We start from the raw sequence: 72,089 nt of genomic DNA on the forward strand, positions 1-72,089 counted from the left end.
GTTGAGACAATTAAATGAAATTTAACCCTGCAGAAGCATCATCGAAGGAAGATACTTATAATTTAAAAGTGGGGTTTTAGTAATTAAGATGCTTTTAAGGCCTCAAGGAATAATTCCTAAAGGGGCACTTTGGAACTGTGGAAGTGGGAAAAAGAGATTTTATGGAGGAGCCTTAATGGTGTGCCTCATCCCACACATAGTCATCTTCCTGTCTAGAAGGTTAATTGTACAGGAGAGACTGAGGCTGAACCCTGATTTCCTTTTGGTGCTTCATTACATATTTTTCTCTTAGGCTGAGTCTTCAATTTTATGCAGAGCCAGGTGTTATAGAGTGTGTTGAAGTAACAAATCAACCCATTTGAGCCTTTGAAGATACTAATTTGCCTTTGCATATCTTTAATCTAGCTTTATATATCCCCTTTTCAAAGCATTTCTGAACTTAAACACTATCCAAAACAACATGTGGCAGTTTTTCTAATTACTTATGATTAAGAAAAAAGCAAAGTCAGGCCCTCAAGGCAGCAACACTTTACCATTTTACTGGAGAAATGAATGCTGCAGAGCAAAGCAGCTTGAAAATTAATGCACAGCACAACCAGGACGGCAGTTCAAGATCACATTTCTTTTCTGCACTGTATTTCAAAAATGTTTTACACAACAAGCATAGGGTGGGGAAGAGCAGATGGCTTGAGTTCTTAAAGCCATTGAAAACAATGGTGCAAAGGCATTTTTGTGCGGTAAAAACTTTATCAACATTGTCAGTCACTGAGTCTGTAGCAGAGTAAAGGAGAGAAGAGAAAAAGAACAGAAGTGGAAAACAAAGTTATTTTGATGGGGACTCTAGAAAATGATAGAAGCATGGTTGAAAAAATTAAGAAGGATGTCAACTGTTAGAAGAGCAGTATGGAATTTCTCCTTGAGTTAACAAAAAAAAAAAGATGATAGAGAAATACATTTATTTAGGAAAGATATGGTAGCATTTTTCCAGGCCTTTCCTTAGGAAGTAATTTGTAATTTATTCTCCCTTTACTGATCTTATTTATTCTTAGTGAGTTTGGAGGAAAAAAAAATATTTCTCCTCCTTGGTGGGAAGACATTTATTTGTCTGTCAAAAGCTAAAGGCTATAGAAGTTAATGCCAAAAATCAGTCTCTTAGCTGACTCGGAGCAAAATGTAACAAGAGGCTTAAAGTGGGTAATAGTAGTTTTACCTTTCCTAGATTGAGGACTTCTGATTGTTTTTTACTATATCATTTCTCCAAGTACAATAAGGTTGCTCTTATAATTCTAGAAATTCTCTGTATTGACCAACAAGTTGCTCCCCTTATCTTTGAATAGGTTTAATTTTTTTTTTTTTTACGCTCTCCATATTCTCCAATCACTTAGGAAAATTTTGTCCTTGCCTTTACAGAGGCCACACTCCATCTCCAGTGTGTATACTGGTGCGTGTGATAACCAGTGGGAGAATACCCCCCCAAACACTTTTCCTAAGATATTATTTGTCTTGTCTTCCAAATACTTTCATGGTCATCATAAGGGATGATCTGTCTCTTTAAACTGTGGATCAGAATCTTTGACCGTGTTCAGCCACATTTCATATGACAGAAGGGAATAAAGTTTAGAACTATAAAGTTCTCATAGTGTAATCATGTAGGAAATGAGAGAAAGAAACAGAAATTCCACTGGCCGCAACTAAAGAGGTTTAGTTATATACTTGGGTACTATGTAATGGCTTCCACACATTTTTCTAATGTTCTTATCTTTTTTATTTTTTTTTTAAGAGTATGTGCGGGGGTGAGCTCCCACAGAGAAATACGACACAAGAAATGATATGGATTATAGTCTTTCAAGTATAAAATAATGTTGAAGCAGAGAAGCAGAGCCTTAAAGTATAAATAATGCCAAGAACTTTAAGTCCAAACAAATTTAACATAGTCATTCTTAAGTCACAAAGTGAAAACTGAGAGAGTATCTCAGAGATCTGAAAGAAATTGATTAAACTGGCACTTAAGGTTAACGTTGAGTCACAGCAATTATAAAATAACATTTTCTGCAAATAGAATATTGCTCTGAAATAAGGAAGTAAACAACCCAGGATGGGTACCATGAAAAAAATTCACGAGGACCATATATAGGTGTGGAACCATTCTAGTGTGGGACACAGCAGATTAGCCCTCAGAAGAAAATCTCAAAGGAAATCAAAATTTCAAAGTTTTCCTTTGACCATCCTGACTGCAAGACTGTAACTGAGCCCAACTGCCTTGTATAATAGTTTGTGGTATGTTCATATACAGACCGAACTGTACATTTGGTTTCATTTTATTGAGTCAGTTGGACAGTTTTTTAAAATCGCTTGTAGACTTCAACCTACACTAAATGAAATGATTCATTAAGGTACTATTCTGTCTAATAAAAATAACATTATCTAACATTTATATAGTACTTACTTGGCATTTCAGGGACTTTATAATCATAAACTCTCATCACAAAAAACCCTTTTGTATTTGATAAGCCATATTTTGACGATGAGAATACTGAGGTACAAAGAATGTGAGGAATTTTGTTCAGATAACATAGTTAACTAGCAGCACAGAGAGAATTTGAACCAAGGTTGTGACGGCTGGATTTTACCATCTTAACCTCCTCACTACAGTGCCTCTCAGGAATGTAGAGATCTGAGATAGATGGGCTCTATCACATGGATTCAGAAGCTCAGGGTGGACAAGATCAAATAAGCATTTTCTCCTTTCCCTCACCCCCTGTGGAATGCTGTTCAAAAAGACTTACTACTCCCTGGGTATATGACAGTTTATATAAATACAGAATATAAAATTTGAGGATAGTTATTAATCATAGTCCCAAAAGAAAAGAGATGCCACTCTTCAACTGGGTCAATGTGGAGAGTTTAAGAAAAGGAAGCTGGGGGAATTTAAGCAAATCTCAAGGATACTAGCAACTCCTGTATCTATTTGAAGGAATAAGAAAAAAAAGACTAGCTCTCTGGAGAAGAACGCCTACTATGAGCTGAGACCCTCTGTAGAGGGACACACCCAGAAACAGAAAAGATCAGAAGTTAACCTCCTCCTGTCTTGTAATCACTTGACAATGGCCACCACTGGCAGACCCAACTGGATATCAAAGAACAAGAGAGCCTATTGATAAAGCCATAGGAGTCAGCCTACCAAGATGCAGAGCAGAGTGGGTATAGACGAGTAGGGTACGGATCTAGAGGTATAAATGGAGATTACCTTATACTTCCTGCTTGGTTTGCTTATACCAAAAACATTTCTTGTGTATACCATCAGATATTCAGTTCAATGAAGTGGAACATAGAGACTTCTTCTTATTTCTTTTCTTGTTCCAGTCATCTAAGATCCCAAACCTCCCTTTAATGACCAGATGAGATGCTAGCTTCTTTATGGTACTGGTTCTCTGACACTCCCAACTAAGTATGATTCCATCCTGTGAAACACTCTTTGAACTTCTCTTAAGCACACATTCTGCCTCTTTTTAGTATACCTAGATACCTATTCCTAGATCCCAACCAGACCGTGAGTAGACTTCCTAATTTCCCACAGCACCGAGCACAGGTTTTGATATAGTACGTGGAAATATGAACCAATTAAATTTTCTCTTTTATTTATTTTTATTCATCTTATTTCTTTTTTTTCTCCTTTTCTTGTATTCTCATTGTGCTTTACTACTCTTCAGAAATCTGCTAGTTCTAAAAGTGTTAGGATTAGAAATAGCTGGGCTGGTACGCATTCCATTAGTATGAAGGAAGGATCTTCTCTCATGATTGGTTAAAAACACTTTTTCTCTAAAATGTGTTAAATGACCATGTAGGATAAGTAACATGATTTTAGTGGCAATGGAGTAATTTTTAAGTTAATTTGCATACTTAATATGTATTAGAAAATTATAACCACATTCCTTCTAAGCTCACTAATATTATTACTTGAGACAAAAATATTATTAAAAAAGGGATTATCGGGCGCCTGGGTGGCTCAGTTGGTTGGGCGAATGCCTTCGGCTCAGATCATGATCCCGGACTTCCAGGATCAGGCTCCCAGCTCTTTGGGGAGTCTACTTCTCCCTCTGACCTTCTCCTCTCTCATGCTCTCTCTCACTCATTCTCTCTCAAATAAATAAATAAAATCTTAAAAAAAAATAAAAGAAATAAAATAAAAAAGGGATTATCAGGGAAATGTAAATCAAAACTACAATGAGATGTCACCTCACATCTGTCAGAATAGCTAAAATAAAAAAAAAAAAAAGAAACAACAGGGGTTGGTGAGGATGTGGAGGAAAAGGAACCCTCTTGCAGTATTGGTGGGAGTGCAAACTGGTGCAGCCACTGTGGAAAACAGTATGGAGATTCTGTTCTATTTATATTCTGTGCTTCATCCTAAAATGGGATGCACCCATTAGAATAGAAGCACCCAGGGTGCGTGGGTGGCTCAGTGGGTTAAATGTCTGACTTTGGCTCATATTATGATCCTAGGATCCTAGGATGGTGTCCTATGTCCAGCTCCCTGCTCAGCGGGGAACCTGCTCCCTCTGCTTGTACTCTCTCTTTCTCTGTCAGATAAATAAATAAAATCTTCAAAAAAAAAAAAAAAAATAGAAGTACCCTATGATCCAGCAATCATACTAATGGGTATTTACCCAAAAGATACAAAAACACTAATTCAGAGGGATATACGTACCCTTATTGTAGCATTGTTTACAATAGCCAAATCAAGGAAGCAGCCCAAGTGTCCACTGATAGATGAATGGATAAAGCGTATATATACATGGGATCTTATTCAGTCATAAAAAAGAATGAAATCTTGCCATTTACAACAACATGGGTGGAGCTAGAGAACATAATGTTAACAAAATAAGTCAGAGAAAGGCAAATACCATATAATTTCACTCATATGTGGAATTTAAGAAACAAACAAGCAAAGGGGGAAAAAGAGACAAACCAAGAAGCAGACTCTTAACTGCAGAGAACAGGTTATGGGGGTGGGGGGCTGGGATGGGTGAAATAGGTGATGGGGATTAAGGAGTGCACTTACCCTGATGAACACCGAGTGATGTAGAGAATTGTACATCTTTGTACAATTGTGATGTAGAGAATCACTCTGTTGTACACCTGGAACTAATGTAACACTATGTTAACTATACTGGGATAAAATGAAAACTTAATTTAAAAAAGCAAAGCAAGCAGGAAAAACGCTTAAGTATGCAGAAACATTGCAAAATTTATGTAGAGGTTACAAGAAGTGACTCAAAAGTGGAAAGAGCCTAACCTGACCTTTGGTGCCATCCTTGTTCTAATTGTGTTCTTCCTCTTTTCTTGGTCCCTCTCCTGTCACTTGACTTTTAGGCATCTCTTGCTGAGTCTCCACTGGCTCTCACTTCCCACAGGTGTTAAGGGCTAAACACTATTGTCTAAAAGTGTCTGTTTTTATTTTATTTTTATTTTTTTAAAGATTTTATTTATTTATTTGACAGACAAAGATCACAAGTAGGCAGAGAGGCAGGCAGAGGCAGAGAGAGAGGCGGAAGCAGGCTCCCTCCCAGGACCCTGGGATCATGACCTGAGCCGAAGGCAGAGGCTTTAACCCACGGAGCCACCCAGGCGCCCCTAAAAGTGTCTGTTTTTAAACCTCATATCCTTAGAGAAAAGATTTAGTGGGGCTTATGATAAAAACCAAAAACACAAGACAGAAACAGCTACAACCCAAGCACACATGCACAGACACGCACAAATACACACATAGTCAAACTACTGTTGGTTAATTTACCAGCTTCTTTTTGTGATCCACTCCCTTTATACATTAAGCCTATGCTTATAGTTCCATGGTTTTGCTCTCCCTCTTGCTAGGAATTTCTCTGTCCACCTATTACACTTTACTTAGTTTTCAGATTTCTGTTCATATCTTGCCTCATCTGGTTCCTCAGCCATGATTAGATTTTGTCTGAAACTTTTAAGTCTTTCTCATTCCATCCCCATTTTAGGATGATGACTTCCATCAAACATCAAAGAATGGAGAAAGCTGAAAAGGGGTGGTATTTACAACTGAGAAAATTATGCCATGAAATTAAAGAGGTGAGCAGGAATTTAAACAAATTGTAGAAAGAGAGCTATAAGGAACTATATTTTCAAGGGGAAAATAAAGAAACAAGCCTGTAATGAGAGTGGAGAATATACTCTAGATTCAGTGGTTCTTACCTCCATTATTTTTTAAAGATTTGTTTATTTATTTGAGAGAGAGAGAGAGAGAAAGTGGGGTGAGAGGCAGAGGGAGAGGATCTTCAAGCCGACTCCCCACTGAGTGGGGAGCCCGATGTGGAACTCAATCCTACAATCCATGAGATCATGACCTGAGCCAAAACCAAGAGTTAGATGCTTAATCGACTGAGCCACCTAGGTCTCCCCACTGCCCCCCGCTGCCCCTAGGCTTCCCTCCATTTCTTTAAAAAGAATGGTGAAACTTCAGGTCAGGACTTGATGGGTTATGTGCTGGTAACAACCTCTATATCTCAGTGCCTTAACAAAATGAAATATTTTCACACGTCCACAGTAGAATGACAGGGTGTTTTGCTCATTTTAGTCACTCAGGATTCAGGCTGATAGACACGACTGTTTCAAAGAGGGCAGGGAATGTGGGGAGTGGAATCATACAATTGTCCAGAAGGTGGATAGCAAGAAACATTTGGTGAACAACACTAATTACTACTCCAGGGAATAATGACAGTATCTACTCCATAGATTATTGTGTGTATTTAATGAGATCATGCTTAAAAAGTACTAGCCACATAGTGAGTATGGGCTATTAATGATAGTAATAAGCAGCCCTGTTTTCTTACAAGTTTGTGTTATCATTGTTTCTTAAAGAGAAAAAATAGAATACATTACATACAACATGTCAAATTGGAGCTCAGCCAAATCAAATTTAATTTCTGATTGGAAGTATTATCCCTAGGCCTATTAACACAATTATAAATTGATTCTTGGTACCTGAGGGCATTTTTTTAAAGGTCTAAAGAATATCATAATAAATGTATCATATTTGCTTGATTTAAGGCTCTTTTTCACTTTCACATTTTAATGTTTCTTAGTCTGTGTTGTATTTTATAGTCAATTGAATATAAATCTGATATTCCTTTTTAAAAAAAATATTTTATTTATTTACTTGAGAGGGTCAGACCAAGAGAGAGCGCAGAGGAAGAGGGAGAAGGTTCCCCAGTGAGTAGGGAGCCTGTTGCGAGACTCGATCCCAGGACCCTGAGATCATGATCCAAAGGCCGACACTCAACCAACTGAGCCACCCAGGCACCCCACCTTTCTTCATTTAAAATTTTTTGTTCCAGAAAAGCTGTTAATAAATAATTTATATGTCATAAAACTTTTGATGTTTTTAAATTAAGGAAAAAAATGTGAGTTGAAAAAAGTAAGTTTAATATCAAAATTGAAAGAGCTTTCACCACAGTGCTTTTTAGGAAATGGTAATCCCATATAGGATTTGGACTTCAGATGTATACCTCTTCATGTTTGATCATTCTTCAGCTTCTTATTACACCAAGTTTCTTGGCGTCACAAGAAACATGATGCCAAGATGGTTATTTTTGCCATACTGAGCAATGTCTCTTGGTGGGATTTTTTTTTTTTTTAAAGGTAACTATTGCGTTCTGAATCATTAGCTGACAGCAATACAACTTGGAGTGCCGCAAGAAAACAGCTTCCTCTCGCTGGTGTGCAAAAGGGAAACAGCAGGGATTTCATATGGGATGTCAGTCTAGGTAAATGACATCTGTTATAACGTTGTAGCTGTGACCGAGGCATCCATTAATGGAGGCAGGCATACCTCAACTACAGAAGACAGCTGCCTTAGATAGCAGCAGGGTTCACTAGCAACAACACAATAACAGCAATTTATAAATCACATCAAATTAAAACAGCCAACCCTGTGGTTGGCTTAGAAGCTTTCTTCAACACCCTCTAGTCTAAATTTTCTCACTTTCAGTTGATTGAGAAAATACTGAAGGGGCTGTCATGCCCCCAAACAGTCCAAATGCATAATAATGTGTTGTCCTTGGGCAGCCTTTCATCTAACCTGACAGATTCCAAAGCAGCTGATCTGCACTGAAGGTAAGATGAAGGCCAGTAGCTTACCTCATGGTGGGTTGTAAATGCCAGCACACCACCTCCCTTCTGACTGTGACTTCCTAGCTCCCTCACTGGGAAGGAAATTTTTCTGACACTGTAAGTCTTACCCCCAGCACAAAGAATCTAAATTTTTTGAGTATCAAAAATTATTCTGGGGAATTTGTTAGATTTTCTAGGTCCTACCCTTGGGATTTTCAATTCACAGACACTAAAGTCTCATATATTTAGTAAGTGGACCTCTTTGCAATGACATTGCCTTTGCAATGGACTTATTCATTCTTTTTTTTTTTAATTTCTCACTTTTTAATAAGTGGTGCTTATTAAAGTGTGCTCAGAATGCAAGATGCCTACAGTGAAACACTTATACATTCTAAAAGGCTGAAATGGGAAACTGGGATGAAAAGTACTCACTATAATCTGTCTTCTATTTTTTTTTTAATAATTAAAAAAAATTTTTTTTATAAACATATAATGTATTATTAGTCCCAGGGGTACAGGTCTGTGAATCGCCAGGTTTACACACTTCACAGCACTCACCATAGCACATATCCTCCCCAATGTGGACTTATTCATTCTTAAATGGGAAATCAACTCTGATACTTATTAAAATTACACTGTTTTGACTCCACCCTTGGAAGGTCACTATACTCAACGGGTATAGGCATCTGTGTTTAAAAGGAAAAAATGCAAAGATTCCAACAAATACTTTATAAGACATAGTTATAGATTAGCAATCTATATCTTCGTACAAAGCTATATAATTACTTTGTGAAAGATCATTAAAGGGTTGGGGTGCATGATATGAACCATCATAGAATAAAACAGAAGATCAGCTACTATTATTGAGGCCTTACTATTTATCTATTGGTTGACAGCATAGTGCCATAATTAAGAGCCCCGATGTTGGGAAACTGACAGCCTGATTTGAATGCTGGCCTATTACTTTGTAGCTGTGTGAAATTGACCGAGAAACTTTTCTCTGCTTTATTTTCCTCATATATAAAATGGGTATCATAGGGTCACTGTATTAAAAGTGTTAGCCAAGAAAAGCAATTGGAACATAGCTGTTAGAGAGCAGGTGTTCAGTAACTGTTAGTTGTTGGTATTACTATGTGCGAAACACTTCAATATATCATTGAATTCTCACAATGTATAACTCGTTGTGTTTGATCACTCTGCACCTTCTTATCATACCAAGTTTCTTGGCTTCACAAGATATGTGATGCAAAGATGGTTATTTTTGCCATACTGAGCAATGTCTCTTGGTGGGATTTCTTAATTTTTTTTTTTTTATTATCTCCCTCTTATAGATGATGAAATTGAAACACAGAGAAATTAGGTCACCAAACCAAAATTACATGATCACTAATACTGTGGATGCTGTACCCATAGTCAGTGCTCCAAATGCAAAGCTGAAGAGAATCATAGGGCTTCTTAAATCTGTCAGATATCTTAAGTTTTTCAGTGGGTTAGTGGAAGTGCCGACCATGGTTGATAGCTGGACATGACTATATGGTTTTAGAGTAAGACAGAGGAGGCTCTGTTATCTATTAGTGTGTGACGATGGGCAAGTCACTTAGTGTTTCTGTGACTCAGTCTATAAATATGCGGAAATATTTTCTGTGGGTTATGTAACAATGTGTGAGTTTCCTAGTAGGTACATAATGATTGACTTCTATTTCTGCCAGCAGGTTTAGAAAAAAAAAATTATGTACATAGTTCTATGCTAGGTGAAATAGAGAATATAAAAATAGGATAACGAACACGTATTTGTAAAACATATCAAATATAGTTCCTGCTTTGCACTCTTCACTGTGTTAAGCACAGCGGCAGATTCCTGTTTCCAGTACTTCACAGCTGGACCGTTGGATCCGTGCCAGGCAACCAGCACAACCAGAAGTGATTCTTTCCCCTAGAATTTAGAATCAGATTCAATATACAGATTCTGAGGGGATGGCAATTATAAAATTTGGGCCAGCAACTTGCAGTTGACCCTTGAACAACAAGCCCAGCCCTGTGCAGTTGAAAATCTGCATAGAATTTTTGACTCCCCAAAAACTTAACTGTTAAACCATAAGCCTTACTGATAGCACAGTCGATGAATATGTATTTCATATGTCATGTGTATCATATATTGTATTCTTATAATACAGTAAACTACAGAAAAATGTTATTAAGAAAATCATAAGGGAGAGGAAAATACATTTACAGAACTGTGTCGAAAAAAAAATCCACCTGTAAGTGCCTGGGCAATTCAGATCCGTGTTGTTCAGGTTCAGCTGTATGTAAAGGCAGAAAAATCAGATCTACAGGTGAAAGAAAAATGTGGTAGACAGAAGCAGGTTGAGAACCCATAAGGAATTAGAGAGAGGAAATTTAAAAATTTCTGCTTAGGTTCCTGATAGATTGCTGTTTGCTCTTCCTACTTGTCTTGAGACCTGGTTGATTATCTTTTACTTGGATTGTTTGAGTTTGCAGAATGTCTTTCCAGTAACTTTCACTTTGTGCTTAAACTAGTTCTAAGTGAGTTTCAGTGCTTTGTCACAAAATCACTTTGACTAGGATACTGACATAGGAAGTAGAGCAGGAAACTGATACCTGTTAAGCACTTCATTTAACCCTAGAATAGCCATGAATTATAGGCATTATTATTCACATTTTAGTGGTGAGGAAATTGGGATTGGGAATATGTAATTTGCTTAAAACCAAATTTCTGTAAATGATAGAAATATAAGTCTCCGTGACACCATATCCCATTTTTGTTACCACCTTACTATGCAGGAAAATTTCTTATACCATATAGATGTTGATGCACTAAAATGAATAATTCAAGGTCATTTGGGGGAGCTGAGAGTGGTCAGACTTCATATATGTAGCAGTGGTACAATAAGGATCTTATTAGACAGTAAAGAATATTTTATAATAGGTTTCTAATTAAAGAACATATCTAAATAAAATCACTCAACAAGTACATAAAGTCAATTTAGAGATCTGGAATGAAAAGTTCCTGGTACTATGTTATTCCCACCAAAGTTTTTGTTTTACTTTTTTTTTTTCCTGTAAGGAATTTGAATACCTGAATACTTACCCCAATACTTGAGCAACTTAAAAGCTCTTTTTTTTTCTTTTCAAATGATAATTACAAAGCACTATTTAGTTTTTGTTTTTTGTTTTGTTTTGTTTTGTTTGTTTTGAGTTTGGAAGTCTTTAAAACAAGCTATTTAGCACTTTAGAATTGTGGGTTGATTCAGAATGTTTACCACAATATAATAGTTATGAACATTTTTCCAGTGAGAACATATTGCTCATCCTTTAAAGAGAGCTTTAAATATAATATATAGCACATGCTGTTAGCGTGTTAGCATGATCAGACATGAATGAGCCTAGTCTAAATCTTCATTCGAATAAATAACTGTGAACTTGGATAAAAGCTGAGCCTCATACTCTTTATCTGAATAATACAGAAGATAACAGCCAGTACTTGTACTTAACTCACAGGAAGTATGATAGTTTATTAGAAAATTCAGATAAAGTAGTTGCTAGGCAATGCAGGCTATCAGATATAATGGTTAAGCATACACGGCTTATAGTCAGAATGACTGGATTCAAATCCTAGCCCTGCTACTTACTAGAATGTGAGATCTTGAGCAAGCTATGCAACCTTGCATGGATAACTTTGCAAGCCATATAACCTTGGCTTCTTGAAATGCAGGTAATCTTAATACCTATATTGCAGAGTTCTTTTGAGGATGAAGTGTTTCTATCCATAGAAGTCACTTAAAATAATGACTAGCACAGAGGAGGTACTCAAAGGATATCAGGCTGTGTTTATTAAAACAATGTATTTTCAACCTTTATTGTAAATAGTGTTAAATCTTTATCTGATGCCTTGCTGGATAGGTATGATTATCTCCATGTGACATAGTGATTCACAGAGCAGGAGTAAATAAAGATGGGAAGGATTTGAAAGGTTAAGACGGGTCACAACTAAGACAATATGTGTAGGTCAGCCCTTGGAAATGGAAAACAAGTAGAGAAAGAAGATCTTTGAGTAGAAGGAATTGCCTACCATAATAAAAGTTGCTATTGATATTAAACTTCTCCAAGGGGAGGTAGGATTTCTAGGATTAGTGCTCATGAAATACATACAGAGAATGATTTTGATGCTCTGTTGTTCTTCTAGAACAAAAAGAATAAAGCCTTAGGTGAGCAGGTAAATCAACCAATCTCTAAGTGTCATTATTTCTAATTAACTTAAGAGCAACAAGAGGATATTTGGAAAATTTTGAATGTCAAAGAGAAATATGGGCAAATTATAGAATATTACTTAATTTATATTTTTTATAAATAAGTGAAGTTTCCAAAACATGGTGAGAAAATGGTCTCACCTTCTAAGAGGTGGTGGGAAGGAAGTAGTTGAGGAGATTCAGGAAGATAAACAAAATACAGCAAATAATTGGGAAAATGCAGTTTTTTCATCATGAGATAGAGTAATATAGTAGAAAAAACAAATTGTAGCTAAATACTTCTAGGTTCAAATTCTGGGTAAATTACCTTAGGTAAATTACCTTAGTTTTCTGATATATAGTTTATTATAAAATATGGATATATATTCAGGTATGATTAAATGTATTAATATGATTACATTAAATGTATTCAGATAAATGGTTAAATGTATTAGTATGTATCAAGTATTGAGCCCAGTGATTGAAACATAGTTGGTCTTAAATGCATTAGTTTTGGGGCACCTGGGTGGCTCAGTGGGTTAAAGGCTCTGCCTTCGGCTCAGGTCATGATCCCAGGGTCCTGGGATCAAGCCCCTCATCTGGCTCTCTGCTCAGCAGGGAGCCTGCTTCCTCCTCTCTCTCTGCCTGCTTCTCTGCCTACTTGTGATCTCTGTCCGTCAAATAAATAAATAAAATCTTAAAAAAAATGCAGTAGTTTCTTCCATCCCTCTTACATGCTTTAAACAACAAAATACTATTGTTGGCAAAGAGAATAGAAGGAAAACACTAATCTCTCTCTGGTCTTGGGATTCTATTTTATGAGTCTGTCCAGTCCCTAACTTGCTATCATGAAGCGGCAATGCGGGTCTTCCTGGCTGATGTCAGAATAAGAGCTGGTGGCATCTGCGGGAACTTGGCCGTAATATATATCTGCCAACTTGGATTGCCACGGTCTCTGTCAGCTTTGGCATGGCAGCTAAAAGAGGCCTTTTTCTTCTCAGCTGGGCTCTTTTCAACAGTTTTGCTCTGGGTTAAGTTCCTCCTCCCTTTTCACCATCGGACTGATAATTTCTTCTCTGCCTCAACTCTTGTTACTTACATTTCCATAATGTTGGATAACAGCAGACCACATAAGAACATTTTGATGTACAGCCAAATATATATATATATATATATATATATATATATATATATGTATAGTAATCTCACTGAGTGACATTTGCACGGCAGAACTGCACTGCTGTTGATAAATAATACATGGTATTACATTTTATACACTGAGGCAGAAGAATTAGAAATGGGGAAAGAAAAAGCTCTATTCAGTTATTTCCTTCCAATCATGGCCTGCTATGATGCACTGCTGAGTGCTGCACATGTTTTAAAATGAATACACAAGATGTACAGATTTTGTATTTCTTTCAGATTATTATACAAAATGTATTCATAAAAATGCCAGTACAGACCATAGGCTATATCTTGATACATTGATGTAGGATCATATGATGATAAGGATAGTTGCCAGGCAATGTATCTGCTTGTTCTCATACATGAATGGCAGGTACATAGAATAAATATCTTCACTTTTCATTGCAATACCTATGGCAGCATCACTGAGTGACCGTAACATGCTTTTAGACTAAATCCAGAGGAAGCTGCGACAAAAATGCCATGTTAACACAGTGCCCAGGTAGCACCTACCAAATGGTACTGGCAAAGTTAGACTTCTTTGCTATACCCGATGCACAAAGTTAGAGGATGTGGAAGAGTACAGGAGCCTGTCAGTCAGACAGCAACAGGTCCATAGTCAATATTCCCTCAGTGTGAAAACAGTAAATGGACATTTAAAATCCAGGAAACATCTATCCATTTCTTCTCATTTTGTCACACTGTGAATAATTTCCCAATGGTGTGCTTACATGTCACCTAGTTTAGTTAATAACTTTATTGAGTCGCTATAATTTTAGAGATGTCAGTCAAACACCTGCCATGACAACATCCCCTTCAAAATCTCCAAACTAAGTTTATTTCTGCATATTCATGGCAGTAGTTTTCTGTTTGGGATGCCATACCAAAAACCTCTCAAGTCATCAAGATCTTAACATGCTGGTACATTTGTATAAATTTGTTCCAGAGTAAATTATTGTGTGTTTAAATCAATTCTCACTATTATTTCATCATATCAATTTCCAGCGCCTAGGAAGAGTTAAATGTGCACAAATGAGTAGGAATTTGGTGGGAAGAATTGGTAAGAGAGAGCTAAAGACTGGTGTCAACCTTGAGTGCGTCATTTGCTCTAAACACTTTACAAATATATCCCTAAATCTTATACAACTTGGGGCCATGTTTAAAAAGAACAGAAAATTATAAATTCACATGTAGGTATGGGATATGTGAAGGGACCTATGCAAACAAAGATACCTGAATCTTAAGCACCATTAACTTTATGATAAATCTGTCCTTGATCCTAGAAAGCTAGAAGAAAAATAGTTATTCACATATACATCTGTAATGGAATAAGAGTTGAGACTTTTATTGTTATCCTGGGGTTTAGGTTCTGCCCCCTAAGTTGAGTAAATTGAAAGTGTTTCCACATTTTAACAAGAAGAACTACAAATATCTCTGTTGGGCTAATTGAAGAAGCCTCTAAATTTACCATATAGAAAACACCTACTTTCTACATATGAGCAAAATAGAGGAATATTCCAAAGAAATTTCCTTGAAGAGAATACATGAGCCAGGTTTTGTGCACTTTCCTTTCATTCCTATTAGTGAAGGGCTGTGTTTTCTCTTGTTTCAGGCCAAGTGATTTAGGGCCAAATGAAAAACGCTCAGAGATTGGCTCGTCTATAACAGGGGAGACTAGCAACTCACATTGTGGCCACACTGAAAAAATTATGAAGATAGCTTCTACTAGAATTAAGTGCAAGAAAAATCTTGAGAGTAAGAATACTTCCTCCCTGCCTGAGAAAATCTAAAGGAATTAAAGCTAGCTGGCGTATCTTCTGATGGTAGGGGAAGGAGAGAAAGTTCTACAGGAAATGGTCTTCCCTTTGAGATTTTGGTAAGATGGGGGATGCGTGTGTTTCTCATGTAAGCTCAATAGATGGGATTATCATATTGTAAGAGCTCTGGTGTTGAGCTGAAGGTAACATGGGGAGAGAGACTGGGGAGTTTGAGTGAGGTCACCATGTAGTACATCACCAATGTTAGAATGGTGGAGAGTGAAGGCTCCAGTGAAAATCCTCTAATGCACATTCATAGAAAAACCAACATTGAGATCTTTGACTCTATGATCATCAGAGGACTACAACCAGTATTAATGAAGTAGAAAGAATTTGTTCATTTCCTTCTCATTCTTTTCTCTCCTCTCCCTTACCTAACAAAGTCTGTCGAGTGGAAAGATGCCATGCCAAAATCCTTTCTGGTTGCTGGTTCCCAAACATTTGGTCAATCTTGAGCTGCGGTAGGGGAAAATGTTTGAGTAGTGGGAGAGGCTTGTTTTGACTGATTACACTAGACTTTTCAAATGACAAAAAATAATACTCTTCTGACACCCAGAAATTATCAGAAAAACAATCTATCTGTCAAAGATATCCAGGAGAGGGAATAGAGATCTCAGAGCATATTTGAAGGCCCTGGTGATTAAAAAGAGGAAAAAAAAAAAGAAAAAGAAAAAAGAAAAGAAATTGTTCTCTGACTATATCCTATCAAGTTCAATATATTTACTAAACCTATTAGACATCCTTGTTTACTTTTATAAAATGTTTTCTATAGCCACACAGCATTCAGTTGCATCCAGTTTTCTTCTCTAGTGGAGCTATGCTCTGTTGTCATGCTGTTATGATAAAAAATCATTATATAAATATAGCCTTGTAAGAGTTACTATTGGAACTAAAATATGTGAAATTTTAGAGTGTTTTAGTCACTGTGTGAAGCAAATCTTCTAAAAGTCCTTCCATTAAGGAATTGAAGAAGTACCCCTTTTCTCCAGTACATTAAGAAATGATTAAATTTGCTGATGACACCAAGTTTTGTTCCTTTTTCTCACCTTAACTGTTGCAAGTTTTGCCATTTTCACCAGATTTATATTACTGTGAGTTCCCAGAGATTTCAGGTATCCTGGAGGTTAGTCTTATACCCAGAAGGCCGTGTAGGAAGGGATTCTGTTAACCACAACAGAAGAATCTATTTTATGACGGAGTTCCAAAAATGTTTACTACTGTTTATTGTTCATACATGTGAGCAGCATTATGGAAATATAGCTTCTTATCAGTTGATATTTTTGATTCTTCATTCATTCAAGGAAAACCAGTTATTCAACACTTTGGTTTTCTACTTCAAATTTCAATTTTTTAAAACACAAAAAGCAAAGTGGTAACTGTTATCCTGTAGTGTCATGAATTTTGCGTGCATTTAAATATTCCAAGGAGAAATATTTTATTACCATTAAAAAAAAAAAAAAAACCTTAAAATTTGACTTTATGAGGCATCAGGATGATTGTTACAAAGATGATGTTGATCTACCCACAATACTTTAACTGATACTTTCATGGACACTTTATTCATTAAAATTTCATTTGGGTGTATTACCCGACTTTATCCTCACGGCAACTTGATACATAGATGTAGTTGGTCTTGGATACCTTTTATACATTTGACATTTGATTGAAGTTTAGATAAAATTTTTTGAAAAATGTGTAAGCTATATTTAACTAGAAAATATGTAAATTATATGTAACTAGAAAATAATAGAGCTATTTCTAATAGTAAATCCAATGGTCTCCCAAAACTGAATCCTATACCCCCTCCATTTCATAATCACAATTGTACCTGCCCTTGACAAACTTGCTTTAAATGAGGAAGATTAAGCAAGAACCACACTTACACTCAAAGCCAGCTATTAACTAAAGGTTATTGAGATTTATAAAAAAAGAAGAAAAAAAAATCTGGATAAGTGTTGGTGATCTTTGGTAGTAGAGATGAGAGAAAGTTTTGTAGCATTTAAACTAAGCCTTGATGAATATGTTTGATTTCTTAAAAGTGAAGGATCAACAAGTAACATTTTCCTGCTACAGAACAGTGAGGTAAAGGTTAGGAAAACTTGTTTTCCAAATCTGGGGATAGAACATTAGAATTTGGACTGTTTAAATTAGCTGGAATCTGCAGGGCATACATTGAAAAAGAGCTGTACAGAGTGAGTACTTCAGAGGTCTCTAAGGCCATTCATTGTGGATTTTGGCCATGAACTAGGCTATACATGCACAAGGTGAGATTCCCTTCTGGCCACAGCCCAGTAGATATCGTCTGCTATGAGACTGAAAGCTGAATGACGACATTAAAGGTCCTGCAGGGCTGGAAATAGAGGTTGTGCCATTCTGAGCGATATTGACGTTGCAGCCCAAGCAGAATGGAAAGACCACACTGAGTACCTTGGACATACAATGCAGGTCTTAGAAAGGTCCTTAGTAGTGAGGATCCCTTACTCCATTAAGAAAATTCTCTAAGGCCAAGTTTTAAATAGCAATAGGTCTGTTCTAACAGAATATAACCAAGCCTTGCAGGATCAAAAGGACCAGTCAGTAATTTAACTACCTGTGCAAAGAGTGAAAATATTTTTTAAAAGGTGACATAAGTTAGGCTCCCTTCAATATATGATGTGATGTGAAGCATAAAATTTTAAAAAATTAGTGGATAACCAAAGAAGCAGGAAAATGTAACTCAATGCCAATTTTAAAAGTAATGAACATGAATTGTGGAATTAACATACAAAGACTTTAAAGCAGTTATTAATATATTTAAAGACCTGAAATAAAAAGTAATTGTGGTTACAAAGGGTGAACAGATGGCAAGAGTCTGAATAGTAATAGAAGATAATAAAAAACTAAATAGAAATTCTAGAATTGAAAACTATATCTGAAAAGAAATTAAATGATGAAATTATTAGAACCAGAGTCAGGAAAAGGAAGGGATATTAAACTTGAGACAGATTTAATACAAATTATTCAACCTGAAGAATACTGCAGAAAATGTTGGGAAAAAAATGAACCAACCAAACATTGACTCAGTGACCTGTAGTTAATTCTGAACAAGGTAACCTAGTATAATTTAAGTCCTGGAAGATGAGAAATGGAATGGTCAATGGAAATATTTGAAAATCTAATTGCTGGCATTTCCCTAAATTCATAGGAAATGTCAAGTTATATATGAAGACTTGCTGATTTCTAATCCCAAGAAGGGTAAACACAAAGAAAACTCATGTCATAATGTACCATACTTAAACTGCTGAAAACTGAAAATAGAAAAATCTTAAAAGCAGATAGAGAAAAAGAAACATTAGATATAGAAAAGAACATTATGAAGATTACTGACTTCCCTTTGGAAACGAAGGATGTAGAAGTCAACAGCCCAACATCTTTAAAGTGCTGAATGTTAAACAACAGTCCATTTAAAATTCTACAAGCAATGAAAATACTCCTTAAGAATAGAAAAAGAGATTTCAGATAAATGACAGCTACAATTACACTACTGGTTATTTACCCCAAAGATACAGATGTAGTGACAAGAAAGGCCATCTGTGCCCCAGTGTTCACAGCAGCAATGGTCACAGTCACCAAACTGTGGAAAGAACCAAGATGCCCTTCAACAGATGAATGGATAAAGAAGATATGGTCCATATATACAATGGAGTATTATGCCTCCACCAGAAAGGATGAATATCCAACTTTTGTATCAACATGGACAGGACAGGAAGAGATTATGCTGAGTGAAGTAAGTCAAACAGAGAGACAATTACCATATGGTTTCACTTACTTGTGGAGCATAAGGAGTAACACGGAGGACATTGGGAGATGGAGAGGAGAAGTGAGTTAGGGAAAATTGGAGGGGGAGACAAACCATGAGAGACTGTGGACTATGAGAAACAAATTGAAGGTTTTGGAGGTGAGGGGTTTAGGAAGGTGGGTGAGGCTGGTGGTGGGTATTATGGAGGGCACGTATTGCATGGAACACTGGGTGTAGTACATAAACAATGAACTCTGGAATACTGAAAAGAAATAAGATTTTTAAAAAATGACAGCTGAGAAAAATTATCACTAGCACACGTGCTTTCTAGGAAATGCGGATGTTTTTGAGACTGAAGAGAAAAAACAAATGGGAAATTTAGATCTTCCAGATGGAAAAAAACAGAAGATGGTAAATATGTGGACAGATAAAATTCATTTTTTCTTTTAATTTTTATAAAGAAAACTGGCTATCTAAATCAAAAGTGTATTTCATAAGCAGGTATAAAATATATTACAACCATAACACCAAGAATGGGAAGATAATGAGATTTCATTATTGTTCTATCATTTTATTTGTAGTTGCACAATACTGAATCTAGGAAAACTTGGTAAGTTAAGATACATATCATTACCTCTAGAAAAACAATTAAAAATGTATAAAGAGATATAGCTAAAAAGTCTATAAAGAAGATTAAATAGTAAAAGTTATTAACTCCAAAGAAGTCAGGAAAGGAGAATGAGAAAAACAAAACTAGATAATACCACTACAGAACCCATTGCAATTAGCTGAATTAAACCAAAAGTAAGAATAATGACACTAAGTGTAAATAGACTAAACATTCTGAGTAAAAGGTAGAGATGGTCAGACTAGATTAAAAAAAAAAAAAAAAAAGGGGTGCCTGGGTGGCTCAGTGGGTTAAGCCGCTGCCTTCGGCTCAGGTCATGATCCCAGGTCCTGGGTTCGAGCCCCACATCGGGCTTTCTGCTCAGCAGGGAGCCTGCTTCCTCCTGTCTCTCTGCCTGCCTCTCTGCTTACTTGTGATTTCTTTCTGTCAAATAAATAAATAAAATCTTAAAAAAAAAAAAAGCAAGATCCAACCATCTTGTGGTTGCAAGACTTAGTATATACTTTATATACAAAGAAATAATTAGGTTAAATGTAAAAGGATGGAACTGCACACTAAGTGAACACTAAACATAAGAAACATGGTATGGTTGTATCAATATCAGACAAAGCTGACTTAAAGAGTATAACAAAAGATAAATAGGAACCTATCAGTCTTAAAACAGTTCATTCATCAAGAAATATGTAGAGCCTATGGGTGTATGGGTGGATCAGTTGGTTAAATGTCTGCCTTTGGCTCAGGTCATGATCCCAGGGTCCTGATATTGAGCCCTGCATTAAGCTCCCTGCTTGGCGGGGAGCCTGCTTCTCCTTCTCCCTACTACTTGTGTTCTCTTTCTCTCTCAAATAAATAAATAAAAATCTTAAAAAAAAAAAAAAGAAATATGTAGAGCCTAAATCTCCATAAATCTAGTAACAGAACTATAAGATACCTTATATACTATAAGCTATATCTGGACAGAACTAGATGGATAATTAGACCAATGCAGATTTTAATATCCTTTTATTAGTAGTGAATAGGAAACTTAAATAAAAATATCAGTAGTGATACATAGAAACAGAAGATTTAGTGATTTTTAGTGACAAATTAAACATGAAATCACATAACTTGATTGAATTTATATAAAGTCAAGCTTAATAATTGTAAAACACATGTTCTTTTCAAGTGAATATGTGAAATAGCATGATGGGCCATATACTGGACCATAACATGAGTCAAAATATAGTCCAAAGTTATCTGGTCTGCCTGGGATAGTTCTGTTAATACAACATTAGGCCACTATATATCAGATCCATCAGACTGAGGAGAAATTGCCAAGTATGCTAGGTCTTGATAAGAAGTGTACAATCTTTAGGATAGAAAATAAACTCTGAAGATTCAACAGCTTACCACATCGGTCAATTTTTCTAGGGCCCCAGTGGTATGGGGCATGCCAACATATCCCCTCCAAAGTAAAAGGACACCTTTCACTGGCTGACAGAGTAGGGGCTAAATTCACAAGTAAGCAAAGTAGGTTAGCCGGTTGACATCAGTTTTTTCTTTTCTTTTTTTTTTTTTAATTGGCCACCTCAGTGCTGCCACAATGGGCACATGAGAGAGCAGTCATGACGGCAGGAATGGATACTTTACAAAGACCTAGTGGCATAGGCTTCAGGACCCAGTTAGCTATTGCTGCTGCTTAAATACCTAACTGTCATTAACAGAAACCTGCACTTAGATCCCAAAATGGTACATTCCCTTAATGTACCATTAGGTACATTAGGTATGGTCACTTGATTGCTTTGGAAAAGACAGTGATTCATCTTGATTAGAATCTGCACATATTCCGGGATCGGGGTTTTTTTTTTCTTCCCTTGAAGTTTTCCCTAGCACCATTTTCTGAGGATGTATGTTTTGGTTCACTTATGAGATTACACATAAAATTGCAATAGACTAACAGACCTGCTTTATAGCTACATTAGTTACCAACTGCTGCATAAAAATGCCCCCAAATTTAAGTACCTAATGATAAATGAAAGCAGAAATACACCATACTAAAACCCATAGAATATAACAAAAGTAGTTCCAAGAGGAAATTTCATAGCAATACAGGCCTACCTCAAGAAACAAACAGACAAACAAATCTCAAGTTAACTTCACATCTAAAAGAACTACAAAAAGAACATACAAAGCTTAAAATATACACATTTATTACATAATTTCTTTGGGTCAAGAGTCTGGGAATGGCTTAGTTGGATAGTTAGGCTGGCTACAATTATATTCAACATGTCAGCTGGGGCTGCAGTCATCTGAAAGATTGATAGTATTTGGAGATCCGTTGCCAATTTATCTCACCCACAGACCTGGCCAATAAGTGCTTGTTCTTTGTAGAGGATCCCAGTTCTTTATCACTTAGAGCCTTATATAAGGCTGCTTGAGTTTTTAATTAAAAAAAAAATTATATTTTATTTTATTTTATGAAGACAATTGAATATTTCATCTGGATCCAGAGTGTTAGGGCTACTTAAGAGCTTGACAAATGCTTCCCTTGGAGCAAAGGGTCTAGTAGGGAGCAAGGCAGATGAGGAATGTTATATGAAATATCTCTGAAAATCACACACTATCATATCCACAATGTCCTATTATTTATAGAAATTAGCCCCATTTGGTATAACAGAAGACTACACAAAAGGATGTGTACATGGAAATAAGAATCAATATATACCCTTTTGGAAGTTGGCCTTCATAAGAGCCAATATGGTGAGGAAGTGGCCACATACTATGGGAGCCATTGGTTTGTCACTTACAATATTCCACAGAATTATAGGTCCACAGTTGTGGAGTGATGGATGGAATGGTCTTTTGAAGGCACAGCTGAGGTTCCCACTTTGAGATCTTATGTTACAAAAATAGTGCCCATCCAGCTATGATGCAGTGCATACCTTAGTTCAATGGCCTTATATGGTGCTTCCCAAATAAGTAGAATGCATTGGTTTGGTTATCAAAGTATAGAAGTGGTAGTAGCCCCATTTGTCCTCAGTCTCAGTATTTAGTGAATTTGTACTTCATGTTTCCACACATCTTGCTTTTCTGAGTCTCTTTTGAAGAGACTGTATCTTTTGAAAAGACTTTCTATTCCTCTGAATTGTTTTGGTCAAAATCAGTTCACTCAATGTGTGGTGCTCTTTCTAGTCTCTCAGAGCCATTCAACTGATGATCTGTGTGTCTATCCTTATACCAAGGATTTTGATTGCTGGCTTATGGAGTAAAACTTGAAACCAAACAATGTATCTTTGTCTTCCACAAATTGGCCATTCTAGATCCTATGCATTTTCATACAAATTTTTAGAATCAACTTGTCAATTTCACCAGCTATCACTTTGGATTTTATTAAGATTGAACTGAATCTACAGATCAGCTGGAGAAAATGGACATCTGTCTTAGGTTGGATTCTTTGTGATATGGGCTCTGACACAGATATTTGCATCCAAAAGGGTATTGGTGAGTTCTCTTGAGAATAATGATTCTTTAGGGATAGAAAAGCAGGTCTGGACAATGTAATAAATTCACCCTTGACACACAGTCATCAGAGGCCTCAGTCAATTGCATGGGGAGCTCTGAAACAGGAACAGATACTAAGAATTGCTTGTGACAGGTACCACATCATATTAGGTTCACATTATTGCCACACAAACACTGAAGGAGTTGTCAGAATAATAATTACAAAATAGAATAATATGAATTAGAACTAATAAATACTGAGTAGATGTTTGTAACTACAATTTTTTAAAAAAACCTTTACTTCCACATTGGTAAAAAAAAAAAATAAGTTAATCAACTATTAAGGACTAACCATCATTTAACCAATTTTGCAATGTACTTCTGTTTCAAACTTCTATTTCTTCTATTTCTTTTTTCAGATGTCAGTCCTCTTTTTAGCCATATGAGAACTGACTACTGACACATAAGTTTGCAGCTGTTTATGAGTTTGCATTTTCATTTTCAGCATAAATTTTCTTATTCTGTTTTATCAAGATTCCAGGAGAATAAAATATACCATTTCTTTTCCAAACAGGATAAAAATGTATTGAGTTCAAATGGTTTAGAAGGGATTTACCAGGGAGATAATCACATAGTGTGTTTTATGTTTTCCTATAAAGTCTCTGGTCACATCATATTAGGGCAAAGTACCTACTCAGCATTAGTAAAAGTTTGATGTTGTCACTTTAGGCATTATTATAGAATCTGGTAGATAGAATGGTATTTCCCCCAGAGAGCAATCCATTTCAAGGACTGCATCATTGATGATTTATTTCCATTCACGGTGGTGGTGGTGGTGATTGCACCCAGGGCTTGCTTATTTTCACTTATCATAGTTAGAGGGGAGGCGTTCTCTTTGCTCCTGTAATTGGAAAACATCCTGACACTCATTCTTAAATGCTGAAACTCAGATATTACATCCTTCGTTAAGTTGTCACTTTATCTCTTCTCCAGCGTTTCTCTCTCATGAATTCCAATATATTTGTTGATAAATTGCTTTATACCTTATAAATTGGTTGTAGGCATCATATACTGGGAATGTTGTTTTCTAATTATTATTCTCTCTGATGCTTAGGAAAAATACTACAGTGTGTCAATGAATTAATCTTATCCAAAGAAGCTATGTGGAGACAATATAGAAGAAGAAAAATATAAACTGGTTTGATAGAGTACAGTTTTTCCCCCAAGCAATATGTCAAAAATCTTGGGGCTGATATTTTTAAATTGAATCTATTATGATAGTAAAGCTGGTTAGAAATACGTGATAGAGGGTAGGGAGTCCTGATGGAAGATTATAGAAGGAAAAATTAGTATTTGGTGAAATAAATCATTTGTATTTATTTATTTATTTATTAAAAAGTAAAAAAAAAAAGATTTTATTTATTTATTTATTTGTCAGAGAGACAGAGATCATAAGTAGGCAGAGAGGCAGGCAGAGGGAGAAGCAGGCTCCCCACTGAGCAAGGAGCCCAGTGCGGGACTCAATCCCAGGACCCTGAGATCATGACCCGAGCTGAAGGCAGTGGCTTAACCGACTGAGCCACCCAGGTGACCCATCCAGTTTGTATTTTAATGCAGAATATAGCAAACAATATCTATTTATCGCAATATATTTAAATGTACTCTAATCAAATGATGTAAGGTTAAAGGTTAAAATGTTTTCAGGTATCTGGAAATGCAACATTAGCCTTTTTTTTCCCCCAGGTAAAGATCTTTTCTGTAGCCATTTCATTAAATGCCTAGAGAACAGTTGAATCTTAACAGATTCGCTACACTTAAACTAGAAGGCTGAATCTCTAGCAGTGGCTGTGTCTCTCCATGAGTAGAACTTCTGGTCCCTGACCTTCCTCCACAGTATTGGGCTCAATGAATTGTAGAAACTATTTTGTCCACTTGCCCGTTCATTCATCAGCATAAAAACCTCTTCTTGCTTTTGCTAACCATGCCTTGTGCATTCTATTAATCTTCCCTACACCTCTGTAATTATTCTGTACGTTAATGTCTTTTCAATACTTGCCTTGTGTATCCTTCCGAGACCCTAAATCAGAATCCAATTTTACTTTATCTGCATAGAGTATATATCCTGTTGAAAACATTCTCCAACCCGAAGGGGGTATGTTTCCACATTCCATGTTCTCATTCTCTCTAACTTCTCTCTCCCTGAAAATATCAACATGGGAGCTACTTTTTATCCAGTTTCATTTCTTATGGAAAGAGACCTCGGGGCCAGAATTTGAATCAGTGTGTCACTTAAAGTTGGAAAACTGGTAGACTCACCACAAACTCTAAATTAGCAGCATGTCACTTATATTAAAATATGCTGAAATAAAAGTTGTAGTTACATGAGAAAAGTTCTGATGAATAAACAAAAGCTCGTGGAATCCCCAGAATATGACAACTGAACCCTAGCAGTTTCTTAATCTTTGAAGATTGCAGGTCTGAGCATAAAAACCATTGTCTCTCAGTTACTTATTGCTGTCCATGCTTGCCTATGAAATGTAAAGGTTTCACCAATTTAGTATTTATTAACCATTAAATTTTTAGATAACTTAAAGATGGGGTCTTTAAAAGAGTTCCTTTCTAAAGGAAGTTGGATCTTCTATTCTGCCTCCTACTAAAGCACCTGTAAGTGTAGCAAGTGTTGCAAGTAACAAGAGTAACTTGCTTCCCACCCTAAACTGTCAGTGGTGACTCTTTTCAAAAGTCACTGTGGATCTACTTAGTTGCTAAAGGGAGCCATGGATTTTCCTTGTCTTCTTGGATTTGTTATTAGCCTGCTCCTTCGCTTTCATGAAACTATCTCCCCTCTTTCCTATCAACTTGCTTATCTTGATTCTATTCCTTTTTACTGTTATCCCCATACAAATTTCACTTTTTCTTGCTCCTTTCTACCCTTCCACTGCATAGTTTGGACTTTGTCCAAACTTACATTTTCAACTACTACCTCGCCTTGACTTCTTTTTTTTTTTTTTAAATATTTTATTTATTTATTCGACAGAGAGAGAGATCACAAGTAGACAGAGAGGCAGGCAGAGAGAGAGGAGGAAGCAGGCTCCCAGGTGAGCAGAGAGCCCGATGCGGGGCTCGATCCCAGGAACCTGGGATCATGACCTGAGCTGAAGGCAGAGGCTCAACCCACTGAGCCACCCAGGTGCCCCCCCTCTCCTTGACTTCTAACCTCATGGGAATGACTCCCAAGAAAATAGTTACCATGGTTAAGTCTTGAACTCCGATCTTGCATTTCTGTCTGCTGGACATCTATTTTTGATCATCAGATAACTTCAGTATAAATTCGTAAGGTAAAAGGATCCCATTGTAGCCTCTCACCACTGAAATAAAAACTTAATTCCCTTTCTGACTGCTTAAGTTACACACATGTCGTGCGAAGGTGGAAAAATTACGGTCCATGGGGCCAAACCCAGCCTGCTACCTGTTTTTGTATAGCATATGAGCAAAGAATATTTGTTATATTTCAAATAGTTGAAAAAAATTACGGGGAGACTAATAAATATCATGACATGTGAAGTTTTTATGAAATTAAACTTGCATCTACAAGTAATGTTTTATTGGAATATGACTATGTTTTTTACATGTTTATGGCTCCTTGTGTCCTATAAGGACAGAGTTGAGCAGTGTGTCAGAGAGAACATGGGGTGCAAAGCTTAAAATGTTTAATATTTGGACCCTCCTAGAAAAAGTCTGCTGACCCCTGACTTATTGGAGGAAGCCTGAGTTTAAGAGTAGACTAATGTAGCTAAATGGAAATCTTAGATATGCCCTTTGGTAGGTGGGATTTCAGAGAAAGTTACTTAGTACTAATGAGCCTGTTTTCTTCCCTGTGAAGTTGATTGCTGACAATCAAGTTCTAAGAGGTTTATTTCATCTCGACTAAGACTATTACTGTAGGCTTTGAATTATTTTTCTTTTTTTTTTTTTTTTTTCCAAATTTCAACCTAGTGAAAATCAAATCAACCTAGTGAAATAATGATAGATAGACCTATATTATGGTCCCATCTCGGGAATATTTCCCGACATCCCTGTTGTTCAAGGCTGTTTTGGATTTAAGCGAAAGAATCTCAGCTTGAATTCACTTAGCCGGACAAACATATTATATAATTGCATATAATTTTAGAGCTTCCTTTTTAAATTTTATATATACATACACATGCAGTATATAAATAAGCGTATATGGTGTATAACATATTATCTATATAAAGTGTATTACGCATGTGGTGTTACAAAAATAACTTCTTTCAAGTGACGTTAGAAAAATTGCCTTACCATCTATACTACTTACAAAAATAGACTTCAGTTTATTTAAAGGCCTAAATGTGAAAGTTACAACTAGATGATAATAGAAAAATGTAGGAGAACTTGTGCAATTTCCATTCTTATAATTCATGAAGCAATTTGATTCTAACTCTCCCCTTGCACCTACATCAGGTCTTTATCAACACAGGAGACACTTTCTGTTCTAACAACAATTTTTAGAGCAGTAATTATAATACTCTCGAAGTTGTTTTAGATACTTTTAGCATTTTATTCCCAACCATAAGTCCCCATTTATCTAACACGAAGACAATATTTTAATTAACCCTCCATTTAAAAATTTTTATTTTATTAAGCCTCAAATTATTTGTTAGTTTCTCTGTTTTTCATCCTCCTGAATATCTTTTCTGTATTAATATAGACACACACACACACAGTCGTCTCTCTCTATGTAATGTATATAAAAATATACATTAGATGCATATATTAGACATACTATGAAATAACAGCAACAAGAAACACAACCAATAATAAATTAAATAATTGGCAACATAGATCTTAAAACAATATTTGAGTTAAGATGCTTCTCTCTCTAACTCAAAAAAAAATATTGTTTTGTAACCTTTGCATGCTGCCAATTACCTAATTGATTACTTCTTGCCGTAAGGTATTCCATAGTCTATGTCTAAAACATTTACTTACCCATATCCTTATGGTAGACATTAAGGTTGCCACCAAACTCTTTTCATTACAGAGTGTTACAGGGCCACATTTGACTTTTCATCTTACCAATTTTTGTAAGAGTATGTCTGCATGTGTGTATTTTTGTGACCCATCCTAAAATTCATATGGCATCTCAAGGGATTCCAAATAGTTAAAACAATCTTGAAAGCAGGAGCAAAGTTGGAGGTCTCACACTTCATGATTTCAAATTTACTACAAAGCTATGATAATTAAAACATTGTGGCACTGGCACAAAAACATAGATAAATAGAAGAGAAGAGGAAGCCCAGAAATAAACCCTCATATATAAGGCCATGACAATTCAATGTGGGAAGGACTGGCTTTTTAACAAACAGTCCTGGGAACAATGGCTATCCATATACAAAAGATGGAAGTTGAATCCTTATACCATATGTAAAAATTAAATCAAATTGGGTCTAATATTTATACACTTAGGTTTTTCAAATTAATATAGTTTATTAAACTATTTTTTAAATAAACTTATATTCTACATGTATAGAATATTCACAATGTTTACGGTTTATCACTTGGTATATACATGGACTGATAACTCACTCTCTTGGTCTCAAAGAGTCCAATAGGGAAGATGGGAGGGGGGACCAAACCAGTAATAATATCTGTATGTATGTGTATATTTATCATACATAGGTTATGTGAGGATAGCAATGGACTTAGATCTATGTAAGGTACTGCGGATCACAACCAAAAGGCAGTTTTAACAGCATTCTGAAAACATATAGATTATGTAATTAATGGTTCTGTCATAATATGTTTGAATTCAAAATAAATATGGAACTAACATTGTTCATGGCAACTACATAAATTGTATCATTTTAGGTTGATGTTATGTCCTCTATCATTTTACCAAGTCTATGGAATTCATTCAGAGAATGCAGAATTAATCTTTGGAAAATTTGAATAATATAATGAGTCTACAGGAAATATATTTAGGTTTTAAATTTTCAAGTTAGATTTTTATCTATTTATAGCTTGCTTAGGCTTTATTTTTTAATTAATGTCCTTTTCTTTTTCCATTTAACTTCTTCACTATAAGAAATGCTACTCTGCCCACTCCCTCCCCCCGCACAAAAAAGGCTATTTTCACCTATAACCATTTTTAATTGAATCTGTTATTGACTTAACCTGCACTTATGTGATTTCTCTTTTGTGTTTTATTCAGTAATTATAAAGGAATGATTTAAAGATGCAGGTTCTACTGAAATGTGTAAGGATGAGTGTTTTATGTAAAGGGCAGCAATCTTTGTATTTCAAGTTCCTTTTATTATACTAAAATTCAGGATTTGTTATTTAAATGAAGTTGAAAGACAACCTATTCACTGGCTGGTAATTACAGACTGAGAATTTGGAGTTCTTGAGGCTTGATCTCATTGTATACTGTTTGAATAGAATATATCAAATGAAATGTGGGGAAATGCAGAAGAAATAAAATTGCATGCACAATTAAAATACAAAGATGATGCTTGCATCTTTTGCTTCTCAGAACCTATCATGTTTCTGATATGTTACAAATGTATTGAAGAATTTGTTCAAGGTATTCAGTAGTTTACAAATGATTTAGTGAATCAGAATAAAAGCACTGTTCTAAGATACTCTCACTAACTTCAAAAAAGGAAATATCAACTCTTATAGAACTTTTAATAATAAAGTATTGTTTCAACTCTATAGTTTGGGTTATATACATTTTCTTGATGACTGTAACCAGTGTTTTCTGTGTGTTATGAAGCCAGGAGTGGGGGTGGGTAATGTTATTAAAAATCCCTTCAGCTTTTACAAAATGTTGTTATATACACTTATCAACTGTCTTATGTGGGTGTCTGGGCAAGTATTATTAGTTCTCTGACTCCCAGTTAAAATTTCTTGCATAAACTGAATTACCAATCTTTTGCTTCTGAAAAATAGAACCAACTGTGGTGGACTAATTGGAATTATCAAATGGTCTGTAAATATAGGCCCATTTGACTCCCTAGTTTGTGATTAGAAATACTTCAAAGGGAAAACAGAAAAGATTATGCTACTCAGCCGCCAAATATATTTATTGAAAAAATAGTTTATACAGTGATCAGGTGAACATTTTTAATATTAACCTGGTTTCTGATTATGCAAGATCTGTCTGAGAAGGAAAACAGTTGTCATTTTCCAAGATGGGGTGTGGGAAGATATGTTGCCACATAGATGTTCCCACAAAGAAATTAACTGGATAGAGCATGAAAGGAAAGAGAAGAGACACAAGGTTAGTGGCTTCTTTAAAGTTAGTGGGTAATGTTGGGTCCGTAATCAAAGGAGCGAGACTGATACAAAGCGAAGGTCAAGCAAAGCTTTATTTCGTGCCAAGCATCGAGAATCAAACTGACCATTCGGGGCCGTCTTTTGTAAAGAGGTGACCTCTCCCTGCCTTACAGACTAACTTTTATAGAGCAAAGGACATGTGGTTGGGCCTGGCCACACACAGATGGCCAATGAGATTGTAACACACAGAGAAAGCTGCACAGTCATGCTAGGTCACACACGGGTGGCCAATTGAATTACAATTTACCCTATAGTAACTATTTGAACTAGCCTATCACCTTGGTCAGAATTGGTGCCCAAAAGGCGCTTGAAGGGCGGGGCCCATACTCCTTGGTAGCTAGGGAGACAGTATGCGCGCCCCACTGATTGGATACCTCCACTTGGCCTGACCCACCCTTGTATTTGGGCTTTGTTACCTGGGACTGGTTTCCAGGACTTGTTTTTAAGTAAGTTCCCCTGGGGTGGGGGGTGTAGGGTCAGTTTAAGTTTTACTGCATAAACAAAATCACTGCTTAACCGGATGGAGCTGCCTTGGCTAATTAGGCCCTTACAGGTAAGAGCTGGAGTAAATTCTCCTTCAGAATTCAAACTAAACCATTTCAAGAGAGTGAGGCAAGACCACCAATTTCTCAGAGCATTTAAAAAGGTCAGAGGCTAGGGCACCTGGGTTAAGCCCACAGTGGGTTAAACCTCTGCCTTCAGCTCAGGTCATGATCTCAGGTCATGATCTCAGGGTCCTGGGATCAAGCTCCACATCCGGCTCTCTGCTCAGCAGGGAGCCTGCTTCCCTCTCTCTCTCTGCCTGCCTCTTTACCTACTTGTGATCTCTCTCTCTCTGTCAAATAAATAAATAAAATCTTTTAAAAAAAAGCTCAGAGGCAAGATAATGGAAACGATGATGGGAAGGGATGTGAGATAAGTGTACATGTGTTTGGGGACATCAGTAGAGCAGGACCTTTGGAGTGACATTGACCTAGATTTAAATGCTAGACCATCCACTTTTCAGTGATGTGAATGTCACAGCAGGTCAGTTTTCAAATCAAGCCAAACATAAAATTCTAAAGTGATATGCCAGAGCAATATTAAGTTTTCAAGGGAAATATTTACAAACAAGTTCAGGGTTCTAGAACGTCCCCAAGGACATAAACACATTGAGAGAGAGGACAGAGAGAGGATACATGAGGGCTCTTTCTGTGGAGAGAGTTTTGTGTGTTTTGTGAGTTTCTGCCACTCCAAAGCAGAGCTATGAAGGTACCTGTCCCCAACCTTAATTCTGTCGAAATGGACTTCTATGGGACCCCTTGGAGTGCGAGGTATATGTGTTTCCTAAAATTGTAGGGGAGTAATACAATGGACTCTTATTGAAGAATATAAAGGCAAGAGGCTGTAGTATCAGCCTGAGACAGGAGAAAGAGACTGCGAGAGAGAGAGATGAGTGATGCCAGGGACAAGGAGGTAAAAGTACCAGTATCAGATGTGCGTTTATGACTTGGAGAAAGAGCCAGTGTGAAGTCATTTAAACACTGACCAAGAGAACACAGGGAAGGATGATGGGACCCGAAGAGAGAAATCCTGAGTGGATAAGTGGATAAGCTACCACAGGCCAGGGTTTAAAGGAGGAGTGACAATCCGAAGAAAATCCTTATCCGCACGCAGTGGTGTTTCATCAGTGGTTTGGGGCAAGGTGGGGATGTGCGGGTTCCGATTTAGTCTGTGAACGCGATCAGGGAGGAAAGCGTTCTGCTCAGCACCTGCTAGGGGAAGGGGTTATTAAGCCTCCCAAAAGCAACGTCTTGTTTAACAAGAACTTGACTCTGCTTTTACCTGTCTTCCCCAACGTACCCCACTGTATACCCCACTCGGAACAAATGCATTTCTGTTTCCTGAGATTTTTAAACTCAGATGTGTATGTAACAGACGGCTGCCTTTTACTCTTTGCTGGCACCAGAAGAGCGCAGATCCACGCGGGCTGGAGAGGCAGCCCCGCCCATGCCCGAGTGGGCGTGTCCACACGAGAAGCACGTGCCTGGGCACAGCTCCACCCCCGGGAGGCCCGGGCTGCGCAGCCGCACTCATCCTTGTGAGCTTGATGTGGGGCCCTTTGCAGCGTTCAGCCAAGGAGCGTGGGCTCCAGGTGAGCCGCTGTGCGCTCGCCGCTGCAGTCTTCGGCTTCGAAAGAAAAATTCTCCAAAGGATTTTGCGGCAGTGGCTGGTAGCCTCTGGGTTACACACTTACTAATCTTGATTAAAACAGGGAACAGTGTTTACTCTAAGCCCACGCACCTGCCGGGAAGCCCCACCTTGGCTCTTCAGATCAACAAGTACGCGCTGCTTGGTGATGTCGCCTCGCTGCAGGGCCACCACATGCGAGAGCAGCTGTTTGCCCACCGTCTCTCCTGGTGCTCAACAACTTCGGCCCCCACGGCATGCACGTCAAGCTCATGGCCACCCTGTGCCAGACACGGTTCCCCTCCATCACCGTGCTCAAGGGGAACCAGGGCACCACCAAACACTGTCTTCTAATAAGCTCCACTTCCAGGGCCTGGATACCCACCATCAGAGAGCATCGAAGTCATTCCCGTGGGTGCAAGTCGTGGGATAATGAACGGTCTCCTGGAGAAATTCCCCAATAAGAGCCACCTGCATGACCTCGGTGATCTGCGAGCTGCGGATGCAGGAGTTTTCAGAGTGTGAGGCGGAGTCGAAGGTGAGCACTTGGCTGAGGTGCCGCAGGCTGTAGCCCTAGTGGCTGAGCGCCCTGTGGCTCCCGGAGATCCCATCTCGGAGGCGCTGCAGCTCAAGGCGATCTAGCAGGATGGCAGTCTCTGCATAAGAGGTTCGAGGAGCACCAGGTCACCATCAGTCAAGTAAGAGAGGCTGCGGCTCAAGGCCCAGAGGCATGACCAGCAGGCTCAGGTGGTTCAGTGCAAGTATGAATGGTAAGAGGCCCGCAAAAGGAAGAGCCTGGATGACATGAAGGGCATGGGCAGAGGCCAACGGGACAGTGATGCCCAGGACCCTGGAGGCCCACCCAGGAAGCAGAGGGGACTGACCAGCAGGAGCAGAGGAGGAGGAGGGGTGGGAGGAGAAAGGGGTAGGGTGTGCAGCTGGATATTTCTGGCAGTTGGCAGGGAGGAGGCAGTTGAGAACATGTTCCTAAAGGTAGCCAACAGGAGAGAGCCCACAGGGCCCCAAGGCTAAAAGCATCTGTACAGTGGAGGCTCCCAAAGACCATTACTAAGGGCATTTTTACACTTGGGTGAGTTGTTTTGTTTTGTTTTTAAATGGTGTCTTTCTGTTTTCATTAGGTAATAGTGCCCTTGCTGGTGGGAGGTAAAATGACAGATAGGTAGGCAAAATTAGGAGAGCAAAGAGGTCAGACATGGGTCCTAATGGCTCTCTGTTCCCCCAGAGAATTCTCCTGGATGGGACCAATGAAAAAGATAACTTTCCAGGTGCATCTAACCATGGGACCTAGAATGATCCTTATGAGTATTTAAATTATCAACTCACTAAAGGGCTCCAAAAGTCAACTGGATCTTAGGATTTAAATCCTGTTGTGCAAATTAGGATCTCTCCCAACCAGTGGCTTGTTTTTCGCTGCCAGAGAACTTTATAAAATTGAATTTCAGGGTCATGCTTAGTGTTCTATAGAAAGATTTTACTGTAGTTACAAAGTAAATGGGAAATATAATAGAAAATTCAGATAGAAAAGTGTTAAACTGTAAAATGAGGTAATTTATAAGGAAGGAGATAAACAGCTATAGGAAGATTGGGTCTGTAAAGCATTTCCAGCAAGCTATGATTAATCGTTTGTAGGGATAAATTCCTATTCTCATAAGAGAGAGTATGTGTAGTATGTGTGGAGGTCTTAAAATATATTCATGCTCCCTAAGGGAGATAAATTATACTAAGTTTAATATTGAGACAGGAATACAAAGTAGTAAATCAATAATGAGTTTATATAGAAAAATATTTTTCATTTAATTTTTATAGAAGTGTTTGCATGACCTGTGAGCAGTTATCCAGTTGGAATCACGAGTGTTTTTTACTTTTTGTACTAGTTTGCTTTTATATGTATTTATTTAAAAGATTTTATTTATTATTTGACAGAGACACAGAGAAGAAACACAAGTAGGGGGAGTGGGGGAGGGAGAAGCGGGCTTCCCACTGAGCAGGGAGCCCAATGCCAGGCTCCATCCCAGGACCCTGGGATCATGACCTGAGGTAAAGGCGGAGCTTAATGACTGAGCCACCCATTTGCCCCTTTTGTTTTGATTTTTAACTGAGCTTTAAGAGATGAGAGGATTTTAATATAATCACTTGATTATGATTAGGAAATTCATTACAGTGTTAGTGTATTAGCTGATGTTGAGTCAAATTATCTAAGGTCTTTGTTCAGTTAAAATAATATTTAATAATATTTAATTATACTGAGGAATTGCTGTTTATCAAATATTTATTGAGAACCTACTATGTACCTGGCACTGTAGAAAACAGTAGTAAAGATACAAAGGGTCTTCCTTTATGTTACTGATATTCTAGAAGGGACAAAAATTATAAACTGATAGAAAAATTAATATCTATATATTATTCAAAAGTAAGACTAAATTAAGCTTAAAGGGACATAGAGTGACTGTTTGCTATGTTAGAGGACTCAGGAGAAGTGTCCTTGAGAAGGTGTCTTCTGTCTTCAGTGAAGTGAAGGGACAAGTTATTTGATTATCCGGGGGAAGAAATTTGAGAAAAGTAACAGGAGCCTGGGATCATGACTTGAGCTGAAGGCAGCTGCTTAACTAACTGAGCCACCCAGGTGCCTAGTGTTTATATTTTTTAAGAAACACTTCCCAAAGTGGCTGTATCACTTTAATCTTCCCACAGCAGTGTATGATGGTTTCAGTTTTTTAGTATTCTCTCTGACAGGTAATATTGTCTGACTTTTTCATTATAGCCATTTTAATGGGTGTATAGTTGTGTCTCTTTATGAGTTTAGCATTTTCTTAATGATTAATAATGTAAGCGTATTTTCAAGTGCTTATTTTTTTTTTTTAAAGATTTTATTTATTTACTTGACAGACAGAGATCACAAGTAGGCAGAGAGGCAGGCAGAGAGAAAGAGAGGGAAGCATGCTCCCTGCTGAGCAGAGAGCCTGATGTGGGGCTCGATCCCAGGACCCTGGGATCATGACCTGAGCCGAAGGCAGAGGCTTTAACCCACTGAGCCACCCAGGTGCCCCTCAAGTGCTTATTATTCATCTATCTTCTTTTGTCAAGTGTCCATTCAAAGATTCATAATGTTTTGCTGATTTTTAAATTGGGTTATTTGTCTTCTTACTGAGTTGAAGGATTATTTATATATTCTGCATATAAGTTCTTTATTAGATACCTGATTTTCAGATATTTTCTCTCAGTCTGTGGCTTGACTTTTCATCTTCATGGTGGTAATTTTTTAAGCAGAAACATTTTTAATTTTGATGAAGTTCAGTTCATCAGTTAATTATTTAATGGATCATGTTTGAAGTATAAGAATTTTTTTCCCCAAAGTCAAGATCACAATGACTTTCTCATTTTCTAGAAGTTTTATAGTTTAAGTCTTATATTTAGGTCTGTGAGACTATTAGAACCATTAACATGGTTGTCTTTAGATTTATTTAGATCTTCTTAAATTCCTTTCAATAATGCTTTATATTTTTACATGTTGAAGTTATGCACTTCTTTATATAGTAAACATATTTCTGGGTATTTTATTCTTTGATGCTATCATAATAAAATTGCTTTCTTAATTTCGTTTTTGTAATATTCACTAATACAATTGGCCTTAATATATTTATCATTAACAATAGTGAATCTTGCAATCTTGATTACTTCATTATTTGTTTTATTAATATATTATTGGATTCCATAGGATTTTCTACATAGAAGGTCATGTCAACTGTGAATAAGATAATTTTACTTATTCTTTTTTTTTGTCAGCCATGGTAGAAGCCTCTAGTCCAAGGGTCATAGATGTGGCAAGAATGCACCTCCTTGTTCGTCATTTTTGGAGGAAAACATTCTTTTTCATTTCTAAGGGTTATGCTAGTTTCGGGTATTATGTAGAGATTATCAGGTTGAGTAAGTTGTTTCCTATTTTTCATAGTTTGCAGATGTTCTTCTTCATTTTTAATTCATGGATTCTTTTTTTTTATTGCTTTTTCTATGTTTAATGAGATGGTTGTGTGTTTTTGTATTTTATCAGTATGGCATAAAACATTATTTCAATTTAACATTAAGCCAACCTTACATCCCCGAGGTAAAAAGCATTTGGTTATTGTTATAGACTGCATGTTTGTGTCACCTCCAAACCCATATCTTGAAACCCCCAACATGATGATTTTTGGAGATGGGTCTTTGGGAGATAATTAGGTCATAAGAATGGAGTCTTCACGATGACATTAGTGTCCTTATAAGAAGAGACATGAGAGAGCTTTTTCTTTCTCTGCTTTCTACCATGTCAGGATACAATGAGAAGAATGCTATCTGTAAACCAAATAAAAAGGGTTCTCAGCAAGAACCAAATGGACCAGCACCTTGATTTTGGACTTCCCAGCCTCCATAACTGTGAGTGATAAATTTCTGTTGTTTAAACCACCTAATCTATAGTATTTTGTTATAAACAACCTAACTAAAACAATTATAGTGCATAATATTTTATTTAGTTTACTGGCATTTTTTCAAAGATTCTACATATATGATCAAGAGGGGTATTTTTCTGTAGTTCTCATTTCTTGGGTTATCTTTGTCTGGATTAAATAACAAAGTAATGCTAGTCTTAGAAAATGGGTTGGTAAGTGATTCCTCTTCTTACATTAAAAAATAATTTGTAAAAAATTTATAATAATTCCTTCCTTTGTTTGATAGAATTTACCCAGACCTGAGCTTTTCTTTGTGGGGACATTTTTAATTACCAATTTTTAAATATTTTATATGTATATTAAGATTTGCTATTTCTTCCTGTCAGTTTTGATCATTTCTTTTTACATTTTCCTTCATCTCAGTTATATAATTTGTTGGTATAAAGTTATTCACAATAATCCCTTACATATTTTTATTTCTCTAGGGTAATTAATGATGTCTCCTTTTTTTCTTTCTGGTTTTTGGTAATTTGCATTTTTTGAATTCTTCAAAAAACAAACCTCAGGTTTCATTGTTTCTCAGTTATCTGCTATTTCATTGATGCCTCTTCTAATATTTCTTAGTTCTTTGCTTCTAGTTGTTTAGAGTTTAAGTTGCTCATGAGTATCTAGTTTATTAAGGTGCAAACTTGGGTTATTATTGAGACCTTTCTTTGTTTTCTGATATAGGCCATATGGCTATAAATTTCTCTCTAAGCACTATTTTAGCTGCATCACATAAATTATGGTATATAGTATTTTCATTTTCATTAGTTTCAGAATATTTTCTATTTTACCTGTGGTTTCTCCTTTGATCCATGAGTTAGTTAGAATAGTGTTTTTAAAAATATTAGGGGATTTCCCATATTTCCTCCTGTAATTGATTTCTAATGTATTTATTGTGATCAGATCCCCTGACACCAACTCTTTGGGTTCCCAGATCCAATTCTAATATGTGCATGAGTGTTCTACTATCACCTCTGCCTGCCCCCCACCAGTACAACACCAAGCAATTGTTGGACACCAGTGAAGCATCCAAAAATTCGACTCTGTTGTTACCATCAGATTCACAGGTTAAGGGCTAAGTTCTCTAAGACTTTCCTCTATCCTGACCCTCCCACCTTCTTCAGATGCTAGTTGCAAGCCCTAGGCTGTTATGTGTGCTGACAGATTGGCTACAGATTGGAGGTTCCAACAACCTCTTCCTTAGGTTTTTTCACTTTGCTAGAGTAGCTCACAGAACTCAGGGAAACACTTCAGTAGTCAAATGAAGAGATATATAGGGTGATGTATGGAGAAAGGGCACAGAATTTCCATGCTTTCTCTAGATATGTCACTCTCCCCCCCCCCCCCCATCTCCACATGTTCACCAACCTAGAAGCTCTCTTAACTAAGTCCTCTTGGTTTTCATGGTGGCTTCATCGCAGTCATGATTGACTAAATCCTTGGCCATTGCCTAATCTAACCTCCATCCCCTTCAGGGGACTGAAGTTTCCAACCCTCTAATCACTTGATTGGTCCTTCTGGCAACCAGCCCCTGCCCTTGGGTGTGGTCCAAAAGTCACCTTCATTAACACAAAAAAAGGCACCTGCTTCACTCTGAAAGCTTAGGAAATTCCAAGAGTTTTGGGAGCTATAAGCCATTATTAACTGTGGATGAAGACCAAATACATATGAGAAATATATTTTAGTCATTTGAATGAACACATATTCCTTATAAATCACAATATTCTATCAGATATGTACTATGCATATACCATGCATGATTTCAGTAGTTTTGAAAGTAGTAGGACTTGTTTCATTGCCTAGCATATGGTGTATCCTAGGGAATGATGCATAAAAAGAATGTGGATTCTGCTATTGTTGGTGGAATTTACTATAGATCTCTGTTAGGTTGACACTGTTGTTCAGGAACCTATTGGTTAGGGTAGTTATATGATTCCCGTTCAAAGTGATTATTGATATAGTTGGATTTATGTTTGACATTTGTAATTTACCTTCTAGTTTCTAATTTGTCTTGTCATTTATTTTTTCTCTGTTACTCCAAGACTGCATTCTTTTGTGCTAAATAAGTATTTTTAATATGGAATTTCCATTCATCTGTTGATTTTTTCGGTGAGTTTATTTGCTCATTTTCTGATGGTTATTTTAAGGATTATAATATGCATATTAACTTAATCACAAATCACTTCAGATTAGTAACAGGCCACTTTTAGTTAAATTATCAAACCTCATTCCAGTATACATTCATTCCATCTCCCTTCCTTTTTGCTATTACTGCCAAACATGTTATATTTATACATATTCTGAACCCAAGCAATAGTGTTATTCTTATCACTTTGTATAATCTTTGCCTTCCATAAAAGTTAAGAATGAAGATAAAAGCATATTTATATATTTATATAAATCTACAGAAAACATCTTTTGGTTTATATTGTTTATACTGACTCATATGTTTGCCATTTCCTATGATCTTAATTTGGTCCTGTGGATTTCAGTCGCAATCTGGTATCATTTTTTTTTTTTTTTTTGTCAGCCTGAAGAAATTCCTTTGATATTTCTTATAAGGCAGTTCTGCCAGCAGAAAATTTTCTCATTTTTCATTTCACATTTATTTTTGTAGAAGTGTGTTGCAGTGTATAGGATTCTTTGTTGACGATTTACATTTTTTCCACCACTTTGAATATGCCATATCCCTTCCTTCTGACCACCATTGTTTTGGATGAAAAACAATAATATTGATGCTCCTTTGTATGTAATGAATTTTTTTTTCTTGTTGATTTCAAGATTTTGACTTTGTCTTTCAATAGTCTCTATGGTCTTCAATAGTCATGATGTCTCTCTATATGGATCTCTTTGGATTTATCCTGCTTAGGTTTGTTGAGGTTCTTTGTTGTATAAATATTATTTTCATAAAATTTACAAGCCTTTAGTCCTATTTTATCAAATATTTTGTTTGCTCCATCTTTTCTTCCCTGTTACAGTGGTCAGTCTTTGTCAGGAATATGCTTGTCTACTTACCACACAATATCAAGCTAGTAGACGTGGTATGTTGACCACCCCAGCCACCACTCCCCTACCTCTGACAAGTCACAACCCCTGACAGTGTTGCTGGGCATGGATGTCACCTGTCACCCCAAATAAAGGAAGCCCCTTTTTCATGCTGCAGAGGCTCTGATAGTCCTTGTGTCTTAACCCATCCTGGCAGAACCATTGTGCTAAATTGGGAGTGTGGGAGAGGATGGGAGCATGCCCAGACCAGGATGCCCTAGATCTCCACTATTCTTGCTTAATGTCCAGCTATTTTTAAACCATAAGTATTTGCAGATTGTATTTTGCTTTTGGTTGATTTTGGAGCACTGAAATGATTTTCTTCCTTTTTGTTTCGTTATGTTTTTGGTCTATTGTTTGGCTGTATAGTTGCTTTTTGAGGAGAGAATTTGCCAATCTCTTCAAGCAGTCATAGCCATAATTCCTGCCACTCAGACTGCATGATGTACTGCTTTCTGAAGTGAAGGGGCTTTCACTGAGGACATTTTGAGATGAAAAGTTGTCTTCTCCCTCAGTTTTTTGATCAAATACAATGCAAAACTTGTTTAAAATATCAAAAACTCAAGGCTTACATAATATACTGTGAAAGCATAGATTCTGAGAAAATTTACCATTAAGGAGATCTTTAAATTTATCTTTGATATATATTAAAGAAGTTATTTATTGTTTCTGTTTTGTTTTGCTTCCCCTTCCATCTCTTGCAAGGAAGGAAGTTTATGCCAGGCCAAATTGCACCTTCAGCTGCTCAAAACTTTGCTCTGCTTTCCTGCCTCCCCATCAGGGGATATCATTAGTTACAGCAATTCAGTTATAATACTCTTTACTTAAACCCTACGAGAACTCAGAAGTGGGCTAAATTGGGAAATTTGATGAAAGAACAATATCTTAGAGATAATCATCTTGCTTTAACAAAATGCTTCTTTATTTAATGGGACAGGATAAAAACTAACATGCATGTTAAATGCCTTCACCTGTGTCACTAATGGTATCATAAGTTGCTTAAATGAAACTATTCTACAGTTCTGGTCGACTCAAGTATTTCACTAAACTTGGCTTGGCAGAACCTCCTCCTAAACTAGGGTATTATGACTAAGAAACAGTAACAAAAAAGCTCTTACTTTCTGCCTGAAAATTTATAAGAGATCTAAAAAAAATTGTTTACAAATAAGGTATTGTATCTTTAAAGTATTTGCATTTATATGTTTTGTTTTTATTTAACTGTGAAAGGCAGTTTAGCTTTTTTAGCTACTTATACTCCAATATGAATTTTTGTTACCTTCCTTTTAGTAATAGTATCATTTTTATTTTACCTGGGTTTATACCTGATAAAGTTATTGGCTAAATGTTCATTCTTTCTTTCTTTAAAAGATTTATTCATTTGGGTGCTTGGGTGGCTCAGTGGGTTAAGCCTCTGCCTTCGGCTCAGGTCATGATCTCAGGGTCCTGGGATCCAGCTCTGCATCGGGCTCTCTGCTCAGTGGGAAGCCTGCTTCCCTCTCTCTTTCCCTGCCTCTCTGCCTACTTGTGATCCCTTTCTGTCAAATAAATAAATAAAATCTTAAAAAAAAAAAGATTTATTCATTTGAGAGAGCAAGAGAAAGCAAGCAAGCAGGGGGAGGGGCAGAGGGAGAGAGAGAATCCTGGAGATCCTGAAGCCGACTCCTTGCTGAGTGTGGAGCATGGCAAGGACTTGATCCCAGAGTCCTGAGATCATGACCTGAGCCCAAATCAAGGGTTGGCCACTTAACTTACTGAACCACCCAAGTGCTGCTCTGCTACAGTTTCCTATCTACTTTGCATCTAGGAGTGGCCATGAAACTCTGCTTCAGAGGGTAAATGACATTCCAAATTTTGCACAGTAATTTCTTGTGGAGCTGGGACATGAAACCATATCTTCAATGTCTAATGGAAACTTTTGGTGCTAAAATAACTTACTAAGTCATCCTGTAGGGATAGATTACTCTCTAGATTAGCCAGTTATGTCTTAAATTGGATTTCATTCTTAGTAGCCACTGATCCTATTATTCATGTTAAGAATATTTTTTTCTTTTAGCTGTTTATGAACAAAACGAAAACCATTCTTAGGAAAGAGAATTTATTAATATACATTTTAAACCTAATCACATTTGGATGATAATAATGATCTACAAATGGCCAAAGAGGACTCACTATTCAAAAGGTCATAAAATTTTCATCAATCATTAGATAAAATAACAGAAAACAAATGTGCAACTGTGTGTAATGCGTCATTCTGAATGCTGAGTATCCAGTAGAATCAATAGACTGTTAGTTCAGTTTTTACCCACAAAGGAGAGGAAGAAAATTGATAGATCATAGTCTTCCAATTGACCATGGAAGCAAAAAAAAAAAAAAAAAAAAAGGTGGACTTAGGTTACACATGGCTTATTTAAATTGATCCAATATCAGGAATCATGAAAGCAGACATTCTTATTTGAAAGTAATTTTGCGTTGCTATTGTTGTCATTGTGAACTTAGGTTTCTAGCACTACCCTCTACCTTCACATCCCGTATGATGGAGAAAGCGGTTTTGGCGGGTGAGAAATGAGGGTGGGCATTAAAAGACATAAGAGTAGAGGCTTCTGCATGAACCAATAACAAGCCCGTAACCCAGTTTTTTACTAAACCTGGTTGGATTTTTTTTTAATCTTAAAAATGAGAAGAGTTTTATATTTCATCAATTCTAATGCCTACTCCTCCTACCCCCTTTTTCACCCCATTTAAATTGGAGCACATCTAACAATAAATACCTCCTCACCAGTGACAGCATGTTTTCATTCTTAGTTGTACTTAAAACAATGATCCATCCACCACCAATGATGGTGCCATTGACCTGATCAAACCACCTCGAATCTTGTAGAGAAAAACTTAAAAAAAAAGTTAAAAGCAGGATGCCATTTTAAGATGTTATCACAAATACTTAGAAATATTAAAATTACTTCAGCTTTTAAAAAATGTACCTAAACAAGTACTTAAAAACAAAAATGACCACCCTATTTATTTAATAATGCCAGAACTATATTCTTGAAATAAAACTTGATTCTTCATTTGAAAAGGATACAGTCTGTTGGTGAGTGGTGTGGAAATAAAACTGAAGGGTCAAAATTAAGACATATTTTGGGGATGTGTATCTTCAAGGACAGAGAAGGAAGTTAATGTCTAGGCAGAAAAAGCAAGTTACCAAGGAAGAGGAAAATTTTAAGCTAAGTTTTAGCTTTTGCAACAGTATATATCAAAAAATCGCAGCAATGTATTTATCTTTTGCTTGAAACAAAATATCACGAATAATTTAAACCCAGCCAAATTGTCTTTATTACTTAAATAAAGCCAAAGACCGACATTCTCAAAAGGCAAGAATTTAGCAATTATAGCACCCATCCATTTTTCTTAGAGAATAACAGATCTTGATAATGAAATCCAGTCCACAGAAGAATTAATTCATAAGGAACTTAGGACTGAATATATGTGAAAAGGACTGGCACTAAGCATTTAGTCAATTTTAAGTAAATTTGAAATAATGATTGTATAAGATAATATATGTTAAGAACACTGACAGTTTAAAATTTCAATATAGTTAAGAAAATTGGAAGGAGAATGAAGTTCTTCCTCATCTTTCATAGCAGAGTCAGTTGATAGAGTTTAAACTTGATTAAACTTGTAAAGTGGAGTTCAAAACTAATTATTTCAACTCAGTATTTCTCACACTTCTTAATTAAATTTTGTATCAAGATATTTTAGTAATACCTTTTACTGTTAAGGAACACTTCTCTCAATTTGGTAACTATCTTAGTTTAGCTAAAAGCCAACATTTTTATTACATGTGTTAATTTTAATTGAAATTAATCTCAATATTTTTTTAAGTACAAAGAGTATGAATCCATTTTCAGTGAAATCTTTATAAATAATAATCTTGTGATTCTATCTACTTAGCTTGATAGAATAATTTACAAGACCATCATATTATATACATATATGCATATAAAACCTCACCACCCTGAATGAATTACACTGAAGGCTGGACAATTGTTATTTCTCAGTCATAGGATTTAGGGTGATTTGATACCACCTTCTTTATTCTTTTGTTATTAAAAAAAAACACACACCCAAATAGCAGATCTATCTCTACATTTACAAATGACAAATTTAAAGGAACATTTGTATGTATACATTTCTAACTAAATCCTTTTCACCATTCACAGGCTGCACCAGGATTTTTGCAATCTATTCCTGTCTTGTGTGGCTATACTTTTTTAAAATGTTGTTGGTCTTAGCTGCATTTTAGTTTCTTTACTCGGTCTTGGGATTCCATACCAAGATGAGGACAATCTCTTGCATTGCATTGTTCAATTTACTACTCCTAAAGAACAACTAAGAATGCCTTTGAAAAAAAATCCAGCATTAGTTTATCAACTGGAAAGTCAGTTTGCATGGTGGTTAAGATCATGTCCTTTGAGGTCACATAACTCTTGGTCACTCAGGGCACTGCCAATTACAAAGTGTTTGACCTTGAGCTACCTAGCATCACTCAGACATATTTTTCATTTCTGTAATATTGACTTAATAAAAGTATCAAGCTCACAGGGTTATTTTAAAGATTACATTATATAACATTTGCAAAGCACTTAACATAATGACACACATGTAGAGCTTAGTCAGCAAAAGCCACACAAATAATCAATTGCCGTTGTCCTAAGTTCTGCAAAGGAAATGTACAGGACACTGTGGGAGGACATGGCAGATCTGAACCTGATCAGGAAGGTCAGCAAATGGTTCCAGTACTCTGAATCATCCATCCACAGTAGCGTTTCCACAAATTATCTAGTGCAGTAGGAGACCTCTGTGAATTTCTGATGATGGTAAGAAAAAATGGTTTCAATTATTACATTAGAAATGTGTTTTCTGTTCTTAAAAAAAAAAAAAATCAGAAGACACCATGGGAATTTGGAGGAATAACTTGCCTGAGAGTAGCTCTTTGGGTAATAAGATGTCAAGGAATCTTACCTGTATCATAACTTTTATGATAACTTTAAGCATAAAAGTGCTTTTCCCCTTTTTAAAATTTTTAATAAGCAAAAGAATTTGAAAGCGGACTGAGATATACCCTGAAAAGTTCAGCCTACTACCCAAAGGAAAAGGATTGCCCAAAATTACTGACATCAGAAACAAACAAACTTTTTTTTTTTTGATACTGATATTTTTAATCATAAATCCTGATGGTTTTTGAGGTATCAGTGAGTTTTATTTTTCTGATCCAGAAACCTGCCTTCAATATATACAACAGAGACCCTTATACCAATTAACCTATTAGGAAACACAGACAGTTTTGTTTGATAACACCAAAGGCATCCTCCTTAGCCCAGGACTCAAATGCCTGCTCCTTCCTTTTGCTGGAAAAATCTTTCTGCTCTGCCTGTGCCACAGAGGGTCAGAGCAATGTTTAAGAGGCTCTGCAAGCCCCATCCTAGACAACTACCTGGGAATGGCTATTAGAAAGTGGGTGGAGAACATAGCAGATCCTCCCAGGCATTCACACTTAAGAAGGGTTGTCCTAAGCCCCATGCTTTAGAAAGTCTAAATGGTGTCAAAGTGACTAGTGGGAGAAAGGTAAGGGGTTGAATAAAGGAGGTTCTTAATTTGAAAAATCTGTAAATCATCACTAAGTCTGTAGGGCAAACAAAGTTAGTCTAGCCCCCTTTCGAACCATTCTACATTTTGTTTTGTTTGCTTTTATCTTCAAATCTTTGTTTAATGATAGCTTGAAGGTAACTATCCAGTGCACATATGTTGGGGGGAAATGATGGCTATTGCTCAGAACATCCTTCTGTAAGGAATAAAGACAGTAACTGCACCTGGGGTGACATTTATTTCTTGGAGTACCCCTCTCTGCCCACACAGGTGGACAGGTATAGCAACTGACCATACATACGTGAAAATTTTCAGAACTAGTTTGAAGAATGTATCTTATAAATATGTTGAAAGGGAAAAAATATCAAGAGTCAGTTTATATCCACTCTCCACCCGCCCCAGATGGGACAATCGCTGTAATTGCTTCTCTTGCAAAACGTTTTCTAAGTGCCAAGTTATGCAGGGAGTGAAGCGTTACCTAGCAATATGGCCAACTTTCAATTATCCATGGAAATGGGAGACAGGGATAGTAGAGATAATTAAAATTCACAGACTGTCCCCAAACTTGAGTTTAATCATTTACATCATTTTCCTTTTGCACTAAGCATGTTGGAAGCACTACCTAGAGATGATGTCTTTTGATTTCAGGTTTCATCTCTTTTCATGTCGCTTGTTCTCCAAACAGGGAAAACAACAGAAAGCTTTATTTAACCTTTCTGTCTTCAGGGCCTAATAATACATTTGGATCATAGTGGATGTTAAAAAAAATATTGAACTGTTCGAGTGGAATGAAATGGTCTCTGTTTGGTATTGTGGTGTGGAAGGATCCTCGTAATTCCTGAACTGGGAGCTGGATATGTTCTTTCCTTATTTTTGCAGGTGAGACCAGCCAGAGTTTCATCATATTCGAAGAATGCAACTAGTTTTCCTTTTCTAGTTATTGTACTTAAACTCATTCATTCAGTCATTCACAGACGTTAAGTAAGTGTTTACAATATGCTGGTCTTTGTTTCAAATACTGGACATTCCGCAGAGAACAGAACAGATAAGGTTCTTCCCTGCGTGGAGCTTAGATTCTAGTTGTAGGAGCCAAATTAAAAGCAAATTAAAAAAATACATGTTAGTGGAATGTGTTAGTGCTGATAGGAAAATACAAGGAGATACAATACAGTATAATTTGGGCTGGGAGAGGCACTGCTATAGCATGGTTAGAAATCCATCTCTGTTGATACATGAGATAGACCCCACCATGCCAGAGAAAGAGCATTCCAGGTAAAAATGATTTGAGCAGAGAAAGCATTTTGAATCTGGGAACAAATATCTAGTTGTATAAAATCTCAACTCTTACATCACTCCTTCATACTGGGATTACCTGGGAACCAGTTATCCTTCTTTCCTGGTTCTCAAAAAGGAAGTTTTAAAATGGTAATTTCTAGGTCTAAACAAGTGATTCTTCACTATGGTTAGGTCATGGGTTCCATTTAAGTCTCTGACTGAATGTGTGGCATGCACACGCACAAGAGGTACTTTCTTTTTATTTTTCTTTTTTTATTTTTTTTTTTGTTTAAAGATTTTATTTATTTATTTGAGAGAGAGACAGTGAGAGAGAGCATGAGAGGGGAGAAGGTCAGAGGGAGAAGCAGACTCCCCATGGAGCAGGGATCCTGATGCAGGACTTGATCCCAGGACTCTGGGATCATGACCTGAGCCAAAGGCAGTTGCTTAACCAACGGAGCCACCCAGGTGCCAAAGAGGTACTTTCTTTAAAGTAATTCTGGACCTCACTGAAAATAGGTCGTTTAACCATTGGAAACTTAGAATATTTTATTCAATCATTTATTGAATGTACTTTTCCTTAGGTATTGTTCTCAGGCCCTAAGGTTAAACATAAAGACCTATGTCTCATGGAGCTCTGTCTAGGGCATAATTTTTAGGTGGCTTTACAAATGCCTGTGACCTTGTTTTCTGCTATCTCTTCTTTTCAGGCCGAACATTTTAGTAATTGCCCATTGCCAGGAGCCTGCTAATATGAGAGATAGATATAGTGTTCTTCTAACTTTGAGCAGTTATCTTGTATTTTATTGTTTTGTCAAGAAAGTTGTACCCAACTCTATAATTCTGGTGTTCCAATTAAGGGAACTGAATTATACCCCGTCCTTGAGATTATTGAAGTAAGATAGTATATGCTTCTCTTCCCTCTGAACAGAAACAAGTTCATGGAGGCCACCAACTTGTGACTTTCCAATGGTTTTCATGAAATTCTTTTCTTTTTTCTTTATCTGCCCATAGTCACATATGCTAGCACATATGAGAGTTGGGGCTTTGGGAGAGCGGAGAACCGTGATAATTGATGCTCTTAACCCCAAGAAGTCTCAGTTGTGATCTGGCAGAAGTTCCTCAATTTCCACATTTGGGGACAGACCTGAAGCCTGACTTTGAGAACCATGTGGAAAAGTCCACAGCCCTGCCCTGTTCATAGGCAAAAGACAGAGGCCAACCACTCTCACTGAGGGCAATGAGAGCTTCCTCAGGATAAATGGTCTCTCTGCTCCTTTGCAGACATGGTGTGGGCTGTGGAGGTCTAGGACTTCCCCGAGATGAAATTCAGTTTTATTGTCACTTTCCCCTATATTACATCTTGTTGAAAATAGTGAAGGTCTGTGGAGAAGAGACTGGTTAGCACCATCAGCATCTGGAGTTCTTATGATTCAACAGATCTAATTTTGAAGTTCATGTACTATAGACGTAAGTTCTCAAAGTGATGGCTACTCATCCATTTTCTCCTCCCACTTGATGATTTACTCACCACCAATAGGTTCAGTATCCTTTTTTTTTCATTTAACCACTTTATTAAGAAATAATTGATAATTGAATAACCAGTACACGTACTAAGTGTACAATTTGGTAAGTTCTGTCATAGGTATACAGCTGTGGAACCCTCACCACCATCAAGGTAATGAATGCATCCATCATCCTCTTTGAAATCAGTCCCTCCCATTACCCCTCCCGTCAGGCAAACATTGATCTATCTGCCTCTTGTAACTTAGTTGGCATTTTCTAGAATATGTAAGTGGAATCATATAAGTATAAACCTTTTTTTTAAGTCTAGCTTCTTTCACTCAACATGATTATTTTGAGATACCTTGATGGGTTGCATAATGTATCAATAGATTTTCATTTTTGATTACTGAAATATAATTTACATACCATCAAATTTACTCCTCTTAAAGTATACAATTCAGTGGTGTTTTTTAGTATATTCAAAAGATTCTATACTTTCTAATTCCAGAGCACCACTGTCTAATTCCAGAACAACTTTATCTTTCCCACAAAAAAAATCCTATACCCATTAGCAGTCACTCCCATTTTCTCTTCCCCCCAAGTCCCTGGCAACCACTAATTTACTTTCTGTCTTATGGACTTGCCTATCCTGGAAATTTCATATAAATGGATAACACCATATGTGTATGGTCTCTTATGTGTGGCTTCTTTCACTTAGCATAGTTTTTTCAAGGTTCATCCTTGTGGCATTTATCAGTGTTTAATTCCTTTTCATGGCTGGTTAATACTCCTTTGTATGGATATGTTGCATTATATTGATCTGTTCATCAGTTGATTGCCACTAGGGTTGTTTGCACTTCGGGGCTGTTGTGAATAATACTACTATGAGCATTCCTGTACAAATTTTTTTGCATGAAAATATGCTTTCATTTGTCTTGGGTATATATCTAGGAGTGGAGTTGCTCAGTCATATGGTAACTATATGTTTAACTTTTGAAGAACTGTCAAACTATTTTCCAGGTGGCTGTACCATTTCACATTCCCATCAGTAATACAGAAGGGTTTCAATTTTTTTATGTCTTTGCCAACTTTTTATTTTATTTATTTATTTATTTTTATTATAACTGTCCTAGTGGATGTGAAGTGGTATCCTGTTGTTTGACTCATATTTCCCTAATGACTAATGATGTTGCACATCTTTCCATGTGCTTATTGGTCACTTTTGTATTTCTGGGGAAATGTATATTAGAATTCTTTGTCCATTTTTTAAAATTTTAGAGCTTTTTATATGTTCTGGATACAGGATCTTATCAGATATATGATTTGTGAGTTTTTAACTCCCATTTGGAGGATTTCCTTTCATTTTCTGCATAGTGACCTTTGAGGCAAAAAGATCTACGTTTGATGAAGTCCAACTTGCCTGTTTTTGTTTTTTTTTTTTTAACTTGGTTAGCATATGCTTTAGGTGTTGTATCTAAGAGCCCATTGCCTAATTCATGGTCATGAACATTTACCATGAACGTTTATGTGTATTTTGTTCTAAGAATTTTAAAGTTTTATCTTTTCCATTTAGGTTTTTGACTGACTTTGAGCTAATTTTAGTTATGTTGGGAACATGCCCAACTTAATTTGCCTGTGGGTATCCAGTTATCCCAACATCATTTGTTGAAAAGACTATTTTTTCCCTATCAAGTTGTCTTAGAACCCTTGTCAAAAATCATTTAACTATGCATATGTGGTTTTATTTCTGAAATTTCAAATCTATTCCATTGACTTATATGTCAATTCTTACATCAGTGCCCTAGTTCTGATTATGAAAAATAAACATCACGGGGCGCCTGGGTGGCTCAGTGGGTTAAGCCTCTGCCTTTGGCTCAGGTCATGGTCCCAGGGTCCTGGGATCGAGCCCCGCATCGGGCTCTCTGCTCAGCAGGGAGCCTGCTTCCTCCCCTCTCTCTCTCTGCCTGCCTCTCTGCCTACTTGTGATCTCTCTCTCTCTCTCTCTGTCAAATAAATAAAATCTTAAAAAAAAAAAAAAGAAAAATAAACATCAAATTATGATCATTTGGTTGGTACAGTAGCCAAAATAAATGGAACAGCTAGAAAAGTATTAAGCAAATGAATGGCTATTCAGAATATTCAAAAATATTTTTCCTTGAGGAATTAAAGTGAATTGTTGGCTGAGTGTCAGAAAACTGAAAGTTAGGAGAATGTTTTTGAAGTCTAATTCTATTTACAATTTTAAGTTCCACCTTTTGATGTCTAAATTTAATGTGCCCCAAAATAGACATGTCAAATGTCAAGGTTATTCATGGACCCTTAATTTACTCATGGATTATAGGTTAAGCACCTTCATCACAATCCAGTGGGCAAATACAGAGATGCTTTCACTGCTGGACTTAATCAACTTTTCAGAGAAAATGAGTCGTATTCCATTTCCACATCCCACAAATCAAACTAAAATGATGATGAAGAAACGCTGATTTGTTTACGGTAGTGTTCTTTCGGGGAGAATGTGGCAGGGGATGACAGGAAGCAGCCACATCTGAATTTTTGTGCATGTTCTCTTCACTTTGTGTATGTGTGTCGTGTGTGTGAATTTTGAAATAGAGCATAATAATTAAGTTCATGGGAGCTGGCCAGCATTGGGCAGCCAATTCACAGGTGTGGGAAATATCTGAGTCAACCCCTTCCTGGGGTGAGGGTGCCAAAATGAACACCTGGCTGTGCACAGGAGTTGCTTTGTCTGCCAAAATTGTTGCTGTAATGATCGGCAGAATGAACATCAATCCAAAGACTGAGCACAACTGAACGCTGAATGAGAAGAGGACCCTGAGGATAAGAAATCCAAGGTTGGGAGCTGAAGGTTGGAGCAAATGCTGTTTAAATGCAGCAAACAAAATAACTTTTTTGATCACGGTTGTCAAGGATTTTGGGCACTGGAGAGTGGTTGATACTTCTCAAAAAAAAAAAATCAAATCCTTATGATAATACAGTGCTTTGTTTATAATATTATAGTAGCAAGAAATTTTAAAGATCACTCAGGTTAAACGGATTGTCTGATATTTGAATATTCCTATAGCTAGGACCTGAGCTATGCGTGGGTGCATGGAGGTGAATGTATAGTGTACATGGACAGAGAACTCATAATGCTGCTGGTAAACTGTTGATATAGCACATTTTTAATAAATTATAATAATAAATGTATTATAGTCCTATACACATTCTGTTATAAGGGGCAAGTATAGGAAGCAGAGTTAAATTAGCGAGCATAGAATGCCTAGTAGGGCTTTGCAAAGGAGAATATCAGTTATGAAGGACAGAGTATTTAGGTAGAGGATAGGGGAGGCATATAATAATACAGCATGTTTAGGCAAATCTATGAATATGTTCCATTTGTGGGCTTATCACCTTTGCATATGTTTTTAAAGTCCTGTCTCTCTTTTGGCAGCTCTTTCTATATCAGTGTCAGTATCTTTCTATATCACTTAAGTAGGTGATATAGAAATTCTTTCCAGAATTTCCACTGTGTAGCTATATTTAGATCACACCCTAGGATTATAGTGATCAGCTTATAGAATTACACTTGGTGAGTATGGTAGATTATATTATCTAGTAAAAATTCTTCCTTTCCTCTCTGCCCTTGCTTCAGTAGAAGTGGAACATTCATCTCCATTCCATTTTTATTGGGCTTGACTTTGTGACTTGCACTGACCAATGGAATTTAGAAGGAAAGGATAGGATGCCAGTTTTGAGCCATGTCCTTAAAGAAACAGGCTGCCACTCATTTCTCTCAAGCTCCTCTGATCCATCATGAGGTAAAAAATCTGCCAAATCATGAGCATGAAAATAAAATGTTGTAAGCTACTGAGATTTTGCAGTTGTTTTCATACAATTAGTACTGCGGCAAAAGCTGATAAAGCAACTGTGTTCATTGTTAAAAACTATTGCAAATAGTCATTGTTGCTTCAGATGGAGTATGAATTTGAGTTTCTGAAGCAACCTAATACTGTAAAGATGACAGGATTAAAAAACAAGTACAATGAAAACATCTAAAAAGTTGAATAATCGCTACAAAATAAGATTATGCCATGGTCTTGTGGGATAGACTCTTTCAGTGACAATATGAGGGTAATGTAGAAGATTAAAATTTAAAAAGGTGATAAGTAAAATTCATAGGATGAGGGACCCACACAATATTGGGCTTTGCAATAAAAAATTTTGTGGTGATATGACAGAAGACTAATTCAAACTACTTTTCCTGGCTACACTGTATCAATTTTTAACACCCCTTTACCTTCAGCAGCACCCATATTCCTATTCTACTTCATTTTCTTTTTCTTAGCATGTATCACTACTTAACACACTTTAAGTAATTACATATATATATATATTTTTTTTTTTTTTTCATTATCTATCTCTCTACCAGAGTACGAGCTGTATGAGATCAGGTCTTGGTCTATTTTGTTTGTAGCTATATTTTTATTATCTACAATAGTAGCCAAGCAAATTATATGCACTGAATAATACTAGAAATAAAAAATAATACATGGTTCAGCTAGAAAAGATGCACTTTAGCTAATCAAAAAAAATTATAAAGAAATAAATTCCTCAGAGGAATCAAAAAAATGATTAATGCTTCTGGAATACCCTCTCTCTGTCCTTTTTTTCAGCACCACATATCTCTGCTTCTTTGTTGTTTATGTGTGTGGACACATGCCCACGTGTGTGTATACATGTACACGTGTTGATCGTACTTGCTTCTCTGGCAGTTGCTCTTCCTCCTTGAGAGCAGAAAAGACGGCCACCAGTGTTCCAGCCATACATGATCTCATTGCAACCTTAGAGGGAAGGAGAACACTTCTTCCTGCTTGACATCTTCTATCAGTCCCTAGCAAGGCATATGCTTTTGGGTCATTTGCTCACTCTTTGTAGGAATTGCTAAAATGGGAGAACAGGTAGTGTGTTTGGAAGGCCTGGAACAAATTCCCATCAGAGAAGTCGGCAGGGTGAGCTGGATTGGTGTGTTTAGTAGTATAAAGATTGGAGCTGTAGCCAAATGAATGAAGGCGTCGTAATTCTCTAAGTGAAAGGAAATATGCCACCTGTGCACTAAGGGTTCAACTCCACTTATCAAGGGAGATTCTGCAACCTATATCATGGATAACTAACTTTAATCAATAAATATGCTGTTTCTCACTCAACCTGGGTATGGCCCTGGAATCGATCTTAATGAGGCTTGATATGAACTTAGAATTCATATCTGTGCAGACTTCCATACATCTTGACAATTTGATAGATTTTGGACCTTCATATGAAGGCTGTTTCATTTTTAGGTCCTAAATAATGGCAGACTACCAGAAAGATGTACAAACAACAAGTTTGGAAATAAACGAAGCGTTGTGGCTAATAGATCTGTCATAGAAGAGGTCATTCCACCCTAGACCAAGGAATGGGGATATGGTTAACATACCAGCTCAGATGTTGTTATTCCTCGCAGCCACGAGGAGGTAAACTCTTCCCGAGGATGATAATGTGAAAAGTGAGCAAGAAGCATAGGAGGGGCTGCTTATCAGCCACAGCTTGAACAAGAGTACCTATTCAGGTCAAGTTCTAGTGATTTAAGAACAGCCATGATAAAATTGAAAGTGAAATTAGGGAAGCCAGGAATCCACAGAAGAGAAGGAATTGGAAGATCAATAGGATATTGAGTAGATTCTCATGAAATTGCTGTGGCATTGTCTAGTTAATCTTTTTTTTTTTTTTAAAGATTTTATTTATTTATTTGACACACAGAGAAATCACAGGTAGGCAGAGAGGCAGGCAGAGAGAGAGGGGATGCAGGCTCTCAGCTGAGCAGAGAGCCCGATGCGGGGCTCGATCCCAGGACCCTGAGATCATGACCTGAGCCGAAGGCAGAGGCTTAACCCACTGAGCCACCCAGGCTCCCTGGTTAATCTTTTAAATAGAAATTCCAACTCAGGGCTTGTGGAGAAGCAGCTGAATCAGACAAAGAATCCCCTTCCATACATATTGATCTAAGTCAGTAATTAGGTAGAAATTTTCATCACGCAACCTCAGTTCAATGAATGTTTTTCTACTTTTCAGCTTCCAGTAAACGTATTATTTGCTTGATTATTTAAGACAATTAATTTTACCTTTTTGGATGCCAACTGAGGCCACTTCCAATGCCCCATCCCCAGTCAATATCATTACTATTTAATACCTACTCATTGCTTGAATCATTTTCCTTGGGAACTCTTTCCACAACCTCTATTCCCAGCCCCCAAAGAAGGAGTTCATTTGAGAAATCGGTTTCTATGGCCCACATTCTATGGCTCAGTGGATTAAAGCCTCTGCCTTCGGCTCAGGTCATGACCCCAGGGTCCTGGGATGGAGACCCGAATCCGGCTCCCTGCTCGGCTGTCTGCTCAGCAGGGAGCCTGCTTCCCTTCCTCTCTCTCTGCCTGCCTCTCTGCCTACTTATGATCTCTGTCTGTCAAATAAATAAATAAAATATTTAAAAAAAAAAGAGAAATCGGTTTCTCTTCATTCTGGTTCACCACCATCACTTTAGTCAATATCAGAAACCTTCATATATAAACATATAAATTACCTATACTAGCAAGTCAATTTTAATTCAATAGTACATAAATATTATCTTCTTCCTTTGTAAAATTCAGAGCTTGTTATTTTTTCTAAGTGGCAACCGAAGTGAATGTATAATCTGGACAAATGTAATTGTCCTAAAGGGCTCTGAGGGTATATGGTGACCTACATTAGGAGAAATGTTTCATATATTGAAATTCACTGATCTGTTTCAAAACATCAGTTTGTGGTGCTCCTGTTGGCCATATGCCTTTATGTTTCATGTTAAACACCATATAATAGATGCTGGTGATCGGGCTCTAAAACATTTACATGCATCAGTTAGTTAATAAACTTTTATAAAGTGAATCATTAATTTCTTCATAATAGAAGATTTTTATAGTTATATTTCACCCAGGAGGTAGGACTTTCTCCTGGTTTGCAGGTTTTAGCTCTCATTAGTTAATTTAAAATAAAAAAACAAACAAAAATCATTTTGTCTCTTCTTCCTCTTCCTAAAGCAGAGGAAATTTGAGTTAAATATTTTTCTTTGGTAGTGAGTATATCTAGTGTAAAGATTGAGTCACTTTTGGCTTAGATTATTGCCCTGAGGGTTATAACAAATCTAGATTTTCTGGTCATTTGAGAGAAGGTTCTGCCTGGCCAGATGACCATGAGGATTCTGGGCTGGAGATGATTTTATTAACTGTTTTTAGCACCAATTAATCATGTGAAGTTGGTAGGTCTGTTGTCTTGCCATTGTCCTGAGTGTATTCATATGCCCTGACCTTGTGTTAATGATGTGGTTGGATTTGGTCAGCGGTTGCTCCAAATCCAAATTTTGTAGAAAAACTTGGCAAAAATATTTGCTAATACTTTCTCACATACTTTGCACCCGGAATCAAATAGGCATACCTTGGAGATATTGTGGGTTTGGTTCTAGACCATGATAATAAAGCAACTCAAATGAATTTTTGGGTTTCTTGGGGCATGTAAAAGTTATGTTTAGACTATACTGTGGTCTCTTAAGTACGCAATGGCGTTAGGTCAAAGAAATATATATACCTTAATTAAAAAATACTTTTTTTAATTAAAGAAATCCTAATTATCTGAGTTCTTAGTGAGTTACAGTCTTTTTGCTGGTGGAGGGTCTTCCCTCAATGTTGGTGGCTACTGACTGATCAAAGTGGTTGTTGCTGAAGGTTGGGGTGGGTGTGGCATTTAAAAAATTAGCCAGCACTGGGGGTGCCTGGGTGGCTTAATTGGTTAAGCGGTTGCCTTCGGCTCAGGTCATGGTTCCAGAATCCTGGGATCAAACCCCGCATCAGGCTCCCTGCTCAGCAGAAAGCTTACTTCTCTCTCTCCTGCTGCCTGCCGCTCTGCTTACTTGTGCTCTTTATCTTTCTGTCAAATAAATAAATAAAATCTTTAAAAAAAAATTAGACAGCATTGAGGTTTGCCACATTGATTAACTCCTTTTTCACAAAGGATTTTTCTGTGGCAAGTGAGACTGTTTGCTAGCCTTTTACCTACAAAACTTATTTCAAAATTGGAGTCAGTCCTCTCAAACCCTGCTGTTACTTTATCAACTAACTTCATGTAATATTCTGCATCCTTTGTTGTCATTTTACCACTCTCCACAATATCTTCACCAGCGGTGAAGAAACCAGTGGTTTCCATCTCAGGAAACCACTCTGCTCATCTATAAGAAACAACTCCTCCTCTATTCAGGTTTTATCATGGGATCACAGCAATTCAGTCACATCTTTGGGCTCCACGTCTAATTCCAGTTTTCTTGTCCAGCACATCTGCAGCGCCTTCTTCTTCTGAAGTCTTGAACCCTTCAAAATCATCTATGAGAGCTGGAATCACTTTCTTCTAAACTCCTGTTCATGTTGGTATTTGGATCTCTTTCCATGCATCACAAATATTCTTTTTTTTTTTTTTTTAATTTCTTTTCAGTGTAACAGAATTCATTGTTTTTGCAGCACACCCAGTGCTCCATGCAATCCGTGCCCTCTCCAATACCCACCACCTGGATCCCCCAACCTCCCACCCCCCGCCCCTTCAAAACCCTCAGATTGTTTTTCAGAGTCCATAGTCTCTCATGGTTCACCTCCCCTTCCAATTTCCCTCAAATGTTCTTAATGGCATCTAGCATGTTTCTCAGAATATTTTTAATTTACTTTGTCCAGATCTGTCACCACTATATAGCAGCTATTGTTTTACAAAATGTATTTTTTTAAAGATTTATTTATTGGGCGCCTGGGTGGCTCAGTGGGTTAAAGCCTCTGCCTTCGGCTCAGGTCATGGTTCCAGCCGTCCTGGAATCGAGGCCCACATCGGGCTCTCTGCTCAGCGGGGAGCCTGCTTCCTCCTCTCTCTCTCTGCCTGCCTCTCTGCCTACTTGTGATCTCTGTCAAATAAATAAATAAAATCTTAAAAAAAAAAAGATTTATTTATTTATTTGAGAGAAAAAGGAGAGAGAGAGAAAGCTGTGGGAGGGGCAGAGAGAGAGAGAAAAACAGGTTCCCTGCTGAGTACAGAGCCTAACTTGGGGCTCTATCTCACAACCTCGAGATCATGACATGACCAAAAATCAAGAGTCCCAACACTTAACCAACTGAGTCACCAGGCACCCCTCAAAATGTATTTCTTAAATGATAAGACCTTGATACGTGGGCTGCAGAATGGACATTGTGTTAGCAGTCATGAAAACAACATTAATCTTATTGTACATCTCCATCAGAGTTCTTGGGTGACCAGGTGCTTTGTCAATGAGCAGTCATATTTTGAAAGGAATTTTTTTTTTCTATGTAGTAGGTCTCAACAGTGGGCTTAAAATGTTCAATAAGCCATGTTATAAACAGATGTGCAGATGCATTATTATCTACACTTTGTTGTTGTTCCATTTACAGAGCAGGGGAAGAGTAGATTTACCACAATTCTCAAGGTCCCTGAGATTTTCAGAATGGTCAGTGGGCATTGGCCTCAATTGAGTCAACAGTCCTGAACAAGAGAACCTGTTTTTTGAAGCTTTGAAGTCAGGCATTGACTTCTTCTCTCTAGTTATGAAAATCCAAATGGTACCTTCTCTCAATATAAGACTGTTTTGCCTACTTTGAAAATTATCCTGTAGTGTAACCACCTTCATTAATTACCTTAACTAGATCTTCTGGAGAATTTTCTGGTTTCTATATCAGCACTTGCTGCTTTACCTTATACTTTTATGTTATGGAGAAAGCTTCTTAAACCTCATGAACCATTTTCTGTTAGCTTCAGACTTTTCTTCTGAAGCTTCTTCACTCTCCCAGCCTTCACAGAATTGAAGAATTAGGACCTTGCTTTGAGTCAGGCTTTGGCTTAAGAGAATGTTATGGCTGGTTTGATCTTCTATCCAAACCACTGAAACTTTTCCCATATCAGTAATAAGGCTGTTTCACTTTCTTATTGTTTATATGTTTACTGGAGTAGCACTTTTAATTTCTTTCAAGAATTTTTCCTTTGCATTTATAACTTGGCTATCTGTTTTGTACAAGAGGCCTGATTTTGGCCTGTCTTGACTTTTGACATGCCTTCTTCTCTAAGGTTAATCATTTCTAGCTTTTGATTTAAAGTGAGAGGTTGGCAACTTTTCCTTTCGCTTGAACACTTAGAAGCCATTGTAGAGTCATTAATTGGCCTGATTTTCAAGATTGCTGTGTCTCAGAGAATAGGGAGACCTGAAGAGAGGGTGGGAGATGGAAATAGTTGGTTGTTACAGCAGTCAGAACATGTAATGTATTGGGGCACCTGGGTGGCTCAGTGGATTAAAGTCTCTGCGTTTGGCTCAGGTCATGGTCCCGGGGTCCTGGGATCGAGCCCCACATTGGGCTCTCTGCTCTGCAGGGAGCCTGCTTCCTCCTCTTTCTCTGCCTGCCTCTCTGCCTACTTGTGGTCTCTCTCTGTCAAATAAATAAATAAAATCTTAAAAAAAAAAAAGAACATGTAATGTATTGACTAAATTCATCACTTCGTATGGGCACAGTTTGTGCCCCTAAATAATTACAATAGTGACATCAAAGACTACTGATCAGGATCATTGGAGCAAATACAATAATAACAAAAACGTTTGAAATATTGTGAGAATTACCAAAATGGGCTATGCAGGCACAAAGTGAGCTTTTAAAAAATTCATTAAACAATGGTACCAATAGATTTGCTTGATGTAGGGTTGCCAGAAACGTTCACTCTGTAAAAACACAGTATTTGCAGAACACGATAAGGAGAGGTACAATGAAACAAGGTATGCCTTTCCCTCGCCGTCAAGATCATTGGTAATAGATTCTATTTTTGCTTTTATTCTATTTTTTTCTCTCTCTCTCTTTTTAGATTCTCTGAAAGAGTATTCTACACTTAACAAGTATGTTGGAAGTATGGCTTGGGCTTCCCCTCATCCTTCTTGGTTTTTGTAGTGTTATCAGATAAGAGTATACTATATAATAGTCTAATGGGGCAAAACGTGAGCTGGATTGGGGGGAAGGGGAAGCCTTTGTTTTTCTTGCTTCAAATCCAGACCATGGCATATATAACTTTGTTGACTTAGTCAATGAGTAGGAGGAACACTGGAAAAGCTAGAACACAGTCCATGCCTAATACGCATAGCGTGTCCAGGCAGAGACAGTTTTGGAGGGGCCAGAGGCAACAGGCTGGATTGTGCATTAAGACGGACTCTAATAGGACTCCAGCCACGGGGACTATGGAGCTGTCAGATTAGCATTCTTCTTCCCATGAGAAAATACCAGAAAAGGGAAAATAAAGAAAAGAACAAAGATTTTTTTTACCCAGTGTGATAACACTGTAGGTGATAAGAGGAAATACCCTGAATTTTTCAGGGAAATGGCTGTATTGACTCTTTCTATTTACATACAGATAAGTCCTGGCATAAAACTGAATGCAGACAAAAATAAAGATGAGTTTGAGATTACATGACTTAAAATAAAGATACGCTGTCTTTATCTAAAAGCAAAATTCATGGTGTCCGATACTGATTATTTGGGATAGCCGTATTGATTTTTGAGCCATAAAAGGTAATACTTCTGCATAGTTGGCATTATTTTTTTTTTAAAGATTTTATTTATTTATTTGACAGAGAGAAATCACAAGTAAGCAGAGAGGCAGGCAGAGAGAGAGGAGGAAGCAGGCTCCCTGCTGAGCAGAAAGCCCGATGTAGGGCTCGATCCCAGGACCTGGGATCATGACCTGAGCCGAAGGCAGCGGCTTAACCCACTGAGCCACCCAGGCGCCCCCATAGTTGGCATTATTAATCAATATAACACATATGTGTGTACAACAACTCTTTAGAAACCTTTGCCTAAATTAGTATTTTCTGGCTATTTGTTCAGACTAAACAGAAAACATACCTTCCCATTTGAGTACAATTTTTTTTTTAAATTTTTTGTCACCACCATTACTGAAGTTGGAAGTAGAAAATGAAGGAGTTGCATCACTACACTATACTCCATTGTGCCTCCAATAATTCTCATTTTTTGATAGAAATACATTTTTTTGTTTGTTTGTTTGAGATCTCACTCAGGGCAAACACACTCAAAGGTAGTAGCTGTTTATTTTTATATCTAGTGGGAATCACGTATCTGAGAATTCTTATCAGCTACGGATCTTTTCCCTAGAAAAATACACATCACATACATATGGAAAATTCAACGTTATGTTTTTTGTTTTTGTTTTTGTTTTTTTTTAAAGATTTTATTTATTTATTTGACAGACAGAGATCACAAGTAGGCAGAGAGGCAGGCAGAGAGAGAGGGGAAAGCAGGCTCCCTGCTGAGCAGAGAGCCCGATGGGAGGTTCAATCCCAGGACCCTGGGATCATGACCTGAGCCGAAGGCAGAGTCTTAACCCACTGAGCCACCCAGGCACCCCCAACGTTATGTTTTTATAGAGGCTTATGGATAATCCAGGAGCTCACTCGTATTCATCAGTTTTGGAGTCCCTAATTGGAGACAAATCATCACTCAATGAGTTATGTGAGTGGTTAGTGCAGTGGAAAGAAATAATCATTTTTCTGAGTATCTTAGCCATCTGAAAGAGAGCATTTACTTATCTCTGCCTTCTTCTATATCATATATTTGGAAACCAGAAAGAGTTATGACCTGGAATAAATGTATTGTAATAATTTCATAGATTTAAACATGAGGTAGTACTATCCAGAGGTTCAAATGTAGTGCTTTGTATGGTTTGATATTCTGAACTATATTGTAGGCTTTTAGGGTTATTGCAGTAATGAAGAACTATTTGGCTGAAGATTTGCTTGTTTCTTATGTGACTTTCAGTGAAACCCAATACAAGAAAAGGTTCCCAAATTATCCTACAATAAAAGCTACATTACATATATTATTATCATAATATATTGTTAACATAATATATATATAATACATATGTATGATAGGATATATTTGTGTGGGAATATACATAAATATAAGAAAGTATATGTGTGTGTGTATATGGGTGTGTGTGTGTGTGTGTGTGTGTGTGTGTGTGTATGGAGAGAGGAAGAGAGAAAGAAGCAGCATGTATATAAAATCTTCCTATACAGCTTTCCAAAAAGGGAGGAAAACACACCATTACCTAGTCCAAGAGATTGAGGAATTTTTTTTTTTTTATATTCTTCTCTATGGCAGCAAGGAAGTACTTTATTGGCAGCTCTTCTCAAGAGCATATCAAAACATTAAATGCATATGAAATGACATGCAGCAAGCCAATTTCATATATTGCCTCTACTTCTCCGCAGCTGAGCTCCCAGCCTCTCTCATTTACATCGTTCCCAAACAAAACCTTCTCAGCCTTAATCTTGTGGAAATGGCTGTAAGAAGGTATGACTGTAATGAGACTGAGCCATATGTAGGAGTCTTTTCTCTTACAGCTCGTTCCACACACCATCAGTGGGCTTTGTCTGGTGCATATGGTTGAGGGGGAAGTTAGTTCAAGAAGCTGCACTGAAAGCTGAATTACCCCTTGCAGTAATGAACCACCGTTACCTTCTTTACTTTTATTTGGGGGCATTTTCTTAGCAGGAAGAAAAACCCTTGAAGTGGTCTTTGCCTTTTTTTTTTTTTTTTTTTTTTTTTTTTTTGCTGAAAAAGTTACTAATAATTTTATTTGGTTTTATCTTTTTTTTTTGTTGAGCTGAGCTGGTCCAAAAAGGAAACCAATGTTGACTTGAGGAGTAAGCCCTGCATTGGCTTCTGAATCCAACTGTCCATACTTTATTGCCTTCCTTTAACACAGTGTCCCCACCATGGAGGAGCTACTTGAAGGCCACTTCTCTCCCTATTCTATATCAAAGTCCAGGCCTGATCCTGACAACATTTGTGGACGAGTAGGTACAATTCCATAGTGGATTCAAGCAGATGACTGAGGTCCACTTATGCACTAGCTACTGTGTAAGGCATTTAAATTATGCTTTCTTATTTAATCTTTAATATATCCCTGCAGAGTAAGTAGGCTAACAGTAGTTTATAGATGAGAAAACTGAAGTTCAGAAGGGCAAAGCAATTTTTCCAAGGTTACACAAATAATGAGTAGCAGAGCTGGAATCTGGACTTGGGTTTTCAGGTCTTTTACTTCCCAAAGACAGTACTCAGAGGACTTAGAGGAAACAGTGGCAGTCCAGCTCTGACCTTATAGCCCACTCCTATAATTTGAATTTCTGCCTCATTCCTGAGACAAAGCCACCATATTTCACTCTATTCCTGATAAAGATTTTGCTTGAACATTTGTTTGAATAACATGCCCAGATTATATAATGCCTGCCCTTGTTCCCAGAATTTTTCTTTCTTATGCCTTTGCTGAAATTTGTGCTATAGATCTCTTTTCCTGCTGGTATAGGTCTCTTAATAGTGTTTGGTTATAAGGGTTCTGTCACTGGGATACCAGATTATGTCTTGCTGGACAATCCCATTTTCAGTAATTAACCTAGATTACGATTTACTGTCAGCCATAGCTTTCTGTGGCCTTCCAGAATTTCCAGCTACCTGACTGTGCCAATGTACATAAGGTTATAGAGATGTTTTGTTCATGTAACCTGTGGAAGAAACTGTGGGGTGAGTAGTGAATTTGTGAAAAAACAAATAAATAAAACAAAGCAATAGCTATAACAAAACAACTTCACATACCCTTCACTGTTTGAGACTGAATATTAAGTTTAAACATCTGGATTTTTCCTTATCAATTTTTCTTTAACTTTTAAACCTTTCTCAGAGTTCTTAAAGATTATCTAAATTGCAGAAGTGCTTTGTATGTTTATATAAATCTAATATAAAATTTACTATTGGAAAAAAATCTCAAGTTGTTACATTATCCTTTCCTCTGGTTATTAATAAAAATATTTGGTTTTGTTTAGTTTTGAAAGACGATACTTTCTTGGGTCAGTTTGAGTACAAAAATGGACTGACATTACTAATGGTAGTGTTCAGTAAACATTTATTAAATATTGTGTACTCAAGAACCACTAGATTTCCTCCACATCAACTTCTACCCATCAGAACTGGATGCTTGTTTCACAGGTTTCAGAGGAATTCAGTGAACCCTCTTCAGGCTTGTTGGAGGAAAATGAGGATCACAATTGATCAGTGATGGAGACCGTGGAAGGGGAAGGGAATATAGTATCATATGACCTTCAATTTGCTCAGCACTAGGTTTTACTTACGTTAATGGACTCATTCCCATTGCTTTGTCTGCAGTCTCTTCTCTCCTTTAATGCATTGCCCTGATTATAGTTCTAGCCTCTCTGATTTTTCCCGCCATATTATTGTTGATCCATATATGTCCACTGAGTCATTAGTCTTAGCACCAACTTGACAATTCTGAGAATTTTTTTGTCTACCCTGAGAAAAACCCAATTTTCATCTAAATGATATTCAGCTGTTGGACAAACCATTTAGTACTTGATGGGAACCAACAGAAATAGTAAAGAACCAACAAAGGTCACAGCAGAGATGCCATGTACTTGATTTTGACTGTACAAAACAGTTCAAATGCCTTAGGTAAGAACCTTGCTGTTCCATATGCAACCTTTAGTTACAGCTTGATCTCCCCATTCATCTGTGTGTAATCTTCAGTACTAAACAAATTAAATGTGCTGCTTCCAGAAGCTGTCTTTTTATTTACTTATTTTTTAATCAGGACTTTTTGTATGGGCTAGTTTGAAAGTTGGGTCCACATAAAGGCCCTTTTTTTACGGGACTGGGCCTATGTTAGGTCCGTCTCATAATCAGGTAAATGGTATCTCTACTGTAACCTCTTGGTCCTTCACTGTCTTTGGACTTTAGAGTTGAATTTTGGGGACACTAATCATAGCTCTACTAATATATGAAAGTATGAGAATTATTTAACTTGTCTGAACTTCTATTAAATAATCTTTAAAATGGCTACAATATAGGCACAAAGCAATTTACAATGCAATCCCTCTCAAAATACCACTAGCATTTTTCACAGAGCTAAAACAATCAATCCTAAAGTTTGTATGAAACTGCAGAAGACCCTGAATAGTCAAAGCAATTCTGAAAAAGAAAAACAAAACTTAGAAGCATCATGATTATGGATTTCAAGGTATATTACAAAGCTATAGTCATCAAGGCAGCATGGCACTGGCACAAAAACAGACACATAGATCAATGGAGCAGAATAAAGAACCTAGAAATGGGCCCACCTCTATATGGTCAACTAATCTTTGACAAAAGAGTAAAGATTAATCAATGGAAAAACAATGGTTACTTCAACAAATTGTGTTGGGAAAAGCAGACAGCATTATGCAGAAGCATGAAACTGGACCACTTTCTTACACTATACATAAAAAGAAATTCAAAATGGATGAAAGACTTTAATGTGAGAAAGGAAACCATCAAAATCCTAGAGGAGAACACAGACAGCAACCTCTTCGACCTGGGCTGCAGCAACTTTTCACTGGATACATTACCAGAGGTAAGGGAAACAAAAGCAAAAATGAACTATTTGGGCTTCAACAGGATGAAATGCTTCCACACAGCAGAGAAAACAGTCAACAAAACTAAAAGGCAACCTATGGAATGGGAGAAGATATTTGCAAGTGACATATCTGATAAAGGGTTAACATCCAAAATTTACAAAGAACTTATCAAACTCAGGACTCAAAAACTGAATAATCCAGATAAGAAATGGGCAGAAGACATAAATAGACACTTTTTCATAGAAGACATTTAGATGGCTAACAGACACATAAGAAGCTCACCATCACTCATCATCAGGGAACTACAAATCAAAACTATGTTGAGATACCATCTCACAACTGTCAGAATGGCTAAAATTAACAACATGAGAAACAACAGATCTTTGATCTTGGCACTGTTGGTGGGTATGCAAACTGGTGCAGCCACTCTGGAAAACAGTATGGAGATTCCTCAGAAAGTTAAGAATGGAACTACCCTATGATCTGGCAATTGTGCTACTAAGTATTTACCCAAAGGATATAAAAATACAGATTCAAAGAGATACATGCACCCCAATGTTTATAGCAGCATTATCAACAATAGCCAAAGTATAATGTGCTAAGTGAAATGAATCAGGGAAAGACAGATACCATATGATCTCATTCATATGTGAAATTTAACAGAAAACAGATGAATATAGGGGAGGGGGGGAAGAATAAAAAGAGAGAGGGAAACAAGCCATAAGAGTCTCTAAAGGATAGACAACAGATTGAGGGTTTATGGAGGGAGGTGGGTGGGGGATTGGCTAGATAGGTGATTGGTATTAAGGAGGACACTTGTTCTGATGAGCACTGGGTGCTGTATGTAAGTGATGAATCATTGAATTCTACTCTAGAAACCAATATTGCACTGCATGTTAACTACCTAAAATTTAAATTGAAAAAAAAAATGGCCACCATAACAATTATCACATAGATTTGCCATAATTGATAACTGAGCTAATGTATGTTGATACACTTAGCACATAGCATGCACTCATTAGTGATCTATAATGTAAGTGCAATTTTTATTGGTGAATTGAGTCTGTGAGTGAGACTGAGATTTCTGAAATGCGGTTGATTATAAAATCAAAAGGTGGATAACTTCAGCTATAAATGGTGAAATGTATTTTAAACTATTGATTTATTTTATGTATTCAAATTTTATGGTGTTTTATGAATAAAACCAGTAAAACCAACTTCTGAGTCCTTATGGAACTAATTCTCTTAAAGTCATTATTTTTCCTGGATTATGTAACATTTCCTTATTGAGGTTCTTATATTACTTTTTAGTTTCAACTTAATAAATAAGTACCATTTATTTATGGTATTAATGGTACAATGGTAATAAATACCATTGCTTTAGTACTTCCTCTTTGCTGAGCACTATCTGCTATGGTCCCAATATGTGTCAACTCTCTTCCTCCTAACTTTATAAGAGAGATTTTATTATGTCAACATTACAGATGAGGGAACTGAGTTTCAGAGTTGTAAAAATTATTGGTACGGCTAGAAAAGAATTTCAGGTTGATTTAGTTTTCCTTCAAAACCTTACATTCACTGCACTACACAAAGTTAAACAAGTGGGGTGCCTGCTCTGCCTGGTGGTCACTCATTAATAAAGCTAGTACAGGTATGATCATTATGAGAAAATCATTGTGAAGCATAGCAAATTTATTTAGACATTCACGTATTGATTTTCCCATCACATTCTCATTAACAATAATTAGCGTCATTACGATCGATACGAGTCCATCAAGACACATTGCTGGACTTTAGCTCATGGATTTGAGGCCAGGTTGTGGCTGCACAAGCAGGTGAGTGGACTGAGCCCCAAAAGTCTCTTGTTTTCATAACTACTCCATTAACTTAAGATAGACCCAACACAGATAACCTCTTCCTACAACAAACATAACATGAACAAAGGGACAATATCCCTTTAACATTAACTGTTAAGTATTAAATTACTGTAATGTTTTGGGAAACAAATTGTAGTGTTTGGGTTGATATTATCCCCATTTCAAAGGAAAAAGCTAATGTACTATATAAACATTGTAAAATCAAGGTTTTAATGAACTTAATTATACGTATATATATGTACATGTACTTTTGGAAGTTAAGTATATGTTATATATGTGTGGATAGGAATTCACATCCATACATATTCACATGAACTTTCTGTCTTTAATGTTTCTCAATTTTTATGGTGAAACAAGAGCCGCACTGAATTATCTCCCAATTCATGCTTCAGAGAATTAATCCATGATTGGAGAACAACAATCATAATTACTCAAATAGCTTTGAACAACCAGTGCATTGGAATTGGAAATTGACAAAGTCAAAAAGAGCTCTAATAATTGCAATTAGGAGAAAGGAATGATATCAGCAGATGCTACACTAACAGAATTCAAGTTAGTCCAATTATTGGTGGCACATTACACCTGTAAGCAAATTATAGTGCTTGTTGCAAGAAATTTGGAAAATTGCTTACAGTGAATCTGTTATTCATTTGGCTTTTCTGGGATGAACATCAGGCCGGTGAAGCTGACTCTGCAATTATTGAAGATACTTTTTTGCTAGTTATAATCTCCCATAATTGAAATAGAATTAATAACTCATTTTACCCAAATGTTAGGTTATTTTGGTTGCTGTGAGGAGGAACTGCTTTGAAATTTAAAGCACTGTCTTAGTTCAACAAATTGTTGATGCCTATATATTGAGCATTTTTCCCCCTTTCAGTGTGCCTTAATACAGAAGATCCGTATCTCCAAATTTTAAAAAAAAAACCTCAAACTGCCAATTACAATTAATATCCCTAATCACATTAGTCTCTGCAATATTATTTTACCTGCAATATTATGTTACCTTAAAGATAAGTCTAAGTTGGACCTAATTAACAGTAGTAATAATTAAAAGTTAAGTAATTAAAAATTAAAATAATAATTAAAAACTCCTTAAGTAATCCTTTATTATTATTTCATTTAATCTTCCCAGCCCTGTAAAATAAATATTTTATTAAATTCACCTTAAAGATGACTAAATTGAAGCTTAGGGAAGTTGATTGCTTTGCCCAACCTAAAAACTGAAAGAATGAATATTTAAGCACCATGACTAGTGTTTGCTCTTAGTCATTAAACTATACTGCTTTTTTTTTGTAATTTTATTTTATTTTTTTTTCAGTGTTCCAAGATTCATTGTTTATGCACCACACCCAGTGCTCCATGCAATATATGCCCTCCTTAATACCCACCACCAGGCTCACCCAGTCTCCCATCCTCTTCCCCTCCAAACCCTCAGTTTGTTTCTCAGAGTCCACAGTCTCTCATGCTTTGTCTCCCCTTCTGAATTCCTTCAACTCACTTCTAATAAAATATTAAAAAAATAAAATTTTCTGCCATTTTGTTATAGTTTATTATAGTTTGTTATAGTTTAATAGAGCACTTGGTTTTCCTCTCAGGTTTTTGCCACCAGATTGCTACTCATTACCAGTTGTATTGATTACACTTGTCAAAGGGAACCCAACTATGAATATTTTTTCTTTAATATTGGATTAATACTTGGATAGCACTTATGAGTTCAGTAAGTTTTATACTTTTATTTCTCTTTAAAGTGTAGTAGAACTATTCATTATATGGTTAAACAAGGTCTATTAGGAATGATTCCCCATGAATTGAAACCTTCTTAGAGTCTCAGTGTTCTCTTAAATAGAATTGTTGATTTGTGTGTTCTGAGACCTGTATTGGTCGACTGGAAGAATAAAGTCATTTTAAAGTTGGTGTCAAGATTTCTTTGCATAGTAGGAGCTGGATTCTGTATAGTGTGATTGAAAGGCTACTAGGAAGACTTTTGTTTCTATCTCTTCCTTCCTTCCTCCCTCCCTCCCTCCCTCCCTTCCTTCCTTCCTTCCTTCCTTCCCTCCCCCCTTTCTTCCTTCCAATTTATTTATTTATATATGAGAAAGAGCTAGCAAGGACAAGCAGGTAGAGGGACAAGCAGACTCCCTGTTGAGCAGGGAGCCCGACGCGGGGCTCAGTCCCAGGACCCTGAGAACGTGACCTGAGCCAAAGGCAGATGCTTAATCAACTGAACCACCCAGGTGCCTCTAGGAAGACCTTTCTACCCATAAAATACCCCCAGCTCTCACAGTTGCTAAAACTCTTGAACAACATTCATCCATCTGAATTAAGCATTGCCTGGACTATACATACCCTCTTCTAAAACGTGGGATTTTTCTGAAGAGCCTTTCAATTGGGATTCATTGTTCAGAGTCAGCAAACTCTTTAATATTCTAATGAACACCAGAGCACAGTAATAGAGAGGTAAATACATAATATCGATATAGAGATGGTACATATATATATAATAATTTAAGGCACATTTCCTTTTACCTTCTTAATCCTTTTATATTCTATGGAACATTATGATTAGTAAATAATATTTGGCATCCATTAAATTCTACTGAATTCAACCATATGTAATCTCAGTATAATGTGATATGTCGAGCAAACTATAACTATAGTCATAAAAATAAGAATTAATTCCAGATGGGATGGAGATGGGATCTGGCAATTTTAGAAGAAATGACATAGACTATTAAAGAGAGAAGGTAAAATTTGAATTTGGACTTTGAGCCAGAGTTTTCTGGGAATTCCCTGAAAACTATGCAGATGAGAGACTAAAGTGGTAGTACTAGGGTTCTGTTGAATTATTCTCAATCCCAATTCTGAGTCACATAATGCATAACCCATTATTAATATGCTGTGTGATTCTATGTAGCTGGTTTCTTCATCAGTTCTTTTGAAACCTGGCAAAGGTATCAATCTGAGTCTGATTATCCTTGAACTTTCTTTCTTTCATCTGTATTTTGTCAATGAACATAATGGCATGAGTATCAGATAATATAAATACAGTTTGGATCTCACATTGTTTGGCTCATCCAGTGGAGTAGATATTCATGTAAGGAGAAATATTCTAGATCAGCTATAGAATTTTCTGTGGTGGTAGAAATGTTCTATAATTTCCACTGTCTAGTATGGTAGCCGCTAGACACAAGTGGCTACTGAGCATTCGAAATCTGCTAGTATGAATGAGGAACTGAATTTTTAATTATATTTAATTTTAGTTAACTTGAATTTAAATAGCCACACATAGTGAATTGGACAGTGCAGTTCCAGGAGGAGCCAACAGTAGACCCAGAGGAAAAGATTCATGTTTATTCGGAAATCAGATAGTAATTTGGAGATACTAGAGTATAGATTAATGTTATAGTATATTTGAAGATGAGGCTGGATAATAGCCTAAGGTAAGTTAGGGGAGATTTCCAGTAGCAAGCCAAGTTGTAAGATTGGCCAGAGACGTTGAAGCCTGACTGACATGATGAAATCTCTTTTAGGACAATCTTGTTGGCATATGATATAGTAATACAAGATAGGTGATAGGAAGTGGATATGGATATGGGATGGATGAATGTTACAAAGAGTCAAATTAAATGTAATGCAATTATAAATTAGAACTGTGACTATAGATAATAGTTAAATTTTAAAAAATACTATAAAAGTAGAATTGACATAATTTATGATGATTTGGGGTATGTGTGTCTATGTGTGTGTTTATGTGTGTATGTTGGTGAGGAGGGGAAAGAATATAGTCATGAAGATAATTTGGAGATTACCTAGCTTGCGTAAATAATTTTAAAAAATATTTATTTATTTGAGAGAGAATGAGTGAGAGAGAGCATGAGAGAGGAGAAGGTCAGAGGGAGAAGCAGACTCCCCAAGGAGCTGGGAGCCTGATGCGGGACTTGATCCTGGAAGTCCGGGATCATGACCTGAGCCCAAGGCAGTCACTCAACCAACTGAGCCACCCAAGTGCCTGCTTGGTAGTTAATTAATAGTGTTAATAATGTGGGAACTAGAGGGAAATCTGGTTTGAGAGAGTGTATCATTTAACTATTGCAATAAGGCTGTTTAGCAGTCATCAGGCTCTGTGACTTTAAACACACATTTGTCATTGCTCATAGGTTTACAGGTTGATTGGGCTTTGCTGGGCATTCCTTAGAGACAAGGAATGATGATATTACTTCGGGTTTTAGCTAGTTATCAGATTTTTCTTTTTTACTAATTAAGAATGCTCTCAGCTTGGTTGACTATCTCTGTGACACATATCTCAACTTCTAGCTGGCAAATCTGAACATACCCTAACGGCAAACCAAAGGGAATACCGTGTACTTTTTAATCCTCTGTTTGTAGTAAGTTTGCTAGTGTCCCGTTGGCCACAGTAACTCATGTAATCAAACCCAGAGTCCACATGGGATGGCGGTACCACAAAGAACACGAATAGAGAAAGACATGAAAACTTAGAGGCACAAACAGAATCACTTGCCAGCATCTTGCCTCTGATCAGTTATTCATGTCTCTTCCACAGGTACTCTTTATGCATATCCCACTGCCCTTTAATAATCTATACAATAATTGATCATTATATTAGACTCAGAGCCCAGGAACTCATGCTTTACATGAGGTCCAAAGAGTTTAGTTTGTGATCGTGCAGAGATCTATATATTAGAAAGACAAGTTATTTACCTCCCCACCCCAAGTCTTCACACACTCATAACATAATCAGATAAGGACAGGATAACCGCAATAGTCCATTTCATTTAAAATGTAGGGTGGGGAATACATAGCAGTCACTGCCTCATAAAAATTACAGGATCCAGGGGCACCTGGGTGGCTCAGTGG

General features: G+C 36.9%; 1 pseudogene; it reads left to right on the forward strand.

Moving 5' to 3' along the window:
• The first annotated feature begins 13,245 nt into the window (after nucleotides 1–13,245).
• On the forward strand, nucleotides 13,246–33,327 carry LOC125079802 (suppressor of SWI4 1 homolog; annotated as a pseudogene).
• Nucleotides 33,328–72,089: the final 38,762 nt, after the last annotated feature.

The sequence above is a fragment of the Lutra lutra genome, chromosome 10 (assembly GCF_902655055.1).
Source record: "Lutra lutra chromosome 10, mLutLut1.2, whole genome shotgun sequence".
Lineage (NCBI taxonomy): Eukaryota > Metazoa > Chordata > Mammalia > Carnivora > Mustelidae > Lutra > Lutra lutra.